Source organism: Excalfactoria chinensis, chromosome 24 (genome assembly GCF_039878825.1).
Source record: "Excalfactoria chinensis isolate bCotChi1 chromosome 24, bCotChi1.hap2, whole genome shotgun sequence".
Classification (NCBI taxonomy): Eukaryota; Metazoa; Chordata; class Aves; order Galliformes; family Phasianidae; genus Excalfactoria; species Excalfactoria chinensis.
The window spans coordinates 4245891-4299645 of record NC_092848.1 but is presented as its reverse complement, the minus strand read 5'-3'; the positions used below and the strand labels follow the sequence as shown (position 1 = coordinate 4299645).

General features: G+C 48.8%; 1 long non-coding RNA gene, 2 pseudogenes and 4 gene segments (V, D, J or C); 3 read left to right on the top strand and 4 right to left on the bottom strand.

The window, feature by feature from the left end:
• Window positions 1-5730: 5730 nt before the first annotated feature.
• Window positions 5731-6273, bottom strand: LOC140262185 (T cell receptor alpha variable 4-like). The segment is given in 2 exon segments: window positions 5731-6029; window positions 6207-6273. Coding segments are annotated over 2 exon segments (351 nt in total).
• A 6885-nt stretch (window positions 6274-13158) lies between these two features.
• On the bottom strand, window positions 13159-14050 carry LOC140262184 (T cell receptor alpha variable 4-like). The segment is given in 2 exon segments: window positions 13159-13571; window positions 13999-14050. Coding segments are annotated over 2 exon segments (456 nt in total).
• Window positions 14051-16674: 2624 nt separating this feature from the next.
• LOC140262183 (feather keratin Cos1-1/Cos1-3/Cos2-1-like) lies at window positions 16675-18027 on the top strand (annotated as a pseudogene).
• Window positions 18028-31119: 13092 nt separating this feature from the next.
• On the bottom strand, window positions 31120-32035 carry LOC140262182 (T cell receptor alpha variable 26-2-like). The segment is given in 2 exon segments: window positions 31120-31583; window positions 31993-32035. Coding segments are annotated over 2 exon segments (507 nt in total).
• Window positions 32036-32338: 303 nt separating this feature from the next.
• Window positions 32339-33387, top strand: LOC140262208 (uncharacterized). The gene is made up of 3 exons (XR_011905820.1): window positions 32339-32649; window positions 33064-33113; window positions 33221-33387. It is a non-coding gene; the product is annotated as an uncharacterized lncRNA (long non-coding RNA).
• A 15170-nt stretch (window positions 33388-48557) lies between these two features.
• Window positions 48558-49531, bottom strand: LOC140262181 (T cell receptor alpha variable 4-like). The segment is given in 2 exon segments: window positions 48558-48967; window positions 49435-49531. Coding segments are annotated over 2 exon segments (453 nt in total).
• Window positions 49532-52191: 2660 nt separating this feature from the next.
• On the top strand, window positions 52192-53544 carry LOC140262180 (feather keratin Cos1-1/Cos1-3/Cos2-1-like; annotated as a pseudogene).
• Window positions 53545-53755: the final 211 nt, after the last annotated feature.

The following is a 53755-nucleotide window of genomic DNA, read 5'->3' as shown; positions in this document are numbered from 1 at the left end:
AATATATTTGGCTGTTCTGTACTGCACAACGAAGGGTGTTCCAGGTGCTTTAAAGCAGCCAGAGGAGGGCAGCAGAGCTGATAGTGGGGCTGGTAGGCATGTCCTGTGAGGAGAGCCTGAGTACACGTGGGTTGTGCAGTTTGGAGAACACAAGGCTTAGGGATGACCTCATTGCTCTCTACAATTTCCAGAAGAGGGAATGCAGAAAGGGTGGTTCTGGTCTCTTCTCCCTGTTATCTGGTGGCAGAACATGTTAGGGAATGTCACAAAACTGTAAGAGGAGATGTTCAGGCCAGACAGTAGTGATGCTGCAAATCAGTTGATCATGAAAATCTCAGAGATTCAAATTGGGGGGCTAGAAGCCTAGCATTATCTATTTTCTGTGCTGGATGCATGGGGAATAAGCCCCACCTATCATGTGTATGTTGCATAAAATATCCTCATCTAATATTCATTACTTCTGTAAAATATGCATACATTTTCCATTATAGTACATAGATATTCCATGCTTCCCCATAAAATCATTAACGTAGTGTTCTGCCTCATCGCACATGTTCAGACTTTTTGTGGTGGTGGTTCCACAGCCCTCTGGATGAAGTCAGTACTCTTCCTCCCTGTCCTCACTGCTTGAACCTTGTCTTCACCAATGCCCAGTTAGCTCTTGGCCTTGATTACACAATCCTTGCTTACACAAAACGTGATGATTCAAAGCAGAACCTCCCTTGCCTACTTGATACAAGCAGTTCAGTATACCACTGTTATCTGGTTGTTACAAGGGTACAGATTCTTCCTGTTTTCTCAGCAAAATCCAGAGTATCCATCAATGAGCATTAGCAAGCTTAACGCTATTGCTACAACTGGTATCACTAGGATAAAAAGAGTTTAATGTGAAGGTGGTCAAACACTGGAACAGGCTTCCTAAAGATGTGGATGATGCCCCATGCCTGTCTGTGTTGACTGACGTTTTTATAATGCTTTCATGAATATGCTTTTCCTTGTGGTTAATGATAATGAGGTCACGTAGTTGAACCTGAAGATGCCTTCCAGGTTCCCTTCTCTGCATTAGCTTTGTTAGCAAGAAGACAGAGACTAGCAGAATCTATTGGGATCCTGAATTGCCCCTGATGTGACCAGAACACTTGTTGCTAAGTGGGCCACACAAGTCACAAAACAACTCATCTGTTCATGCACACCTGTGTGGTATCATGCAAACCTCTGTACCCACAGGCATTTGCATAAATCCAGCACACAGGCTCTAGTTGTTTCACACCAGTACCCTAAAAATTACTCTGCAGTGATATCATTTTCCTTTGCTGGAATCTTCCAGTATGTGAAAGGATTGTTCTACCCACACTGACGTGTGTTGCCTGGAAATGCTCAGGTTTTTCTTCCTGCTAATCAAAAGCTGCCTTCCATGAGCGATGGGAATGACATAAATAGGGATGTGAAAAGTTCAGGAAACTTCATTTGCTCGTCACTGAGAGTACACCTTCCCTGAGTGTGGGAGTAGTACACTTGAGTGTGGGAAGTGCACATTCCATTCTCCTCCAGTCATTCATTCAGCCATTCTTCATGACCCTTTCTGAAAGTGAGCTACAAATTGCAGTCTCTCTGGTATATCGCTTTTCTTGTCCCTGACTTTTTCTCTTCTGTCTCATACCTGGCCTAGAAATCCTGGGGCCTCTTAATCCCAACACTCAGATGAAGCTTCTGTGACAAACAGATAGGTGTGACAAAACCTGGAAAATGAAAGAGCAGTGTAAGTGGAAACAGCCACACAATCTGTATGATTAGCTGGGATGTCTTCCACTCATCACAACCACTGCAGAAAATGGTCACTCCTATGGATGCTCACCCCAGGCTGAGGGCAGTGCAGGACCAACATATTAACAAAAGAAGGGTCCAGACTAGATGAAAACAAGAAACCCTCTTACCTCTCTGAGACAAGTTTTGCTATGTTCTGGGCCTGCCATGCCCATCCTATTGTACAAACTCACCAGCTAACAGCTGCAAGTATATATTGTCATCATTAAATCCTTTCCCATGACAGCGGCCCTGCTTGGCCTCACCTTCAGCTCTTACCTGCTGAAAACCACTGTGGGATCCTCCACCTCTGCTGTGATTTACAGTATCCTCAGCTGTGATGGAGTCTTCATCATGTCTTTGTTCTTTGATCTCTACTCTATTTCCAGATACAACTATGGCATAAATTGCCCATCGTGCAGAATACTAAGGTACTTATCTGGTACACTTTACTCTCTTTTCCTTGTAATCTCTTCTTCTGAGTGTGAAATTCCCCCTAGCCAACCAAGATTGTATGCTACTCTCTCTCCCTTGGGAACCAAAAGAAAGTTGTACTATCGGATCTGAACCATGGGTGACAGGCAAAGTTTTTTGGCAGCACAAGTTTCTACGAATGGAAGACACAAGTTGCAAGGAATGAAGGGCAGCCCTGGACTGCACATGGTAAGGCAAGGATTTATGGGAGTCTTTCATCATGTGGAAAGCATTCATATGGAAGAATTACTACTGGAAAACCATGCATCATCTCCTGTGCTCCCCCAACTATGAGATTCCCACATAGAGCTTAGAGAAAGAAGCTCTTACTGAAACAGTGTAATAGCAATATTGCTTTCTCCAGGAAGGGTCACATCTGGAGATGTACACCCTGCTGGGTAATTGGGCAAATGTCAGAGAACAAAGAAGCAATATGTATGGGAATGCAAAGCTCAGGTCAGTTTCAGACCAATTGCTTAAAGCCTACAGTGCACAGCACACAAATCACAATGCAGCATGTGTTCTCTGCACAGCCCATGGAAAAACTCCTGTGGCCCAGGATTGTATCGGAAGAGGAGTTCCAGGTCAGGGTCTCTTTCATCACTTTTAATTCCTCTCATGAAAAAGACATCAGAGCCTTCTGGAAGAGGATGTTGACCTGCAGATCTCTGTGTGCACAGGGGAAGCAGCACTGCCAGGGAAGACCTGAGGGCCTCATCCTCAGAGCTCATCCTTGCACAGAAACAGCCCCTCCCTCTTCGGGGTTGTTGCACAGCCAAGGAAGCTCCCTGCCCCAGGGTGTCCTGCACAGCACAGAGGTACAAGGCGCTGTCAGAGAGCTCGACTTCTGCCAGCTGCAGGAGGCTGTATTTCGCGGTGGTGTTCAGCCACGTGGTGAAACGGCCGTTGTGCTTGGGGCCTGTTGCTGGCTGATATGTGACCAGCTGTGGGGCTTGGCCTTTCTTCTGCTGGTACCAAAGAAAGGCATCAAAGTTGGAGGTCTGGTATGTGCAGGAGGTCTGGAAGGTGTTTCCCTCCTCCACTGTGACTTGTCCTTCTTGCTGGGTGACAATGGTCTGCCCCATGGCATCTGGAAGAAGAAAGCAAAGGTGAGCAGCTCTGCAGGGAAGGATCCAGCCCGCCAACATTGATTGGATACAAAACGGTGGGAGATAATGCTTTCTGTGTTTTGTCCTGCATAAATGTGTTGAGGTCTGGACATAGCAAGGTAGTTGTGGGAGACCTCTGAGCTTGTAGGCTAAAACAGATGCTGTGCTGTGCCCCTGCTGAGAGGAACAGGGAACAGCCTGTCCTGGCTCTGCATGGAGAAGGTCCCATGGAGCTACTGGGAAAAGATGCAACCTGCTTTTGCATCCCTGTCATCTTGGAGCACTCCTAATTCCCTCGATAAACTCTAAACAGAGCTGGGGGGTGACAAATATCATCTCTGTCTCATATCATCTCTGATATCCAGGAGAATACTGGAGGCCATGGTCAGTGTGCACCAGGCAGCATTCCCTTAATGCTGATGGGCTGAGATGTTTGATGTCACTATTGTGACTTTGACAGGATTTGCTTCTTTTTGTAGGAAAATCTGAAATGCGGGACTGCAGAGATGGCATCAGTCTCCAGTGCTGACAGCAGATGTGCTGGAAGGCAAAGTCAGAGATAGAGAGAAAAAAAAAAAAAAAAAAGCGGAGAAAAGCAGGAGAGGTCCTGAGGTGTCTCTTATGTATCTTCCCTCAACATTTCCAACAGCAGCAGAATATAGAGAGAACTGGTGCAAAACCACAAATGTCCATCAATATTTGCCCAAGGTTTATTATTACTCAGGAGCTGTTTGCCACAAAGACCTGTTGAGGCTGGTGAGCGCTTCCTGGGGAGAAGATGGATGCCTTAATTAAAAGCCAGCACTTACCCAGCAGTTGTCCCAGGAAGGCAGTGAGGACGAGATAACTGTGGTGCATGCTGAGACCAACCCTCCTGTTTGCTGAGTGAGAAAGAGGCAGAAAACCACCTCCCAGCCCAAGATGACAGAGCTGCCGGAAGTGACTCTGCTGGCTTCACAGGCAGGGTGCTCACTGCTACTAGGAACACCCACAGGTAACACCACCTTTTCTCTTATAATCCTAAAGCACAGAGAAAAGCCCTGTTCCTTCTCTCTGGCTAATGAGGACTGCAGTTCCCTAGTGGAAGCACACACCTTCATCCACTGGCATCTCTTACTCCTACAATCACACAGCCCACCAGAGAGCATGGGCTCTCAGCATATTGTGTACCCCTGCCTGTAGCCTAGCTTCTCTTACCCAGCATGTGGGTTTTATCATTTACTTGTGGCAGGCCAGCCTGCTGTTTGTTTGTGAATGGGTGTGCAGTCTCCCACTCCTCTCACACACTTCCCCACACTCATTCTGATCCCTCAGATATTACCATGGGATCTCAGCCTGCTGAACCTCCACTCCCAGGCTTTGTGTTTCCTTACCCACCTCTGTCACAGAATCTAAAACTCTTTCCTCCCAGTCACCCATTTATTCCTGATGTGCTTTGGATGTGGTTTTGGCCACTGGCAGCCAGATCTCTCCTGCACAGCAGCCTCTGCATCTGCTGGCCTAGAACTTGGTGCACTTCCACATGTGAAAGAGAGCTCATTTTCAATGTTACACAGCAAGTCAGGACTTAAGAAGAAGACAGTACTTGCTGTGGTGGTCAGTCATAGGTCTTATCCCTGAACATTTACTGACTGGAAATTTGTGTCCTCCCTCCTCAGCAGTGCATCCCATTCCTTCTCTCACTAACAATATTCCCACACCCCTGACCCTTTCTGTATGCATTGCCTTAAAATTCATCAGAGATTACACAGGTATCTAGTGCATCCTTATTATTAATTTTCATCTTATAGCTTTTTCCTCAAAAAGTTATATATTACTCATTTCAAATCTAACTGCTGTAGTTCATTAATGGCCAAAGACTTATGGGCCGAAGAGTTCTGGTTCCCTTCCTTGTCTCCCTTTTTGCTTACAGTTTGGGGTCAGTCTGTGCTTTGCATACCAGACTCCATTTTACTTTACTTTTGAACTTAGAAGGGACTTGATCCACAGCCAACATGAGCCAGTAGCCCTCACAACCATTACACCTTAGCGAGGCCTCTGCTGAATATACACTTCACCTCCAGAGGACCTGAATCTTGTCAAACCATCTCATAGTCTGAAAACAGAACCACAGTGGGGACCATTGGAAGGTGTTTGTGACCTCGCCATGCCGTGCTCATGAAGGTGTGCAGCTGGAATGCTTTCTCGGAGGATGCCGAGCAGTGAGAGAGACATGCTCCAGGTCAGCACTGTAAGCTCGGGCGTCCCCAGCGGGAGGAGCGACAGCGCCCCCTGCGGGCCCAGTCGGTACCTGTGCCCCGCCCCGCCCAAAGAGGTTCGTGCCCGGCCACAGCCCCGGCTCCTCTCACCGTGGGACCACGGCGCAATAATACATCGCCGCGTCCCCGAGCCGGGGCCGGGCGAGCCACAGGACGTTGGAGCGGCGGTCTTCAGACACAGATAACCGCCCCGCCGGGTCCTGCATCTCCTTGGAGCCTTTAGCGGCGCTGACGAGGAATGCGGGGCCCCTGCCTGGGAGCTGACGGTACCAGTGGATGTAATATCCTAGCTGTATATTGAGGTGTGAGCAGGTGATGTTGATGCCGGTGCCCTCGCTGGTCTCCGCCGACGGCTCCTGCTGCACCTGGGCTCTGCTCACAGTCACTGTAGAGAAGAAAAGAAGCAGCAAATTAAAAAAATCCATTTTCTCCCTCTGGAATTTCATGCAGGATGAGAGAGTTGCACGAGCTTGGAGAGAAGCCGAAGGGCAAGAGGAGAGCCCAGCCCCGTCCCCTCGTAGGCCCCTCAAAGTGCGACCCCGCCGGCGGCAGCACCTCGCACCCAGGAGCACCGCAACCAGCCCCGCCAGTCCCGTCGCCTGGTACAGCCTCATCCTGCCGTTCCTCCGCCCGTGCCGTGGAGTCTCCACCAGCCCCGGCACTGCCCCTCCCTCTGCGTCTTCTGCCCTCCGCCGCCTCCAGCTCCGCCCCTGGGCTGCGCCCTGCGCTAGCGTCACTCGGGTTGCTCTGGGTTGTGAGTGCTGGGCGACTGTGCTCGGGTAGCGCTGTTCGGAATTTGCGTGTCCCACAGCGTAGTCTGGGAGCGGACGCGTAAAAAGGGAGCTGAGGGACTGCTGTGAAAGCTCTATCGGAGCAGAAGAACCGGTCACCCGTCTACAGAGTCCCCCGCAACATGGGCAGGAGAGAGGAGAGAGAGACGGGAAGAGACGAATAGGCAAGGGAGATGTGTCCGACCCCTGGTGCCTCGCTTGTACCCGGCGCTGCCGCAACTCCGAAAACCCGGCAGCGGGAACGTATCGTGTGCTGCTGGACGGAAATGCGGCACAGCGAGAGCTCCCCGAGCTCCGAGTCCCTCAGACTGCTGCTGCCCGTGGTGCTGATGTCGCTGCTCGAGGAGCCCCAGAAAGGCCGGCAGAGGCCCCGAGCAGGGCATCAGGGTATGCGGAGCAACAGGATTTGAATGCGTAGGAAAATCTGAGAGGGAGCCTGGAGGCACGGTTACAGATTCCCTGACGGGATCAGCCGTATACAAAGCTAAGCCAGGATCACGGAGATATCCACTCTATAAAATCTCTTTTAGGGAGAATTCAGGCAATCCATCCCCGACTCCAGCTGCACATGGTAAACCCCACATCTCCCTCAGTATTGGCTGTGCACTCGGGTGTTAATGGGGATAAAAACTGTGCCTGCCACATCTGGTTGGGGTTCAAGACCTTCACGTGTTCCATTAGAATCGTGGACCCCTCTTCTTGTAGCAGCACACAGCACATGGCAGGGACATCTTCAGCCCCAGTCCGACTCCACCATTTGGCACCAAAACCGCTCATGCCACTCTCCCTAGTAATTTGTCCATCCAGTGTGCACAAGACTGAGTGAGATGGTGCAGCGTTAAGAAATGATTCATAAGAGGACAGAACAATCTGTTGGGATCAGTCACGTGGCTCAACCAGATCTGAGGGGTCCCTTCTGCACGCCACTCTATCCCACTGCACATGTTCATCCCTTTCTCTGTACGTCCCAAGTTGCAGTTCTATAGGCCTGTCTCACAACAAACCCCATCCGTGTCCTGATTCACAGCCGCAACTCTTGCAAAGGCCAGGCTTGTCTTCCTGGAAGTTGCCTGGAGATTGCTTGATTCCTCATTAGCTGTTGTGAATGGTGAGATTTATTTCTTCCCATCATTTCCATGCAACCCTTGAATGTCAGTCTCTGTATGCGTCTTGATTGGCTCCCGTTTTCTCTCATCCTGTTTCATAAGGTCCTGACAGGTCTTCCCATTCAGGGGTCCTCTACACACATGCTTAGAGAGCACTTTGTCCAGTCATGGAGGGTATTAATTGAAAAATAAACAGTACTGGTCCAACACTGGTTCCTGAGAGTGAGAAGAACACTCAGAAGAAGCCTCCATGAGGGAATGGGTGTGGCATAATCCAGGAAATGAACAAGCAGCACTAAAAGAAGCAGCCACGCAGCTCATGTCTTTGGCTGTTTTCCATTCATCACAAGCACCTTTCAAACTTGTCACTTCCGTGAAGAGTATGCCTTTGCCTGGGGAAGTGCAGGGTCTACATTAAAGGCAGCTTGATTCCTTCACCCTCTAATCAACATCTTTCACCTATTTCTTCCTAGTAACTACATGAGTCTGAAGCCCTTCTCCCAGTTCCTATTCTAAGGCCTCTGTGGGGCTTGGATGAGATGGATTTTCCACTGAGAGAGACACCTGCCTTGTTGCATCTGGCCAGCATTTTCACATCCCATCTGGATAAAGTGAAGACAGTCTTTTACCTCTTTGCTAATTATTATGCAGCCATAAGCATCTTCCTACAAATGAAATTCCAACAGACCAGGCATTGTTCAGCCTGGAGGAATCTAAGATATGTTCATATCAATGCTTATAATTATTGAAAGGTAAGATGTCAAGAGGATGGGACCAAGATCTTTTCAGTAGTGCTCAGTGTGGTAACAGGCACAAACTCATACACAGGAATATCCATTTAAACATGGGAAAGAACATCTTGCATATGAGCGTGAAGGAGCAGTGCACTGGAATAAGCTGCCCATAGAGGTTTGTAATCCACTTCTTGGGAGATACTGAAAACCCACCTGGATGCTTTCCTATTCTGGCTGATCTAGGCAATGTGCTTTACTATGGAAGTTAGACAAGATGATGTCCACATGTCCCTTCCAACCCCTACATTTCTGTGATTCTTTGATTCTACCTGCCAGTTAAAATGGCTCATTGCTGTGTTCCTGGGAGCTTCATGGACTGCTCCTCTTATGTCCCTGTGCTCTGCTTTCTCCTCACCATCTCTCCCAGGTACAGCTTCAGCCCTGATCTATGTACCCCTATGACTAGTGCCCACCATGCCCAGTACCTGCCATGCCGGACTTCTGGACTCATGCTGCTGGTCAAAAGATGCAGTGATGCAGTGCCTGAAACCCACTGTTATAACTGTAACCCCTCCCGTGATAGTGGTCCAGTCTGCCCACATCCACAGCTCCTTCATGCAGAAGACTGCTGTGAGAACCTCCAAGTCTGCTGCTATTGGCAGCATGCTCAGCAGTGATGGAGTCTCCTTCAGTTTTGGGTACAGTGAACTCTCCAGCACTGACAGGTGCTACTGCATCAGATGGAAGCCTACTGTGCTAAAACCACTAGTGAGGGTCTATTCCAGGTCCACTCAGAATCGGTAAGTTATGCTTATCAACTGAAGGTCAGCCAAGGGATCAGGCCTAGTCAGCATTGGTTTATGAATGGTAGATCCTGTCTGACTAACCTGATTTCATTCTATGACAAGGTGACCCGCTTGGTAGATGTAGGTAAGGCTGTCGATGTGGTCTACATGGACTTCAGTAAGGCCTTTGACACTGTCCCCATAACATTCTAGTAGAGAAGCTGGCTGCCCATGTTTTGGATGGGCGAACACTCCGCTGGGTGAAGATCTGGCTGGATGGCTGTGTCCAGAGAGTTTTGGTCAATGGAGTGGGATCCAGTTGGTGGCCGGTTATGAGCGGCGTCCCCCAGGGCTTGGTGCTTGGACCGCTTCTGTTTAACATCTTTATTGATGATCTGGATGAGGGCACTGAGTGCACCCTCAGTATGTTTGCAGATGACACTAAGTTGGGAAGGAGTGTTGATCTGCCTGAGGGGAGTAGGGCACTACAGAGGGACCCGGATAGACCTGATCGATGGGCCAAGGTTAACGGCATGAGTTTCAATAGGCCCAAATGTCAGGTCCTGCATTTTGGTCACAACAAACCCAGGCAAGCCTACAGGCTTGGGGAGGTGTGGCTGGAAAGCTCCCAGACAGAAAGGGACCTTGGTGTGCTGATGGACAGTTGGCTGAATATGAGCCAGCAGAGGTGGCCAAGAGGGCCAATGGCATCCTGGTTTGGATCAGGAATGGTGTGGTGAGCAGGACTAGGGAAGTCATCCAGCCCCTGTACTCGGCATTGGTGAGGCCTCACCTCGGGCACTGTGTTCAGTTTTGGGCACCTCAGCACAAGAAAGATATGGAGGTACTGGAGCAGGTCCAGAGAAGGGCAATGAGGCTCGCGAAGTGAGAATCAGCCTTACGAGGAGAGGCTAAGGAAGCTGGGGCTGTTTAGTCTGGGGAAAAGGAGGCTGAGGGGAGACCTTATTGCCGTCTTGCAGTACCTGAAAGATTATTACAGTGAGAGTGGGGCAAGTCTCTTCTCACTAGTGACATGTGACAGGATGAGGGGAAATGGCCTCAAGTTGCGCCAGGGCAAGTTTAAGTTGGACATTAGGAAGAACTTCTTTACAGAAAGGGTAGTTAAGTACTGGAATAGGCTCCTCAGGGAGGTGGTTGAATCGCCATCCCTGGATGTGTTTGCGAGAGCCGTTTGGATGTGGTGCTCAGGGATATGATTTAGCAGAGGGTTTTTAGAGTTAGGGCACTATGGTTAGGCTGCAGTTGGACTTGATGATCTTCAAGTTCTTTGCCAACCTGGGTAATTCTATGATTCTATGAACTGAGGACTGAGATCCTGGCCATGCATGTCAGAAAGACTGAGTGTCCAGTGCTCTCTTCTAAATAAAGGGAAGCAAGGGCACACTGAAGACATTGCTACAACCTCATTTCCCTGATTCTATGAACTGAGGACTGAGATCCTGGCCATGCATGTCAGAAAGACTGAGTGTCCAGTGCTCTCTTCTAAATAAAGGGAAGCAAGGGCACACTGAAGACATTGCTACAACCTCATTTCCCTGTCTTCTACTATCTCATTTCTCTTTCCTTTCTACTATCCCTGAAGACCTGAAGGAAACAGAAAACTTCCAGGCATTCTGCTGGCTGCTCTCCCTCTATGGAACAGTCAGATAGGTTTTTGTTGGTACCTCAGCAATAGATAATAGGCACCAATATCTGTCAGCTCTTAGTTGCTGCCTGCACTGACAGGGTTCTATGAAAGTGTGATCATGTCTCTCTTCTTAGTCCTTACAACTGTCTGCTTCCCAATCTTCACCTCCATATGATCCATTGTTGTGGTAGTCTCATATAGCCAAGCAAGAAAGGCAATGTTTGTTGTTAGGGGATAAGGTGAGAACATGAAGGGGGACTTCCATCCTCTGGAGAGATGGAGAGATGTGGATTTGATAGAAGGTGCACTCAGTGGAGAAGCAATGGGTTGGATGGTTGCATTTGAGAGGTACTCTCTCCTGGGAGCTGTAGTTCATTCATCTCTTCTGTGACAAATAACGGAACTATCAACAATCCATGGAACTCCAGAATTAACACTCTTACTCCCAGTGAATCAGATGATGTCATGATGTGGAACACCGATAACAAAAATCATAGAACCAGGACAGCCCCAATACACTGTATCAGGCTGACTTCACCTGCCTCCTCCAGACCTGATCACCATTAGAGCTGAGGCATTGGTCTCACCCATGTAATTCTGCCATATAAATCTTGGAGCCTTTAATCACAACACTTCAAAGAAACATTCTTTAGAGAATGGGCACAGTGGAAATCTGGAAATGAAAAGGTAGCACTGCAGGAAACTAAAATCAGCCCATATAATGAGAAGGGATAGCTCGCATTCAAGGCTAGCTAGTCAGACAATTATGGCCTGTATCAACCTTACCTCTGGACCTGCAGCGATGAAGAACCAATATAAAAGGCAGCACAGTTTCCAACTCTGCCACTCATTTCTCTTGCCTTCTCCTCATTGGGAAGCAGGTAAGTGTTAAGGCCTCTGTCCTCCTCTTGCGTCAATAAAATGTTATCAGATAGTTGAGCTCTGTGCTGTGGGAGACCACGGAGGAGATGACCACTGCTCAGAGTGCTTGGGACATAGCTTACATGGCTTTAGATTGATGCACAGAAAGAGTCTCTCTGGGTCAGACAGCACATTGTCGGGACTTGACATAATGTAACCATCTGACCTTCTAAGCCTTTTCCTCCTTCCCTAGTATTTGCCTTGACTCCTTTGTGAGAGGCAACAATGACTGTTCCTTATGTATCCTGTTTCTCTACTTCTTCTATCCTTCTCTTCTAGGTGTACCTCCAGTCCCAAGACATGTCTTGTTACACCCAGTGTGTGCCATGCCGGCCCTGTGGCCCGACTCCTCTGGCCAGCAGCTGCAATGAGCCCTGTGTCAGGCAGTGCCAGAACTCCACCATTGTCATTGAGCCCTCTCCTGTGGTGGTGACCCTGCCCGGACCCATCCTCAGCTCCTTCCCGCAGAACACCGTTGTGGGATCCTCCACCTCTGCTGCTGTTGGCAGCATCCTCAGCTCTGAGGGAGTGCCCATCACCTCAGGGGGCTTTGACTTGTCTGGCTTTGGCAGCCGCTACTGTGGCAGAAGGTGCCTGCCCTGATAAAGCCACTAGGGAATTTTCATCTTGGAGTAATTCTTGAAACCGCAAACATAGTGCTGGATCAAGAAGGAATCTTCAAGACTGCTTTCAGAGTCCTTGACCATCCTCAGCTGTTCTGGGAATTGCTGAGAGCAAGGGGCAAGCCTGGGTTTTCTGAAATCATAGCTTATGTTTCTTCCAGTCCCTTTCAAATTATTTACTTTTTCCTTCCACCCTCCAGCATCCCCCATTTTATTTCTTTCTCTCTTCTGCTCTTGTGTGCTACGAGGCTCTGTAAAAATTTATTTCCTCTCTTAAAATTCATTAAATATTTCTGCATCTCATTTGAGCGTTTGATGTTACTTTCCACAGTTAATTGCCTCCAGAAGTGTAGTGGGAGTATGGTTTTTATCTTGATGTGTATTAGATGAGTATTCATTTTGACCCTTTCCCATTTCCCAAAGGACAGGAGTTTGTGACACACTGCTGAGGCTGTTGTCTTGGGCATTGTCCTTTCAGCTGAAGAAGACAGATGTTGTGCCACAAGTCTCTAGAGACCTGTGGCAGATCAAGAGACTATCAGCCATTTCCCTGCAATGTTTCTGCCCACAACTACCTCCAAATGTCCAGTTAAGTGAGAGCACTACCTCACCTCCAGTTACAGAACAGAAACTATGGTGTTGAAGGCCATGAGAGGAGGCCAGTCTGCTGGGTCATAGAAATAGGGCTCCTCTTGCTCTCATCCATGCAGCACAGGGGAAGTGGGAGAGGATGGCCGATGTAATAGAATTGTGTGGAGGTCCCTGTGGTGCCCAACACAGATTGCATTGCCAGTTACGATATCTTGCTGACCTTAAACATAGGTGTGTTTGACTGACATTGGCCTCAGTCAGTGACTGCTATGGGTGCCACGCTCATAATCTCTCAAGAACACAGGAAGGTGCACTCTAGTCAGGATGGGGTTTGGCGGCCTTGCAGGCAGCGCCCCCTGCGGGCCCAGAAAGCACTCTGCCCCCGCCACGCCCAAAGAGGTTCGTGCCCGGCCGCAGCCCCGGCTTCGCTTCCCGTGGGTTCACGGCGCAGTAATACACCGCCGCGTCCCCGAGCCGAGGCCGGGCAAGCCACAGGACGCTGGAGCGGCGGTCTTCCGATACATGCAGCCGCCCCGCCGGCTCCGGCACTTCCTTGGAGCCTTTAACGGCGCTGATGAGGAATGCGGGGCTTCGGCCTGGGAGCTGACGGTACCAGTGGATGTAATCCGCCTGTACACTGGGGTGTGAGCAGGTGATGTTGATGCCGGTGCCCTCGCTGGTCTCTGCCATACGCTCCTGCTGCACCTGAGCTCTGCTTACAGCCACTACTGAGAAGAAAAGAAGAAGCAAACTCAGAAAATTCCTTGGCTACCCGAGAAATGTAACGCAGACGAAAAATAGAGAACTGTTCACAGAGGAGAGGAACAGTTTCTGAGAAGACAGAAAATCTCACTAACACATTGCCTGAGGATGAAAAGAAAATAATAGTAATAATGAAATGAACTGGGATGTTCGGAATCAGAGTCCAAACCAGAAGGAGAAGGAAGTGAGAGAGCAAAAGTCTGTGCAGTAAGCTGCAGTGAGGGCACTGATTTTTAATGCAGAGCAGTGAGAAAGTCCAGACAGGAGGGAAAGGTGAGCTGAGCTGCTGGAGGCAATCGGACCGATCTCGGCGTGGAGTAAAGAGATGCGAATCGTGCCCGAAAGAAGCCCCTCCCCCCGCAGTCCGGGTCCACTGGCGGTAGCCCCGCGCACCCAGGAACATCGCGGCCAGCCCCGCGGCCCAGCACTGCCGCATCCCGCCGCTCCGCCGCCCGCGCCGCGATTCCCTCGCCAGACCCGGCTCTGCTCCTCCCGCGGCGCCTCCTCCCCGCGGCCGCCGCCGCCAGCTCCGCCCCGCGGCTGCTCGGAACCACTTCGCTGTCCTTTGGATGCGTCGTAATGATTTCTAAAATGATCTGCTCTAAGGTTCATAGTAGGTGAATTATTGAATGAAGTACAGTTGGTCAGCAGTTCCCTCTCTCGGTGTTTCCTTGATACGAGTGCCATCCTTCAGCTGTCACGACCCCTGAGAGATGACAGAGCTGCATCATAATGACATTTCCCGATCTAACATCCTTGGATTCATCACACATCATCTCAAGGACACAAGTATATCCAACTTTCAAAACTTACCATGAAAATGTAGGAAAAAAGAAGCATTATTAGACCTATTTCCTCCGTCTCATGGTCCAACGCACATACAATCTCCTTAACTATCTTGTTGGTGCCACAGTGCATATTTTTTCACTATTCTTCCCTGGCAAGCTTTTATCCCAGGTGGAGCTGTGGTCTTCCTGACTGCATCCCTGTGTGTGCAACAATGTCTCATGTTTACTCACAGTTAGCCTGCCCTTTTTCTCTTTTTCTCTCTGCATATTTATATGTACATACATATATATATATATGAACATACTTTTATATATATATATATATATATATATATACAGATATTTGGGGGGGTGGAGGGAGTGGGGGGCTCCAAGAGGAGCTCCATGTGACTGCATGCTTGTATAAGTCTGTAATGGTTTTGTAATGTTGCTGTCAGTATTCCACATCAAAACATCATGTGCAGTATGGATCATTAAAAGGTTCATACTCCAGTTCTATGGAATAACAATGTCCTGAATACTCAGCTCTCAGAAGAAAACTACATATCCCAGACGACTTTGCTGCCAGAGATAAGTCACAAGAGGAGGACATATATAATCTCACTCCCAGGCTGGAGTTCTCTCTCTCGGACCCTCGGAGAGTGGAAAGTGTTCCAGCCATGTCGCCTAGAGTTCACAGTAGGCCTCTCGGTTTTTGGAGACTCTCTGTTTCGTTCAATTTACTATCCTCAATTATACTGTATTATATTGTGTTATCTTGCATTCTGATATCATATTTAGTAAAATAAGATTTCCTCCTTAGATTGCCGCTGCTGTTCTCTTTTTCCCATATCCCTTTTCCCTTCCTTTTCAGGGCAGGGGCCCTACGCGGTGGCTGCCCCCTGTCACGGGCACAGGTAAATCTAGGTAACCCGTGACAAAGTCACATACTTTTGCACACATGAATGGGGCTGTAACTCTTCTGTAGCTGCATGTCTGTGGCTAAACAAGAGCATTTTCCTTGTTCCAGGATGTCACCATCTTCCAGCCTCTGCCATCCCGACTGCCTCTTTCTACGGCCTGCATGCTATGGCCACCACATGCCATGCCTTCCTGTCTTTGTATTGTTCAGTCATAGAGTGGGGACATCCCTGAAGTACAGTTGAGCACCTGAGAAGCACAGACATCCTGAAAGGATCTGGATGTGCTGGCAGACATTATGCTCAACAAGAGCTGACACTGTGCGCTTGCATCCAAGAGGTCCAACTCAATTTTACAGCGCACTGAACACTAAATTGGCTACTCTTCAAAAAAGGTCATTTGCTCACCGTGCTTAGACTTGGCCTGTCCTCACCTGGAACATGTTTTTCAGTTCTGGGCACCAGAGCGTAACAAGTTTGTTAAGGTGTTTAAAATCGCCAGAGGAGGGCAGCAGAACTGATAATGGGGCTGGAAGGTATATCCTGTGAGGAGGTTATCCAGTCTGGAAAACACAAGGCTTAGGGTCGACATCATTGCTCTCTACAACTTCCCGAAGAGGGAAAGCAGAGGGGGAGGTGCCGGTTTTTCTCCCTGGTTAACCGCTGACAAGACGTGGAGGAATGGCACAAAGCTGAACCAGCAGAGGTTCAGGCCAGGCAGTAGTGTTACTGTAAATCAGTTGTTCATTAAACTAAGACTCAAACTAGAGTGTTAGAAAGCAGGTATTCATTTTCAGTGCTGGATGCATGGAGGATAAGCTCCACCTATCACACATGTGTTGCAAAAAAAATCCTCAACTTATATTCATTACATATGTTAAATCTGCAAATTTTTTTCCAGAGAGTACATAAATATTCCATACTTCCCCATAAAATCATTAAAGTAGGGTTCTGCCTCATCGCACATGTTCAGACTTTTCCTGGTAGTGGTCCCACAGCCCTCTGGATGAAGTCAGTACTACTCCTCCGTGTCCTCACTGCTTGAGTCTTGTCTTCACCAATGCTCAGTTACACAATCCTTGCTTACACAAAACGAGATGATTCAAAGCAGAACTTTCCTTGCCTACTTGATACAAGCACTTCAGTATATCAGTGTTATCTGGTTGGTACAAGGGCACAGATTCTTCCTGTTTTCTCAGCAAAATCCAGAGTATCCATCAATGAGCATTAGGAAGCTTAACAATGTTGCTAAAGCTGGTATCACTAGGATAAAAATAGTTCAATGTGAAGATGGTCAAACATTGGAACAGGCTTCCTAAAGATGTGGATGATGCCCCATACCTGTCTGTGTTGACTGACATTTCTATAATGCTTTCGTGAATATGCATTTCCTTGTGGATAATGCTAATGAGGTCAGGCAGTGGAACCTGAAGATGCCTTCCAGGTCCTCTTTTCTGCATTACCTACTGGGATCCTGATTAGCCCCTGATGTGACCAGAACACTTGTTGCTAAGTGGGCCACACAAGTCACGCAACCACTCATCTGCTCATGCACATGTGGAATCATGCAATCCTCTGTACCCACAGGCATTTGAATAAATCCAGCACACAGGCTTTAGTTGTTCCACACCAATACCCTACTAATTACTCCTCAGTGATATCATTTTCCTTTGCTGGAATCTTCTAGTATGTGAATGGAGTGTTCTACCCACTCTGACTTGTGATGCCTGGAAATGCTTGGGTTTTAATTCCAGCCACTCAAAATATGGGAATGGGAATGTCATAAATGTCATTTGTGAGGAATGGGAGTGACATAAATCGGGATATGAAAAGTTCAGGAAACCAATACATAGGTCATATCATTAGCTGGGATGTTTTACATTCAAGAGGAGCTTGTCAGAAAATAATCACTACTGCAAGTTGTGCCTCTGGAAATGGGGCAGCTTCGGTCCATTATAAAATGCAGCCCAGCTCCTTGCTGCCTTATCCACTTCTCTCACGTCCTCTTTCTTGGGAACCAGGTGAGTGTGAAACCCCTTCTTGTACTCTTTGTTCTCCAAACAGAGCTCTGAGCTCAATGGAACTTTCAGCTGTTATAAACTCTATTCCATGCCTGGCTCTACTTATCATGAGAGAGGAAATTAGGGAGAATGTTGGTCAAGGGAGGACGGTGGGCCTGTAAGGAGGTACTGTAAAGAGGTAACTTGTGGCCTAGGGCCTAGGCAGTGCTTGTATAGCTCCCAGAGGAATTTACTGGGCTCTGTCAGGATGAGAGCAAGAATCCCTTGCACATTCCTGAACTGTCTTCATATCCCACCACTGCATGTGCTTTGATTCCTTCATAGTGTGATGATAGGCTGCTCCTCATGTGTCCTCATGCTCTTTTTTTGCCCTGCCCCCTCTCCCAGGTGTACCTCCGTCCTTGAGACATGTCCTGCTGCAACCAGTGCCAGCCATGCCAGCCCTGCGGCCCGACTCCTCTGGCCAGCAGCTGCAATGAGCCCTGTGTCAGGCAGTGCCAGAACTCCACTATTGTCATCCAGCCCTCTCCTGTGGTGGTGACCCTGCCCGGACCCATCCTCAGCTCCTTCCCACAGAACACTGCTGTCGGATCCTCCACCTCTGCTGCTGTTGGCAGCATCCTCAGCTGTGAGGGAGTGCCCATCACCTCGGAGGGCTTTGACCTCTCCTGCATTTCCAACCGCTACTGTGGCAGAAGGTGCAATCCCTGCTAAAGGTGGTGCAGACAAGGACTTCCAAGAATTCTGAACATGGCAATGGACAGAGGAAGAAATGTGCTGCTGTTTTTGCTCTGCAAGTCAGACATATGGAGGCAGCATTTTGGCTCTCTGTCAGCACGGAGAAAGTCTACTGATGTTCCTTATTATTCACTCTTTCTATCTAATATCATTTCTGTTCTTTTCCCTTTAGATACCTTTGTTCTTACTCCCTAAAATGAGCCCTGAGTGACCTGTTCATCTCTGAAATACTCTGGGCTGGGAGATAGAGCTCTATGGCAATGCGGACATAGGAAAGGGGAACAGATTCATGTCTGCTCCTGCTGTTCACCGCCATCAGAGCCTCTGCTTGGAGTGACAACATTTCTCTCCTCAGAGTCATTAAACACTTTCTGCATCCCTCAGTGTTTCCTTCTGTGTTGGTGTGGATTTTTTTCCCCTACATCCGTAGAGATGGCCAAGGGTGAAAGTGATGCCTTTGGTGAGAACAAGCTTGGGAGACTCCATCACTCCTCAGGTTATTGGAGGTCAGGTCACACTGCAGACATTCATCTTTCAAGCACACTCTCTTGAAGAAGAGGAAGACATTGCTCCACCACCAATTACCATCAGTCCCTGCCTTCCTGTTTTTCTCCCTACACAGATCTCCTTGATCCTTGAGCAAGTCAAGTGGATGGAAATCCAGACAAATGACATCTTCATTAGAGGATCTCTGTGCATGGGGGAGGCTCAGAGAAGATAGAAGTTCCACAGACTCTGGGGAAATCTGTTGCTCTGCCTTTGGGAGGGGCAGTGCTGATGTTCCCACACAGCCATCTAGAACTGGGAAGGTATCATTTTCATGGGTATTGGCCTATGTCTCTACTGTACGTTCCCATCAGTTTGACTTACCCATCACTGAGAGTACAGCTTCCCTGTGTGGTCCTTGTAGCTGTTGCAGAGCTCCTGGCCCTGCCATTCCCTTGCCAAATTGCCTATGCTCAAGGGCTTCCACAGGGCAGCATTGCTACCAGGGCCACACAATGGAGCTCCCAGTCCCTCTAAACTCAACACTCCCATGGGTGCAGGAAGGCCCAGGAGAGTGACTCATGCCCAAACACTCACAGCTTCTCAGTGGTGTCATTTCTTCTACAAAAATGGAACAGTTCTCCTGGGGCTCAGGATCTGGAAGACCCTCAAATTGCCCCAACCTTACCCTTGTCCACTGAAGACTCCATGTGAGAGCAAATATCCCCATCTCCAGTGGGACATGGCAGTGAAACTGTGACATGTTTCTGGACTCAACGGGATCTTTGTACTTCCCCCAGTCACCCAGGGCATGCACCAGCCAAATCCAGGACTCACACTGGGGTGTCTTTCTCCAGGCACCAAGATCCTTTGATATTCCCTGAGCCCTGGGGCTGAAATTGTCGTTGTGACCCATGCAGTCACTGCTCCCCACACAGACGCCTGAGACTTCATACATTAGCACATTCTGGGGATCTGTTTTGTGAGTGTTTTGGTTTCACGCAGATTCTGTTTGATGCCAGCAACATAGCAATGGCATGGAGAATTGTTTCTACATAATATGTGGATGGCAGCATCTCTCCTCAGGACAGTTGTTGTGTCAGGCAGTGCTGGCTCAGGTGGGATCACAAGACAACGAGAATGAGAACAAAGCCCACCAGAGCCCATAAAGAATGTAACCATAAAAAATGGCTCTGTCCTGTTCCCCAGTCAGGGGCCTCTACACAGTAGCACGACTCTCCCTTTGCTGTGCTGCAGGTTGACGTCTCTATGGCCCAGCATACTGCACTCCTCCTGCCCTGCCTGGTTCCTTGTAGGTCCAGGGCAGTCAAGGGGTGGAGCTTTCAGGTAGGATAGTGTTGTAAATGGCCTTGACCTCCAATAGAGGAAACCATGCTGAGATGGGAAGGTTGGGGGAAGAATGCCTTCCGGTAAGTGAAATTAGAGGGAACAGAGAGAACAGTAGAGGTGGTGCAGTTGTAGGAAACTGTCTTGGAAAGCACAGCATGAGTATAGGTGCCATGGAGCCAGGGGTAAAGGCAGACTGAACCCCAAAAGATGCCTGTCATCCCAGTAGAATCTGACTGTGATATTCCTGGTACTCAGTCCGTACCCAGGTAAAAGGGACAATGTTGGAGGACACAAGTTGCTAGGAATGAAGGGCAGCCCTGGACAGCATATGGTAAGGTGAAGACTTATGGGAGTCCTTCATCATGTGGAAAGAATTCATGTGGAAGAATTACTACTGGAAAACTATGCCTCATCTCCTGTGCACCTCCCAACTCTGAGATTTCCAGATAGAGCTTAAGGAAAGAAGTTCTTACTGAAACAGTGTAACAGCAACATTGTTTCTCCAGGAAGGGTCACATCTGGAGATGTTCACCCGGCTGGGAAACTGGGCAAATGTCAGAGAAGAAAGAAGCAATCTGCATGGGAATGCAAAGCTCAGGTGAGTTTCAGACCAACTGCTTAAAGCCCTCAGTACACAGCACACAAGTCACAATGCAGCATGTGCATCAGTTCCTTCTGGAAGAGGATGTTGACCTGCAGATAGATCTCTGTGTGCACAGGGGAAGCAGTGCTGCCAGGGGAGACCTGAGGGCCCCTTCCTCAGAGCTTTGCCTTGCACAGAAATGGCACCTCCCTCCCCGGGGTTGTTGCACAGTCAAGGAAGCTCCCTGCACCAGGGTGTCCTTCACAGCACAGAGGTACAAGGCGCTGTCAGAGAGCTCGACTTCTGCCAGCTGCAGGAGGCTGTATTTTGCGGTGGTGTTCAGCCACGTGGTGAAACGGCCGTTGTGTTTGGAGCCTGCTGCTGCCTGATATGTGACCAGCTGTGGGGCTTGGCTTTTCTTCTGCTGGTACCAAAGAAACGCATTGAAGTTGGAGGTCTGGTATGTGCAGGAGGTCTGGAAAGTGTTTCCCTCCTCCACTGTGACTTGTCCTTCTTGCTGAGTGACAATGGTCTGCCCCACGGCATCTGGAAGAAGAAAGAAAAGGTGAACAGCTCTGCAGGGAAGGATCCAGTATTCCAACATTGATTGGATACAAAACAGTGGGAGAGAATGCTCCCTGTGTTTTATCCTGCAGAAATGAGTTGAGGCCTGGACATAGCAAGGTGGTTGTGAAAGAGCTCTGAGCTTGTAGGCCAAAGCAGATGCTGTGCTGTGCCCCTGCTGAGAGGAACAGGGAACAGCCTGTCCTGGCTCTGCAGGTTGAATGTCCCATGGAGCTACTGGGAAAAGTTGCATCCTGCTTCTGCATCCCTGTGATCATGGAGTGCTACTAAGTCCCTCAGTAAATTCTAAACAGAGCTGGGGGGTGACAAATATCATCTCTGTCTGAGATGATATACAGGAGAATACTGGAGGCCATGGTCAGTGTGCACCAGGCAGCATCCCCTTAATGCTGATGGGCTGAGATGTTTGATGTCACTGTTGTGACTTTGACAGAATTTGCTTCTTTTTGTAGGAAAAGCTGAAATGTGGGACTGCAAAGATGGCATCAATCTCTGGTGATGAAAGCAGGCAAAGTCAGAGATAAAGACGAAAAAAAAAGCAGAGAAAAGCAGGAGAGGTCCTGAGGTGTCTCTTATTTATCTTCCCTCAACATTTCCAACAGCAGCAGAATCAAGAGAGTACTGGTGCAAAACCACAATTGTCCATCAATATTTGCCCAAGGTTTATTATTACTCAGGAGCTGTTTGCCACAAAGACCCGGTGAGGCTGGTGAGCGCTTCCTGGGGAGAAGCTGGATGCCTTGATTAAAAGCCAGCACTTACCCAGCAGTTGTCCCAGGAAGGCAGTGAGGACGAGATAACTGTGGTGCATGCTGAGACCAACCCTCCTGTTTGCTGAGTGAGAAAGAGGCAGAAAACCACCTCCCAGCCCAAGATGACAGAGCTGCCGGAAGTGACTCTGCTGGCTCCACAGGCAGGGTGCTCACTGCTACTAGGAACACCCACAGGTAACACCACCATTGCTCTTACAACCCTTAAGCACAGAGAAAAGCCCTGTTCCTTCTCTCTGGTTAATGAGGACTGCAGTTCCCCAGTGGAAGCACACACCTTCATCCACTGGCTTCTCTTACTCCTACAATCACACAGCCCATCAGAGAACATGGGCTGTCAGCATATTGTGTACCCCTGCCTGTAGCCTGGCTTCTCTTACCCAGCATGTGGGTTTCATCATTTACTCGGGGCAGGCCAGTTTTCTGTTTGTTCGCAAATGGATGTGTGCAGTCTCCCACTCCTCTCACACACTTCCCCACACTCATTCTGATCCCTCACATATTACCATGGGATCTCAGCCTGCTATCTCAGCCTGCTGAACCTCCACTCCCAGGCTTTGTGTTTCCTTACCCACCTCTGTCACAGAATCTAAAACTCTTTCCTCCCAGTCACCCATTTTATTCCTGATGTGCTTTGGATGTGGTTTTGGCCACTGGCAGCCACATCTCTCCTGCACAGCAGTCTCTGCATCTGCTGGCCTAGACCTTGGTGCACTCCCACATGTGAAAGAGAGCTCATTTTCAATGTTACACAAACAAGTCAGGACTTAAGAAGAAGACAGTACTTGCTGTGGTGGTCAGACATAGGTCTTATCCCTGAAGGTGTACTGACTGAAAATTTGTATCCTCCCTCCTCTGCAGTGCAACCTGCTCCTCCTCTCACTACCTATCTTCCCACACCTTTGACCCTTTCCATATGAATTGTCTTCAGATTAGTCAGAGATTGCACAGGCCTCTCCAGTGCATCCTTAATATTCATTTTCATCTTATAACTTGTCGATCACAAAATTCTTTATCACTCACTTGAAATGTAACAGCTGTAGTTCCCTAATGACCAAAGTGTTACGGGCCGAAGAGTTCTGGTTCTCTTCCTTGTTTCCCTTTTTGCTTACAGTTTGGGGTCAGTCTGTGCTTTGCTTCCCAGATTCCATTTTACTTTACTTTTGAACTTAGAAGGGACTTGATCCACAGCCAGCATGAGCCAGTAGCCCTCAAAACCATTACACCTTAGCGAGGCCTCTGCTGAATATACACTTCATCTCCAGTGGCCCTGAATCTTGTCAAACAATCTCATAGTCTGAAAACAGAACCACAGTGGGGACCATTGGAAGGTGTTTGTGACCTAGACATGCCTTGCTCATGAAGGTTTGCAGCTGGAATGCCTTACTTCGGAGGATGCCGAGGGACATGCTCCAGGTCAGCACTGTAAGCTCGGGCGGCCCAGCGGGAAGAGCGTCAGCGCCCCCCGCGGGACAGGTCGGCACTGTGCCCTGGCACGCCCAAAGAAGTTCGTGCGCGGCCACAGCCCCGGCTCCTCTCCCCGTGTGCTTACGGCGCAGTAATAGATCGCCGCGTCCCGGAGCCGGGGCCGGGCGAGCCACAAGGCACTGGAGCGGCGGTCTGCGGACATCGACAGCCTCCCCGCCGGGTCCGGCATCTCCTTGGAGCCTTTAAAAACGCTCACAATGAATGCAGGCTCTCTGCCCGGGAGCTGACGGTACCACTGAATGTAGTCGTTGGGCTGTATACTGGGGTGTGAGCAGGTGATATTGATGCCGGTGCCCTCGCTGGTCTCCGCCGACGGCTCCTGCTGCACCTGGGCTCTGCTCACAGTCACTGCAGAGAAGAAAAGAAGCAGCAAACACAGAAAATCCATTTTCTCCCGCTGGAATTTCATGCAGGATGAGAGAGTTGCACGAGCTTGGAGAGAAGCCGAAGGGCAAGAGGAGAGCCCAGCCCCGTCCTCCCGTAGTCCCCGCAGTGCGACCCCGCCGGCGGCAGCACCGCGCACCCAGGAGCACTGCGGCCAGCCGCGCGGAAGTCACAGCCTCATCCTTCCGTTCCGCCACCCGCGCCGCGCTACCTCTGCCAGACCCGGCACTGCTCCTCCCGCGGCGCCTCCTTCCCTCCTCCACCGCCCCGGGGCTGCGCTCTGCGCCAGCTTCACTCGGGGTTGATCCGGGTTGCGAGTGCTGGACGACTGTTCTCGGGAAGCACTGTTCGGGCTCTGCGTGTCCCGCAGCGTAGTCCTGGTGCGGACGCGTTAGAGGAGAGCTGAGGGACTGCTGTGAAAGCTCCTTCGGAGCAGAAGAACCAGTCACCCGTCTACAGAGTCCCCCGCGACATGGGCAGGAGAGAGGAGACAGAGACGGGAAGAGACGGATAGGGGAGGGCGATGCGGCCGACACCTGGCCTCTCGCTTGTACCCGGCGCTGCCGCAAATCCGCAAACCTGGCATCAGGAATGGATCGTGTACTGCTGGACGAAGTACCACGCGGTACCCCGAGAGCTCCACGAGCTCCGAGTCCATCAGGCTGTTGCTGCTGCCCGTGATGCTGATGTCGCTGATCGAGGAGCCGGAGGAAGGCTGGCTGGGGCGCCGGGTCATACGGCTGCGAATGCCGAGCAACAGGATTTGAATGCGTAGGAAAGTCTGAGAGGGAGCCAGGAGGCACGGTTACAAACCCCACATCTCTCTCAGTACACCCGGGTGGTTATGGTGATAAAAACTGTGTCTGCCACATCTGGTTGGGGTTCAAGACCTGCACGTGTTCCATTAGAATCGTGGACCACTCTTCTTGTAGCAGGGCACAGCACATGGCAGGGACATCTTCAACCCCAGTCTGATTCCACCATTTGGCACCAAACCACTCATGCCACTCTCCCCAGTAACTGGTTATTTGTCCATCAGTGTACACAAGACTGAGTGAGATGGTGCAGAGTTAAGAAATGATTCGTAAGAGTTCAAAACAATCTGTTGGGATCAGTCACGTGGCTCAACCCGATCTGAGGGGCTCCTGCTGCACACCACTCCATCCCTCCCTACGTGTTCATCCCTTTCCCTGTATGTCCCAAGGAGTGATTCTATAGTTCTGTCTCACACCAGTCCCTGTCCGTGTCCTGATTCACAGCTGCAACTCTTGCAAAGGCCAGGTGAGATTTATTTCTTCCTACCATTTTCATTGCCTTTCTGCACACAGGCTTAAGGAAATACTTCATCTCAATCCTCTTGTGTCCTGGCTCCATTACAACACATTGTTTTTTATGTATTTCATGAAATCTCTTGGAAAATGGGAAATGTGATGTGATGGAAGCACAAGTGGGGAATGTCTTCTGATGAGTGAAAGGAGAGTGAAGAGGAAGAACTTTGAAGATGATGCTGATGTCAGAACATATGATGAAAGGCAGAGCATTTTGCACAATGAGGATGAGAACAATCAAGTTCCTGTCCTAAAGCCTTCACAAATTCCTGCATCCCGGCCTTCACCTCCACATGATCCATTGTTGTGGTAGTCTCGTGTAGCTAAGGAAGAAAGGCAATGTTTGTTGTCAGGGGATAAGGTGAGGACATGAAGGGGGACTTCCATCCTCTGGAGAGATGGAGAGATGTGGATTTGATAGAAGGTGCACTGAGTGGAGAAGCAGTGGGTTGGATGGTTACATTTGAGAGGAAGTGTCTACTCTGGCTTCTCTGACAACATGTCCGGTGTCTACTGTGACTCTCTTCTAATCACTTTTAACATCGTTCTTTTTACAGTCCCTTTTTCTCAAAGATCTCTTTTAGCCAGATCTACAACGAGTCTGGACTGACCTGTTTTTGATTTTTTGCACCCTCTTTGATGCAGTATTAAGGAAACTGTCCTGTGACTGCCAGGCAGATTTATCTTCTGAACAGAAAATGGAAAAGGAACAGTCAAGTCTTCTGGGAGCTGTAGTTCGTTCTTCTCTTCTGTGACAGAACTATCAACAATCCATGGAACTCCAGAATTAACACTCTTACTCCCAGTTCACTAGATGATGTTATGATGTGGAACACCGATAAGAAAAATCATAGAACCAGGACAGCCCCAATACTCTGTATCAGGCTGACTTCACCTGCCTCCTCCAGACCTGATCACCACTAGAGCTGAGGCATTGGTCTCACCCATGTAATTCTGCCATATAAATCTTGGAGCCTATAATCACAACACTTCAAAGAAACCTTCATTAGAGAATGGGCACAGTGGAAATCTGGAAATGAAAAGGTAGCACTGCAGGAAACTAAAATCAGCCCATATAATGAGAATGGATAGATTGCATTCAAGGTTAGCTAGTCAGCAAATTATGGCCTGCATCAACCGTACCTCTGGACCTGCAGCAATGAAGGACCAGTATAAAAGACAGCCCAGTTCCCAACTCTGCCATCCACTTCTCTTGCCTTCTCCTCATTGGGAACCAGGTAAGTGTGATGCCCTCTTTTTGGGGTACTAAGTTGTCTTTGTAAGGATTAGTGCATACAGTAGTTCTGAGTAGATGGAATGTTCTTGAATAGCTGAGTTTGGCCTGTAGGTTAAGAGTTAGTGGGTGGGGGGTTTAGGTAGGTGTGTGTATAGGTTCTCTCGTGTGCATCAGGTTTTGTGTAGCAGGATTACACGTCTGTGTGGGATTTAGGATAGTATATATATCTATATATATATATATATCCTGGACAGTCAAGGTCCTGGGAAAAGTCGGGTTAATTGGCGGGTATGTCACCTTCTCTCCTCCTCTTGCATCAATGAAATGTTATCAGATAGTTGAGTTCTATGCTATGGGATACAACAGAGGAGATAATGTCTGCTCAGAGTGCTTGGAACACAGCTTACATGGCTTTAGATTGATGCTCACAAAGAGTCTGTCTGGGCAATACAGTTCATTTTCAGGACCTGACATCTGACTTCCTCAGCCTTCTCTTCCGTCCTTAGTAGTTGCCTTGGCTGCTCTGTGAGAGGCTACCCAGGCTGTTCCTCACATACCTTCATGCTCTACTTCCTTTTCTTCCTCTCTCCCAGGTATACCTGCAGTCCTAAGACATGTCCTGCTACACCCAGTGTGTGCCATGCCGGCCCTGTGGCCCAACACCTCTGGCCAGCAGCTGCAATGAGCCCTGTGTCAGGCAGTGCCAGAACTCCACCATTGTCATCGAGCCCTCTCCTGTGGTGGTGACCCTGCCCGGACCCATCCTCAGCTCCTTCCCACAGAACACTGTTGTGGGATCCTCCACCTCTGCTGCTGTTGGCAGCATCCTCAGCTCTGAGGGAGTGCCCATCACCTCAGGGGGCTTGTATTTGTCTGGCTTTGGCAGCCGCTACTGTGGCAGAAGGTGCCTGCCCTGCTAAAGCCACTGGCCATGATCCAGGAGAAATTCATCCATAAACGTTGAACACGGTGCTCGATCAAAAAGGAATTTTTAAGCCACTACTTTCAGAATACCGGAACATACTCAGCTACCTTAGGAAATGCTGAGAGGAGGAGGCAGTCCTGGGCTTTCTGAAAACATAGCTCATGCCTCTTTTTTTTTGCCTCATTCTAACACCTTCACTCCTTTTTCTCTTTTTATATATTATTTTTCCCTTCCATTCTGCTCCTATATGGCTCCATAGAACCATCTCTTCACTTCCAAAAAGGCGGGCACTAGCTTTGCAGGAACTCAAACATGAGACAGAGAGAATCCAGCACTGTGAAGCCCCTGCCCAGTGTGATCTCATTTTCCTCTAAATATATTCATTAAAGATTTCTGCATCTCATTTGAGCTTTTGATTTTTCTTTCCTCCTTGCATGGCTTCTAGAACTGCCCAGAAAACATGGCTTTGCTCTTGGTATATATTAGAGGAGTGTTTATTGTGACCCTTCTCCATTCCCAGATGAATAGGAGATTATGACACCCTGCATGGGGTTTTCCCTAGATGTAAGTCCATGACAGAGGGGCACAGGCTCTGCGAAAAAGAAAAAAAGAAGAAAAGGAGATAAGGAGAGACAAAGGAGCAAAGGAAAAACAATGGAAGGGTCAACAACTCTTCACTGGGTGAACTGGCCAGCCATGGGCCCTGTGCCCTGGGAGAGTGGGGAAGGCAGAGAGTTAGCAGATATTTTTAACCAGAATTGACTAAATCTAACCAAGTCAAACAAAATTAGTGAGACAAGAGTACCCGAAGTGTGAGTCAAACCATGACAGCAACACCCTTTGGAAGAATACTCATTTCCCTCTTCAGAGTCATTCATGTTACCTGCATCTCAACCTCAGCCTCCATGTGATCCTTTTACATGGTGGTCTGAATTTGCTAGGAATGAAGGGCAGCCCTGGACTGCCCATGATAATGTGAGGCCTCATGGGTGTCCTTCATCATGTGGAAAGCATTCATGTTGAGGGACTACAAGTAGAAATCGTGCATCATCTCCTGTGCTCCTCCCAACACTGGCATTTCCAGATGGAGCTTAGAGAAAGAAGTTCTTGCTGAAGTAGCATATCAGCAACATTTTGCTCTCTAGAAAGGGACATTCTGGGAATGTCCACCCAGCAGGGACTTTGGCCAAAAGTGAGAGAACAAAGAAGCAATCTTCATGGGTGGGTTTCAGACCAGCTGCTTAAAACCCTCAGTGCACAGCAAAGCACACAAATAACGATGCAGCATGTGTTCTCTGCACAGCCCATGGAAAAACTCTGTAGTCCAGGTGGATAAAGGATGAGCAGTTCCAAGTCAGGGTCTCTTTCATCACTTCTCATTACTCAAAAGACACAGACACCTGTCCCTTCTGGAAGAAGATGCTGACCTGCAGATCTCTGTGTGCACAGGGGAAGCAGCACTGCCAGGGGAGAGCTGAGGGCCCCTTCCTCAGAGCTCCGCCTTGCACAGAAATGGCACCTCCCTCCCCGGGGTTGTTGTACGGCCAAGGAAGCTCCCTGCCCCAGGGTGTCCTGCACAGCACAGAGGTACAAGGCGTTGTCAAAGAGCTTGACTTCTGCCAGCTGCAGGAGGCTGTATTTCGCGGTGGTGTTCAGCCACGTGGTGAAACGGCCGTTGTGCTTGGGGCCTGTTGCTGGCTGATATGTGACCAGCTGTGGGGCTTGGCCTTTCTTCTGCTGGTACCAAAGAAAGGCATCAAAGTTGGAGGTCTGGTATGTGCAGGAGGTCTGGAAGGTGTTTCCCTCCTCCACTGTGACTTGTCCTTCTTGCTGGGTGACAATGGTCTGCCCCACGGCATCTGGAAGAAGAAAGTGAAGGTGAGCAGGGAAGGTTCCAGTGTGCCAAAACTGAGTGGATACAAAACAATGGGAGAGAAGGCAGAAAGGTGTTAAGGCCTCGACACAGCAAGATGGTATTGGAAGAGCTCTGAGCTTGTAAGGCAAAGTAGATGCTGTGCTGTGCCTCTGCTGAGAGGAACAGGGAGCAACCTGTCCTTGCTCTGCAGGTTGAATGTCCCATGGAGCTACTGGGAAATGATGCATCCTGCTTCCTCATCCCCATCCTCTTGGAGACCTCCTAAGTCCCTTATTGTATACAAAGATGAGCCGAGGATTGACAAGTGTGATCTCTGGCTACGTTGGAATCCAAGAGAACACAGAAAGCCATGGTCAGTATGCACCAAGCAACATCCACTTAATGCTCATGGGATTAAATGTTCAATGCCACTCTTGTGACTTTGACAGGATCTGCTTATTTCTGCTGGAAAGGCTGAAATGTGGGACTAAGGGGATGGCTGTGTTCTCTGTGGGTGGCAGGAGGTGGGTCAGTACAGAAAGGAAGAAAAAGAGAAAAAGAGAAGAGAAAAGCAGGAGAGGTCCTGAGGTCTCTCTTATTTATCTTCCCTCAACATTTCCAACAGCAGCAGAATCAAGAGAGTACTGGTGCAAAACCACAATTGTTCATCAACATTTGCCCAAGGTTTATTATTACTCAGGAGCTGTTTGCCACAAAGACCCGGTGAGGCTGGTGAGCGCTTCCTGGGGAGAAGCTGGATGCCTTGATTAAAAGCCAGCACTTACCCAGCAGTTGTCCCAGGAAGGCAGTGAGGACGAGATAGCTGCAGTGCATGCTGAGACCGACCCTCCTGTTTGCTGAGTGAGAAAGAGGCAGAAAACCACCTCCCAGCCCAAGATGACAGAGCTGCCGGAAATGACTCTGCTGGCTCCACAGGCAGGGTGCTCACTGCTACTAGGAACACCCACAGGTAACACCACCATTTCTCTTATAATCCTTAAGAACAGAGAAAAGCCCTATTCCTCCTCTCTGGCTGACAAGCATTGCAGTTCCCCAGTGGAATCACACACCTTCATCCACTGGCTTCTCAAGGACTCCCACAATCACACAGCCACATGCAATACCCCTGCCTGGAGCCTTATCCTGCACTTCATGTGGCTCTCCTCCTTTGCCTAGGATAGGCCATTCTGTTGTTCACTGGCCATCAGATGAGTGCAGTTACCCACTCCTCTCACACACATCCCCCCCACTCGTGCTAATCCCTCAGACATCAAATGGGACCTCAGCCTGCCAAACCTCCACTCCCAGGCTTTGTTATTCCTTACCCAACTCTGTCCCAGACTTTAATACTCTTTCTTCCCAGTCACTGATTTACTCCTGATGTGCTTTGGATCTGGTTTTGGTCTCTGGCAGCCAGATCTCTACTGCAGAGCAGTCTCTGCATCTACTAGCTTAGACCTTGGTGCACTCCCACAGAAGAAAGAGAGCACAGTTTCAACACATCACAGACAAGTCAGGAATTAAGAAGAAGACAGGATGTACTATGGTGGTCAGGCATAGGTCTTATCCCTGAAGGTGTACTGATTGGAAATTTTTGTTCTCCTTCCTGTGCAGTGCATCTTGTTTTTCCTTCCTTTGTGACACCCTTGACCTGTCCCTAAACATTCCTTAATATGCGTGAATAGCCCCACAAGTCCCTCAAGAGCATTCCCCATCTTTCCTTTCATCTTGTCACTTGTCACTCACTTCTAATCTAACAGCAGTGGTTCCCTAATGGCAGCAGTGGTCTCCCTCCTTGTCTCCCTTATGCTTACATTTTTGGGTTACTCTATGCTTTATCACTGTCCCTTTTAATTTTACTTCCCTTGGAACTGAGAAGGGACTTGACTCACAGCCAGCATGAACCAGTAGCCCTCACAACCAACACACCTTACAGTAGCCTCTACTGAATCTACACCTCACCTGCAGGGACCCCAAATCCTGTCACCCCGTCTGCTGATTTTAAACCTTAGCCACTGTGGGGACCGCTCGAATTTGTCTGCAACCTCGACATGCCGTATTCATGAAGGTGTGCAGCTTACACCGGAGGATGCCGAGTAGTGCAAGGGACATGTTCCATGTCAGCAATGTCAGCTCGGGAGGCCCCAGCCGGAGGTGCTGCATCGCCCCCTGCGGGCACGGACGGCACTGTGCCCCCGCCATGCACAAAGCGGTTCGTGCCCGGCCGCAGCCCCGGCTTCGCTTCCTGTGGGTCCACGGCGCAGTAATACACCGCCGCATCCCCGAGTCGGGGCCAGGAGAGCCACAGGGCGCTGGAGCGGCGGTCCGCCGACACCGACAGCCGCCCCAACGGGTCCGGCACTTCCTTGGAGCCTGTAACAGCGCTGACGAGGAATGCGGGGCCTCGACCCGGGAGCTGTCGGTACCAGTGGATGTATCTGGCTTGTATGCTGGGGTGTGAGCAGGTGATGTTGATGCCGGTGCCCTCGCTGGTCTCTACTGAAGGCTCCTGCTGCACCTGGGCTCTGCACGCAGTCAATCCTGAAAAGAAAATAAACATCAAGGTCAGGAAATGCCTTCAATGGAAAAGATATGTTGTGGTGAAGAGAAAATAAAATGTTCACAGAGATGAACATTTTCTGAGTAGACGGAAAATCTCACTAACTTGTTGTCTGCGGGGAAAAAAAAAAAAAAAAAAAAAAAAAAAAAAAAAAAAAAAAAGCTGGGTTGTTTTTAAAGAGGTTCCAAACCAGAAAGAGCAAGGGGTGAGAGCAAAAGTCGGTGCGGGAAGCAGCAGTGTGGGGAGGGATTATTTTTTAAGAAGCGCAGGGAGAAAGAGTAGACAGGTGGAAAAGGAGGGCTGAGCTCTACGAAAACAGACGGTCTGAATGCAGCCGGGAGGAAAGAGAGGTCATCATGTTGGAAAGAACATCCCAGCAGCCCCGCGCACCAAGGAGCACCGCGGCCAGCCCCGCGGCCCGGCACTGCCGCATCCCGCCGCTCCGCCGCCCGCTCCGCGCTGCCCTGCCAGCCCCTGCTCAGCTCGGCCCGCGGCGCATCTTCCCCTCCGCCGCCGCCAGCTCCGCCCTGGGGCTGCGCCCTGCGCCGGCGTCACTCGCGGTTGCTCCGAGCTGCGAGTGTTGGGCTCCTGTTGGTAGCAGGTTTTGGGCTCTGCATGTCCTGCAGCGTAGGCCGGGCACTGCGGTGTAGGCGGAGAGCTGAGGAAAGGCTGCGAAAGCTCCTTCGGTACAGGAGGAAGCACCTGCTCGCCTACAGCGTCCCCAGCGAGAAGGGCAGCCGAGAGCTCAGAGGCATGGGACGGCTCGGGGAGCGCGACGCTTCTGAGCCTTTGTGGCCCGTCTTTGCTCGGAGCTGCGGGAATGGTTCGTGTGCTGCTGCCCGGGAAGGCGGCACCCCGAGAGCTCCCCGAGCTCCGGGTTCCGCAGGCTGCTGCTGCCCGTGGTGCTGATGTCGCTGCTCGACGATCCCCAGAAAGACCGGCAGTGTCACCGGGACGGGCGGCTGGGAATGTGGAGCAACAGGCTTTGACTTCTGCTTTTCGACCTCTGTTCTGCTAGTGAGACGGGACACTCCATATATCCTATGTGTATGTATGTGTGTGTATATATGCTTATAAGGCACTTCTTCCAGTCATGTAGAGCATTAATGGAAAATCAATGACTACTGGTCCAGCACTCATCCCTGAGAAACCCCTTAATAGATTCCTCTCCCCAGCTGTACTCTGAGTAGCAGTCGCAACAGTTAGAACCCAGCAGATCATCTAGTTTTCCAACTACATTATGCATTAACTCAAGTCATAACTCACCTATTTTTGTGTGAGGACTATACAACAGGCAGTGATTTCATGCCAAAATATAGGCATATAACATTCAGCATCCTTGATTTTTTCACTGTCTCCTGAGTAGTGTACAAAATGAACTGATGTCACTTAGACATTATTTGCCCTCTGCACAAACATGCTAGCTGGTGCTTATTTCTGTGTTGTGTTTTGTGCTTTTAGCAATGGCACCTGGATATATTTCCTCAGAAGCACTGTGGGAGGGAATGAAGGTAATACAGTTGACATGTTGTTGCCTGCGTCCTCTTTCTTTCCCCTCTGAAGATGGATGCGATCCCTGTTTTTTGTTACGTTTTGTTTTGTGCTTTTATTTTCCTAGCTAGGGCAGCCATTGAGAGGTGACAGAGAGCAGCCTAAAAATGGCATCACCCAACCAAACACCCCTGGATGCATCCCACCTCATCTCATGGACACTAGTATGTTCAACTGGAACAAGTTTTCCATAAGGATTTCTCCCTTATAGGGAATAGTGTTCCACTCTCCAAAATTCTGTGAAGAAATTCAGGGAACTGGGAGGCCTGAAGACAAGCCTTACCCCTGGGAATGGAGGAAAGGCAAACATTCAGTATTTCATTGCTTTCCATTTAGTTTCTCAGAGAGTCAGTGAAGAGAAGGAAGTGTAGTGGGAGCCTTGCTGCAGATGTTGAAGATGTTGAAGGTGTTGACCATGACTAGAAAAGTCTTCTCTGTTGGGCCTTGCATTTTGGAATTGAGAAGCCCTTCCCTTATCCCTGACAGAATGCAGGAATGGAATCAGACAGAATGCACCATGCCAGGCTGTGTTCCGTGTGCCGGAGGGTATAATGGCAGAAACAGAGTTCCATCATAGAAGGAAAAGATTGAGCTCTGTGTGGACAGGTTCTGTGCAGTGTGACTTTGATAAATTCACTGGCTCTGCCTGAAACTGAAGAAAGATGAGGTTCCAGTACCAGAAGAAAGTTGGGATGTGTTTGTTGTCTCTAGGCCTCTTCCTACTCTGTCTTAATAAATCCAACACTTAATTTCACACTGTATTAGTGTGCCTTTCTCTGAGGATCGGGAAAGGATCTTACACTGCTGTGCACTACTCTGAGCCTACTTTGATCTCTGGGGCAGAAAAGAAAGAGGCAAAAGAGGCCAGAAGGATTGTCCTGGGAACAGTTTGAGGTGGAATAAGGTCACAGCCCAGAGCTGTGCCACTTGCCAGAATGCCTCCAAGGAGTGATTCAGCATGACACCATTTGCCTTTGCAGGATTCTTCCAGCACAAGGGCTGAATCTTCAGTCCAAATGGATTTGTATTGCCCAGAAATACTTGAGTCTCCCTTCTAGCCACTCCTAAGTTGCCTTCAGCAAGGACTGAACATAGCATAAAGCCACAGATGAAATAGAACAGCATAGGAAAACAACATGAGGCCTATATCTGCAATGTTAGGGACTGAAGTGGAGCTTCTCAGAAAATATTATTGCTGTCTTTTCTCCTCAGTGATCTCTGTTAGAACCCCTCAAAACCAGCTTGAAGCGACCTCCTTTCCCCTCTACACTTCTTGGCCAGGAAGTGAGGGCCCTGTGGCAACACTGCTGTAGGAATGAATCTTGTTTTTTCCTGCTGCATCCCATACTCAAAGGCCACTCTTTGAGTCATTTTATTTCCTTCTTCAGACTCACTGAACATACGCTGTATCCTTTAGTGTGTCCTTCCCTGCTTCTGTGGAAGAGGAGTGCCTTCTACTAAATCCAGCAGCAGTGGGAAAAGATAACTGGACATAGCAGTGGTTCTCTCTGGATGATAAAAACAAGTACAAGTAATGTATTCAAAGGAAAGCTTAAATTTGGCAACTGCCAAACCATTTTGTCTAGGCAGGTTTTTTCAATTGAATGATTTCCAAAGGATAGCAAGTGTGCTTTTCTCCATGTGGGGTGATGTAAATTGATACTGGAATTTCCCTGCATTCCCCGGGCTATGTGTGCCTGCAACCAGATCTTTTGAACTTCAGCCAAGCCTCAACAGTGCAGAAGGGCTGCTGCTGGAGGGTATCTGGTGGGGTTGAATATGGAAAATGATGGCAGGGCTGGATTTCAACAGTGTTGCATGTGAGCGTGCTGCAATCCCAGCACTCTTCAGCACAGTGCCTTTCTTGACCTGGTTGTCCCCAAGATGAGAGAATCAACATGTTCCCTGTGCCTTGACTTTCTTGCCGTTTTCCACCTCAAAACCTGCACTCACACCTTCAGACAGGCCACTCCTGGTACTCTTTTTGTTAAAAAGCCACAGTGTCCACAGATCATCTCATCACCTGTGAAATGCAGGGAATCAGGGAATCATAGCATACTCTGAGGAAGATCAAACACACAAAAGTCTGTGACTCCATCACCTTTCTCCACACAGGCTTAAGGAAAGCTAAACCATAATCCTCTTGAGTCTGGTCTCATTTATAACAGCTTGTTTTTTGTCTCTTTCAATAAACGTACTAAAAAATGGGAATCATGTTGTGATGGAAGCACAAGTGAAAAATGCCTTCTGATGAGTAAAAGGAGAGGGAACTATAAAGACAATGGAGATGTCAGAACGTATGATGAAAAGCAGAGCATTTTGTAAAATGAGGATGAGAAAAATCAAGTTCCTGTCCCAAAGACCATGCTACAAACTGACCCAGAACTACAGGCGAAATGGACAATGATATTTCTGGCAATACACAATATATATATGTATATGTAAAGCAAAGAGCAACACTGAGAAGACTAGACATTCCAGATTCCTAGATGACTGTGCATTTCACCTGGAAACACTGACAATTCTCCCATTTGACAAAAGAAATTCTCCACTTTTGGGAACAATGTTATACCAGATCTCCATGAAGATGAACTTGCTAAGGAAGACATAGAGTGGGATCCTCAGCTGCCTTTCACTTCCCACACTGACAAAGGAGAAGTCATTCTCATCAAGATTAGGAGAGGCATGGGAAAGATAATGATAAACAGGACCATGAGCCACCTGGGGTGGTCTGTTAAATCCCAGAAGAATCAACTTGATCACTGATCTCCTGCTCTGTTTTGTCATGGCTCAACATTTTCTGGTTCACTGCTGATTTGTTAAAGCCATTGCCATCAGATGCAGTGTGATCACATCCCTCCTACTGGTCTCTCTAGGAATTCCCTTCTCTGCCAATTACTGCATTCGCTGGCAAACAGCCCTCTGAAAATAAAGGCTACATCAATGCACTCACAAAAGAGCAGGCACACATGGAAACAAAAGTGCACGCACAATTTAGGTACATGCATACGCTCATCACTCATGCTCAAGCAGACACAAAGCTGGAGAGGCATGGGCTGAGGCTATGGGGAGCTGACTGAAGAGACACTGGGGACCTTTCTGGCAGGGCAAAGCTGCAGTGCTCTGAGCAGGACAGGGCTCCAGATGAGCTGCCAGCACAATTTGCAGATGTGCAGGGATGGCTCAGTGAAAGGGCTCCAAAGAGGTAATGCAACTTATCCAGAGGAAGACATGATGAGAAAGAATTGAAACCCATCAGTCCAGGCCACATGCCATAGCATCCAATCACATGAGCCCACTGGAGCAAGATGGAATGTAGAAAAAGAGGAAGACACAGCAAATGCATATGCAGGTTTGCCACAGACAGCATCACTTGACTGAGCGGGATCCATGAGTCCTCTGCCATCACTGATTCAGTTCTGGTCCACAAACACTGAGGCCTCTCAATCTGAGCACTCAGAAGAAGCCTCCATGAGGGAATGGGTGTGGCATAATCCAGGAAATGAACAAGCAGCATTAAGGGAAGGAGCCACACAGCTCATGCCATTGGCTGTTTTCCATTCATCAGGTGCTGTTTTCCATTCATCACGTGCACCTTAGAAAATTGTCACTTCCATGTAGGTAACACCTGGGCCTGGGGCAGTGCAGGGTCTTGTTTGTGGACGGCACTTCAAAGAAACCTTCATTAGAGCATTGGCTCATCATAGATCTGGAAATGAAGCACTGCAGGAAATAAAAAACCAGCCCATATAATGAGAAAGGACAGTTTGCATTTAAGGTTAGCTGGTCAGAAAATTATGGCCTGCATCAACCGGACCTCTGGACCTGCAGCGATGAAGGACCAGTATAAAAGGCAGCCCAGTTCCATACTTTGCCATCCACCTATCTTGCCTTCTCCTCACTGGGAACCAGGTAAGTGTGAAGCCCTCTCTTCTCCTCTTGCCTGAATAGAAACGTTATGAGATAGTTGAGTTCTATGCTATGGGAGAACATGGTGGAGATGACGTCTGCTCAGAGAGTGCTTGGGACACAGCTTACATGGCTTTAGACTGATACACTCAGAGAGTCTGTCTGGGTTAGACATCTCATTGTTGGGACTTGACATAATGAAGCCATCTGACTTTCTTTGTCAGTCTTCTCTTCCACCCTTAGTAGTTGCCCTGGCTCCTTTGTGAGAGACTACCCAGGCTGTTCCTCACATACCCTCATGCTCTACTTCCTTCTCTTCCTCTTTCCTAGGTATACCTGCAGTCCTAAGACATGTCTTGCTACACCCAGTGTGTGCCATGCCAGCCCTGTGGCCCGACTCCTCTGGCCAGCAGCTGCAATGAGCCCTGTGTCAGGCAGTGCCAGAGTTCCAATGTTGCCATTGAGCCCTCTCCTGTGGTGGTGACCCTGCCCGGACCCATCCTCAGCTCCTTCCCGCAGAACACTGTTGTGGGATCCTCCACCTCTGCTGCTGTTGGCAGCATCCTCAGTTCTGAGGGTGTGCCCATCACCTCAGGGGGCTTTGACTTGTCCGTCTTTGGCAGTCGCTACTGTGGCAGAAGGTACCCTCCCTGTTAAAGCCACTGACTGTGATCCTGGAGAAATTTATCCATAAACCAGAAACATGGTGCTGGATCAAGAAGGAATATTCAAGCCACAGCTTTCAGAATTCCAAACCATGCTCCAATACCTTAGGAACTGCTGGCAGGAAGGGGCAATCCTGGGTTCCTGAAAACATGGCTCATGTCTCTTTTTTGCCTGTACCTAAGCCTTTATCTCTGTTTTCTTTTTCTTATATTTTTACCTTTCACCTCTGCTCCTATGTGGCTCCTAAGGATCATCCCTTCCCTTTCAAAAAGGCAGGCACTAGCTTTGCAGGAGCTCAATCATGGGAATGAGTGAATCCTGCACTGTGAAGTCCCTGCCCTGTGTTATCTCATTTTCCTCTAAATATATTCATTAAAGATTTCTGCATCCCATTTGAGCTTTTGATTTTTCTTCCAACTGCTGTGTGGGAGGCCATGGGTGCAAGCCATTCTGCTGGCTCATAGAAACAGGGTTCCTCCTGCTATCATCAATGTGGCACAGAAGGAGGAAAGAGAGGATAGCAGATGTAGTAGAACCGTGAGGACATCTTCATGGTGCACATGAGCTTGTATTGTCATTTATGCCATCTTGCTCACCTAGGTGAGCATAGGTGTGTATGACTCACATTGGCCTCAACGAATCACTGCCGCCTGTGCGGTGTTCACTTCTCTCGAGAACTCAGGGAAGTGCATGCTGGTCAGGATGGAGTTTGGTGGCCGTGCAGGCAGCGTCCCATGCGGGCCTGGTCAGCATTGTGCCCCCGTCAAGCCCATAGTGGTACTTAACCGGCTGCAGCCTCGGCTCCTCTCCCCGTGCTACCAATGTCCAAAGCCCAGTGTAACAATAAAGAATAGCTACTGGCCTAGTTCCTGTCTAGTAGTCTCTACACAACACGGACTTCCCCTTGCTCTGTTGCAGGTCTATGTCTCTATGGCCCAACATACTGCACTCATCCTGCCCTTCCAGGCTCCTTGAAGGTCCAGGATATTCAAGGGATGGAGTTTCCTGGTAGGTTTTGGTTGGATCTGGACTAGGCCTCTGATACACAGGGAACTGTGCTGGGACAGGAGGGACAGTGAAGATTGCCTTCTGGTAAGTGAAATCTGAGGGAATAGAGAGAATTCTGGAGGTGATGCAGATGTAGGTAACTATCATGCAAGGCATAGCATGAGGATGATGATAATGACAGGAACCATAATGCCCATGGTAAAGTCTGACTGTATCCCTGCAGGCCAGCCCAAGAAGAGCCCCATCATCCCAGTAGAAACCGACTGTGATATTCCTTATACCCTGTCTGTAGCATGGCAACAGGACAATGTTGAGATCCACAGATACTGTTGTGGCAAAGGTCAGGCCAGGATTAGGAAAGACATGGAGTAGATAATGACAAACAGGACCATGTGACACCCAGGATGGTCTGTTTAGCCCAAGAGAATGCATTCAATCATGGAAGTCCTGTTCTCCTTTGCCATGGATCTGTGCTTTCAGACAATGACGTCAGAGGGAGTTTTTATAGGTCAATAAGACCAGCAGCAAACTTCAACCAGGATCTCTTTTCCTGGCTTATGTGATCTTCTCATGGCCTCTGATGATCACTGCTGAGATCAGTCTCTCTTCATGTCCTGTCTCTCTCTCACTTCTTCCACAGGCACAGGTATAGAAAGATTTGTCCATCCTCCTCCAGGCATTCATACAGGCATTCTTCATGATCCCTTCTGGAAGAGAGCTACAAATTACAGACTATGAAATATAGAATTTTTCTTGTTCCATATTCTTTCTCTTCTGTCTCATACATGTTCTAGAAATCCTGGGGCCTCTAATTCCTAACACTCAGAAGCAGCTTCCATGAGGGCATGGGTGTAACAGAATCCAGAAGATGAAAAGGCAGTGTAAGTGGAAACAGCCACTCTGCCTGTGTGATTATCTGGGATGCTTTCCACATTACAAACACTGCAGGGAATGGTGCCTCCTGTGACAACAGCTCCCTTTGGAAGAAAACTCATTTCCCTCTTCAGAGTCACTAATGTTACCCAGATCCCAACATCAGCATCCACATGATCCTTTTCACAGTGGTCTAAATTTTCTAGGAATGAAGGGCAGACCTGGACTGCAGATGATGCCTCGTGGTGAGGCATAGTGGGAGTCTTTCGTTATGTAGAAAGCATTCATGTGGAAGAATTACTACAAGAAAACTGTGCATCATCTCCTGTGCTCCTCCCAGCTTGGAGATTTCTGCATGAAGCTTAGGGAAGGAAGCAGCATAACATTACAAATGCATTATACAGAATGGCCACTCTGTAAAGGCCTAACCTGCTGAGAATTTGGACAAAAGACAGAGAACAAAGAAGCAATCTGCATGGGACTGCAAAGCTCAAGTGAGTTTCAGACCAGTTCCTTAAAGCACTCAGTGCACAGCACAGCACACAAATCACAATGTAGCATGTGTTCTTTGTACTGCCCATGGAAAAACTGTGCTGTCCAGGAGATTAAAGGAAGATGAATTCCAGGTTAGGTTCTCTTGCAACACTTTTCATTCCTCTCAAGACACAGACATCAGTGACTTCTGGAAGAGGATGACACAGGCCCTGAATCCTCTCAGTCTCATACTCTCAAATCAGTGCCACTGAGGTGATCACATAGAATTATATATATATATAATATAATATAACATATATAATTAATATATATTATAATATATATAATTAATATATATTTATTATTATTATATTATATTATTATACTATTTTATCTTATATTATATATATTATATATATTATAGAATTATAGAATTACCCAGATTGGAAAAGACCTTGAAGATCATCAAGTCCAACCGCAGCCTAACCAGTACCCTAACTCTAAAAACCCTCCGCTAAATCATATCCCTGAGCACCACATCTAAACGGCTTTCTCAAACACATCCAGGGATGGCGATTCAACCACCTCCCTGGGGAGCCTATTAAGCCTACTTAACTGTAACTTAACCTTTCTTCCTAATATCCAACCTAAACTTGCCCTGAAGGTGCCTGTGACATCAGCATATACACTCAACACTCAAGAAGGTGTGCAATTGGAACCCATAATTCCGTGAGATGCAGAGCAGCACGAGGGACATGTTCCGTGACAGCAGTATCAACTCGTGCGCAGCCGGGAGGGGAGAGGCAAACACGGCTGGAGGAGCGGCAGCGCCCCCTGCGAGTCAAGACGGCACATGTGCCCCCACCACGCCCAAAGCGGTTCGTGCCCGGCCGCAGCCCCGGCTTCGCTTCCCGTGTGCCCACGGCGCAGTAATACACCCCCGCATCCCTGAAACGGGGCTGGAAGAGCCACAGGGCGCTGGAGCGACGGTCTTCCGACAGCGACAGCCTCCCCTCCGGGTCCGGCACCTCCTTCGACCCTTTAATGGCGCTGACAAGAAATGCGGGACCTCGACCCGGGAGCTGACGGTACCAGTGGATGTAATCTCCGATCTGTATGTTGGGGTGTGAGCAGGTGATGTTGATGCTGGTGCCCACTCTGATCTCTGCCGTCGGCTCTTGCTGCACCTGGGCTCTGCTCACAACCACTGCCGAGAAGAAAAGAAGATGCAATCTCAGAATATCCATTGCTCCAACAAAAAATATCACATACCAGCAGCAAAAGCAGCTGAGGGGAAAAGGCCGTGCAGGATGCACCAGTATGGGAAGGGATATCTATAGTCAGGAACGTGGGGAGGAAGGGAGAGAACGGTGGGCTGAGCTCGCCGGAATCAACCGGGCTGAATGCAGCGGAGAGAAGGGCAGGAGGTCGGAAAGAAGTGGGGCGGATAAAGGCGAGCGAGGCCCCGACCCCGCCGGCGGAAGCCCCGCGTACCCAGGAGTACTGCGGTCAGCCCCGCCCGGCACAGCCGCATCCCGCCGCTCCGCCCTGCTCCTCCCTGTCTCCGCTGGCGTCACTCGGGGTTGCTCCGGGCTGCGAGTGCTGGGCACCTGTGCTCGGGCAGCGGGGTTTGGGCTCTTAGTGTTCCTGCAGAGGAAACCCTGCACGGCCGAGTAGGCGGCGAGCTGAGGGACAGCTGCGAAAGCTCCTGCAATACAGAAGAAACCACCTTCCCGCTTGCAGTGTCCCCTGCGAGAGGGGCAGGAGAGAATACGGACCGGACGGGAATGGTCAGGAAGCGGGAAGTGGCGGAGGACTGTTACCCCCGCTGTGCCAGGCGCTGACGCAGATCCCGAAATCCGGCAGCGGAAACGGGTCGTGTGCTGCTGCCCGGAAACGCGGCAACCTGAGATCTCCCCGAGCCCCGGATCCTGCAGGCTGCTGCTGCCCGTGGTGCTGATGTCGGTGATCGAGGAGCCAGAGGAAAGCCGGCAGAGGCTCCGGGACGACGGCCGGGAATGTGGAGCACCAGGATTTGAATGCGTAGGAGAGTCTGAGAGGGAGCCAGGAGGCACGGTTACAGATTCCCTGACGGGATCAGCCGTATGCAAAGCTAAGCCCGGATCACGGAGATATCCACACCATAAAATCTCTTTTAGGAAGAATCCAGGCAATCCATCCTCGACTCCAGCTGCACGTGGTAAACCCCACATCTCCCTCAGTATTGGCTGTGCACTCGGGTGTTAATGGGGATAAAAACTGTGCCTGCCACATCTGGTTGGGGTTCAAGACCTTCACGTGTTCCATTAGAATCGTGGACCCCTCTTCTTGTAGCAGCATACAGCACATGGCAGGGACATCTTCAGCCCCAGTCCGACTCCACCATTTGGCATCAAAACCGCTCATGCCACCCTCCCTAGCAATTTGTCCATCCAGTGTGCACAAGACTGAGTGAGATGGCGCAGCGTTAAGAAATGATTCATAAGAGGACAGAACAATCTGTTGGGATCAAACACGTGGCTCAACCAGATCTGAGGGGTCCCTTCTGCACGCCACTCTATCCCACTGCACATGTTCATCCCTTTCTCTGTATGTCCCAAGGTGCAGTTCTATAGCCCTGTCTCACAACAATCCCTTTCCGTGTCCTGATTCACAGCTGCAACTCTTGCAAAGGCCAGGCTTGTCTTCCTGGAGGTTGCCTGGAGATTGCTTGATTCCTCATTAGCTGTTGTGAAGGGTGAGATTTATTTCTTCCTATCATTTCCATGCAACCCTTGACTGTCAGTCTCTGTATGCGTCTTGATTGGCTCCTGTTTTCTCTCATCCTGTTTCATAAGGTCCTGACAGGTCTTCCCATTCAGGGGTCCTCTACACACATGCTTAGAGAGCACTTTGTCCAGTCATGGAGGGTATTAATTGAAAAATAAACAGTACTGGTCCAACACTGGTTCCTGGGAGTGAGATGAACACTCAGAAGAAGCCTCCATGAGGGAATGGGTGTAGCATAATCTAAGAAATGAACAAGCAGCACTAAAAGAAGCAGCCACACAGCTCATGCCATTGTCTGTTTTCCATTCATCACAAGCACCTTTCAAAATTGTCCCTTCTGTGAAGACTATGCCTTTGCCTGGGGAAGTGCAGGGTCTACATTAAAGGCAGCTTGATTCCTTCACCCTCTAATCAACATCTTTCACCTATTTCTTCCTAGTAACTACATGAGTCTGAAGCCCTTCTCCCAGTTCCTATTCTAAGGCCTCTGTGGGGCTTGGATGAGATGGATTTTCCACTGAGAGAGACACCTGCCTTGTTGCATCTGGCCAGCATTTTCACATCCCATCTGGATAAAGTGAAGACAGTCTTTTACCTCTTTGTTAATTATTATGCAGCCATAAGCATCTTCCTACAAATGAAACTCTGATACATCAGGTGTTGTTCAGCTTGGTGGAGTCTAAGATAAGTTCTTATCAATGCTTATAATTATCAAAAGTAAAGGTATGAGTACCATGAGTATGGGACCAAGATCGTTTCAGTAGTGCTCAGTGCGGTAACAGGCACAAACTCATACACAGGAATATCCATTTAAACATGGGAAAGAACATCTTGCATATGAGCGTGAAGGAGCAATGCACTGGAATAAGCTGCCCATAGAGGTTTGTAATCCACTTCTTGGGAGATACTGAGAGCCCAACTGAATGCTTCCCTGATCTGGCTGACCTAGGCAATGTGCTTTACTATGGAAGATGGACTAGATGATGCCCACGTGTCCCTTCCAACCCCTACATTTCTGTGATTCTTTGATTCTACCTGCCAGTTAAAATGGTTCATTGCTTGGAGCTTCATGGACTGCTCCTCTTATGTCCCTGTGCTCTGCTTTCTCCTCACCATCTCTCCCAGGTACAGCTTCAGCCCTGATCTATGTACCGTTATGATTAGTATCCACCATGCCCAGTACCTGCCATGCCGGACTTCTGGACTCATGCTGCTGGTCAAAAGATGCAGTGATGCAGTGCCTGAACTCCACTGTCACAACTGTAACCCCTCCCATGATAGTGGTCTAGTCTGCCCACACCCACAGCCCCTTCATGCAGAAAACTGCTGTGAGAACCTCCAAGTCTGCTGCTATTGGCAGCATGCTCAGCAGTGATGGAGTCTCCTTCAGTTTTGGGTACAGTGAACTCTCCAGCACTGCCAGGTGCTACTGCATCAGATGGAAGCCTACTGTGCTAAAACCACTAGTGAGGGTCTATTCCAGGTCCACTCAGAATCGGTAAGTTATGCTTATCAACTGAAGGTCAGCCAAGGGATCAGGCCTAGTCAGCATTGGTTTATGAATGGTAGATCCTGTCTGACTAACCTGGTTTCATTCTATGACAAGGTGACCCGCTTGGTAGATGTAGGTAAGGCTTTCGATGTGGTCTACATGGACTTCAGTAAGGCCTTTGACACTGTCCCCATAACATTCTAGTAGAGAAGCTGGCTGCCCATGTTTTGGATGGGCGAACACTCCGCTGGGTGAAGATCTGGCTGGATCTCTGTGTCCAGAGAGTTTTGGTCAATGGAGTGGGATCCAGTTGGTGGCCAGTTATGAGCGGCGTCCCCCAGGGCTCGGTGCTTGGGCCTCTTCTGTTTAACATCTTTATTGATGATCTGGATGAGGGCATTGAGTGCACCCTCAGTAAGTTCACAGATGACACTAAGTTGGGAAGGAGAGTTGATCTGCCTGATGGGAGAAGGGCACTACAGAGGGACCCGGGTAGACCTGATCGGTGGGCCAAGGTTAACGGCATGAGTTTCAATAGGCCCAAATGTCAGGTCCTGCATTTTGGTCACAACAAACCCAGGCAACCCTACAGGCTTGGGGAGGTGTGGCTGGAAAGCTCCCAGACAGAAAGGGACCTTGGTGTGCTGATGGACAGTCGGCTGAATATGAGCCAGCAGAGGTGGCCAAGAGGGCCAATGGCATCCTGGTTTGGATCAGGAATGGTGTGGTGAGCAGGACTAGGGAAGTCATCCAGCCCCTGTACTCGGCATTGGTGAGGCCTCACCTCGGGCACTGTGTTCAGTTTTGGGCACCTCAGCACAAGAAAGATATGGAGGTACTGGAGCAGGTTCAGAGAAGGGCAAGGAGGCTCGCGAAGTGAGAATAAGCCCTACGAGGAGAGGCTAAGGAAGCAGGGCTGTTTAGTCTGGGGAAAAGGAGGCTGAGGGGAGACCTTATTGCCGTCTTGCAGTACCTGAAAGATTATTACAGTGAGAGTGGGGCAAGTCTCTTCTCACTAGTGACACGTGACAGGATGAGGGGAAATGGCCTCAAGTTGCGCCAGGGCAAGTTTAAGTTGGACATTAGGAAGAACTTCTTTACAGAAAGGGTAGTTAAGTACTGGAATAGGCTCCTCAGGGATGTGGTTGAATTGCCATCCCTGGATGTGTTTGCGAGAGCCGTTTGGATGTGGGGCTCAGGGATATGATTTAGCAGAGGGTTTTTAGAGTTAGGGCACTATGGTTAGGCTGCAGTTGGACTTGATGATCTTCAAGTTCTTTGCCAACCTGGGTAATTCTATGATTCTATGAACTGAGGACTGAGATCCTGGCCATGCATGTCAGAAAGACTGAGTGTCCAGTGCTCTCTTCTAAAAGCAAGGAAGCAAGGACACACTGAAGACATTGCTACAACCTCATTCCCTGTCTTCTACTATCTCATTTCTCTTTCCTTTCTACTATCCCTGAAGACCTGAAGGAAACAGAAAACTTCCAGGCATTCTGCTGGCTGCTCTCCCTCTATGGAACAGTCAGATAGGTTTTTGTTGGTACCTCAGCAATAGATAATAGGCACCAATATCTGTCAGCTCTTAGTTGCTGCCTGCACTGACAGGGTTCTATGAAAGTGTGATCATGTCTCTCTTCTTAGTCCTTACAACTGTCTGCTTCCCAATCTTCACCTCCATATGATCCTTTGTTGTGGTAGTCTCGTGTAGCCAAGCAAGAAAGGCAATGTTTGTTGTCAGGGGATAAGGTGGGAACATGAAGGGGGACTTCCATCCTCTGGAGAGATGGAGAGATGTGGATTTGATAGAAGGTGCACTCAGTGGAGAAGCGATGGGTTGGATGGTTGCATTTGAAAGGTACTGTCTACTCTGGTTTCTCTGACAACATGTCCGGTGTCTACCATGACACTCTTCTACTTACTTTTAATATCCATTCTGGTTACTGTCCCTTTTTCTCAAAGATCTCTTTTAGTTAGACCTACAACGAGTCTGGACTGACCTGTTTTTGATTTTTTGCACCCTCTTTGATGCAGTATTATGGAAACTGTCCTGTGACTGCCAGGCAGATTTATCTTCTGAAGAGAAAATGGAAAAGGAACAGTCAAGTCTCCTGGGAGCTGTAGTTCATTCATCTCTTCGGTGACAAATAACGGAACTATCAACAATCCATGGAACTCCAGAATTAACACTCTTACTCCCAGTGAATCAGATGATGTCATGATGTGGAACACCGATAACAAAAATCATAGAACCAGGACAGCCCCAATACACTGTATCAGGCTGACTTCACCTGCCTCCTCCAGACCTGATCACCATTAGAGCTGAGGCATTGGTCTCACCCATGTAATTCTGCCATATAAATCTTGGAGCCTATAATCACAACACTTCAAAGAAACCTTCACAGTGGAACAGTGGGCACAGTGGAAATCTGGAAATGAAAAGGTAGCACTGCAGGAAACTAAAATCAGCCCATATAATGAGAAGGGATAGCTCGCATTCAAGGCTAGCTAGTCAGACAATTATGGCCTGTATCAACCTTACCTCTGGACCTGCAGCGATGAAGAACCAATATAAAAGGCAGCACAGTTCCCAACTCTGCCACTCACTTCTCTTGCCTTCTCCTCATTGGGAAGCAGGTAAGTGTTAAGGCCTCTGTCCTCCTCTTGCGTCAATAAAATGTTATCAGATAGTTGAGCTCTGTGCTGTGGGAGACCACGGAGGAGATGACCACTGCTCAGAGTGCTTGGGACATAGCTTACATGGCTTTAGATTGATGCACAGAAAGAGTCTCTCTGGGTCAGACAGCACATTGTCGGGACTTGACATAATGTAACCATCTGACCTTCTAAGCCTTTTCCTCCTTCCCTAGTATTTGCCTTGACTCCTTTGTGAGAGGCAACAATGACTGTTCCTTATGTATCCTGTTTCTCTACTTCTTCTATCCTTCTCTTCTAGGTGTACCTCCAGTCCCAAGACATGTCTTGTTACACCCAGTGTGTGCCATGCCGGCCTTGTGGCCCGACCCCTCTGGCCAGCAGCTGCAATGAGCCCTGTGTCAGGCAGTGCCAGAACTCCACCATCGTCATTGAGCCCTCTCCTGTGGTGGTGACCCTGCCCGGACCCATCCTCAGCTCCTTCCCGCAGAACACTGTTGTGGGATCCTCCACCTCTGCTGCTGTTGGCAGCATCCTCAGCTCTGAGGGAGTGCCCATCACCTCAGGGGGCTTTGACTTGTCTGGTTTTGGCAGCCGCTACTGTGGCAGAAGGTGCCTGCCCTGATAAAGCCACTAGGGAATTTTCATCCTGGAGTAATTCTTGAAACCGCAAACATAGTGCTGGATCAAGAAGGAATCTTCAAGACTGCTTTCAGAGTCCTTGTCCATCCTCAGCTGTTCTGGGAATTGCTGAGAGCAAGGGGCAAGCCTGGGTTTTCTGAAATCATAGCTCATGTTTCTTCCAATCCCTTTCAAATTATTTACTTTTTCCTTCCACCCTCCAGCATCCCCCATTTTATTTCTTTCTCTCTTCTGCTCTTGTGTGCTACGAGGCTCTGTAAAAATTTATTTCCTCTCTTAAAATTCATTAAATATTTCTGCATCTCATTTGAGTGTTTGATGTTACTTTCCACAGTTAATTGCCTCCAGAAGTGTAGTGGGAGTATGGTTTTTATCTTGATGTGTATTAGATGAGTATTCATTTTGACCCTTTCCCATTTCCCAAAGGACAGGAGGTTGTGACACACTGCTGAGGCTGTTGTCTTGGGCATTGTCCTTTCAGCTGAAGAAGACAGATAGATGTTGTGCCACAAGTCTCTAGAGACCTGTGGCAGATCAAGAGACTATCAGCCATTTCTCTGCAATGTTTCTGCCCACAACTACCTCCAAATGTCCAGTTAAGTGAGAGCACTACCTCACCTCCAGTTACAGAACAGAAACTATGGTGTTGAAGGCCATGAGAGGAGGCCAGTCTGCTGGGTCATAGAAATAGGGCTCCTCTTGCTCTCATCCATGCAGCACAGGGGAAGTGGGAGAGGATGGCCGATGTAATAGAATTGTGTGGAGGTCCCTGTGGTGCCCAACACAGATTGCATTGCCAGTTACGATATCTTGCTGACCTTAAACATAGGTGTGTTTGACTGACATTGGCCTCAGTCAGTGACTGCTATGGGTGCCACGCTCATAATCTCTCAAGAACACAGGAAGGTGCACTCTAGTCAGGATGGGGTTTGGCGGCCTTGCAGGCAGCGCCCCCTGCGGGCCCAGAAAGCACTCTGCCCCCGCCACGCCCAAAGAGGTTCGTGCCCGGCCGCAGCCCCGGCTTCGCTTCCCGTGGGTTCACGGCGCAGTAATACATCGCCGCGTCCCCGAGCCGGGGCCGGGCAAGCCACAGGACGCTGGAGCGGCGGTCTTCCGATACATGCAGCCGCCCCGCCGGCTCCGGCACTTCCTTGGAGCCTTTAACGGCGCTGATGAGGAATGCGGGGCCTCGGTCCGGCAGTTGACGATACCAGTGGAAGTTTTCGGCCTTTATACTGGGGTGTGAGCAGGTGATGTTAATGTCGGTGTCCTCGGTGGTATGTGCTGACGGCTCCTGCTGCACCTGGGCTCTGCTCACAGCCACTGCCGAGAAGAAAAGAAGACGGAAACTCAGAAAATTCCTTGGCTACCCCAGAAATGTAATGCAGACGAAAAATAGAGAACTGTTCACAGAGGAGAGGAACAGTTTCTGAGAAGACAGAAAATCTCACTAACACGTTGCCTGAGGACGAAATAAACCACACACAAAACACACACACACACACACACACAAACAAACAAACAAACAAACAAAAAAACAAACCCGGGATGTTCGGAATCAGAGTCCAAACCAGGAGAAGGAAGTGAGAGCAAAAGTCTGTGCAGTAAGCTGCAGTGAGGGCATTGATTTTTAATGCAGAGCAGTGAGAAAGTCCAGACAGGAGGGAAAGGTGAGCTGAGCTGCTGGAGGCAATCGGACCGATCTCGGCGTGGAGTAAAGAGATGCGAATCGTGCCCGAAAGAAGCCCCTCCCCCCGCAGTCCGGGTCCACCGGCGGTAGCCCCGCGTACCCAGGAGCATCGCGGCCAGCCCCGCGGCCCAGCACTGCCGCATCCCGCCGCTCCGCCGCCCGCGCCGCGATTCCCTCGCCAGACCCGGCTCTGCTCCTCCCGCGGCGCCTCCTCCCCGCGGCCGCCGCCGCCAGCTCCGCCCCGCGGCTGCTCGGAACCACTTCGCTGTCCTTTGGATGCGTCGTAATGATTTCTAAAATGATCTGCTCTAAGGTTCATAGTAGGTGAATTATTGAATGAAGTACAGTTGGTCAGCAGTTCCCTCTCTCGGTGTTTCCTTGATACGAGTGCCATCCTTCAGCTGTCACGACCCCTGAGAGATGACAGAGCTGCATCATAATGACATTACCCGATCTAACATCCTTGGATTCATCACACATCATCTCAAGGACACAAGTATATCCAACTTTCAAAACTTACCATGAAAATGTAGGAAAAAAGAAGCATTATTAGACCTATTTCCTCTGTCTCATGGTCCAACGCACATACAATCTCCTTAACTATCTTGTTGGTGCCACAGTGCATATTTTTTCTCTATTCTTCCCTGGCAAGCTTTTATCCCAGGTGGAGCTGTGGTCTTCCTGACTGCATCCCTGTGTGTGCAACAATGTCTCATGTTTACTCACAGTTAGCCTGCCCTTTTTCTCTTTTTCTCTCTGCATATTTATATGTACATACATATATATATATATATATGAACATACTTATATATATATATATATATATATATGAACATACTTATATATATACTTATATATATCTGTATATATATATTATATATATATATATACAGATATTTGGGGGGGTGGAGGGAGTGGGGGGCTCCAAGAGGAGCTCCATGTGACTGCATGCTTGTATAAGTCTGTAATGGTTTTGTAATGTTGCTGTCAGTATTCCACATCAAAACATCATGTGCAGTATGGATCATTAAAAAGTTCATACTCCAGTTCTATGGAATAACAATGTCCTGAATACTCAGCTCTCAGAAGAAAACTACATATCCCAGATGACTTTGCTGCCAGAGATAAGTCACAAGAGGAGGACATATATAATCTCACTCCCAGGCTGGAGTTCTCTCTCTCTCTCGGACCCTCGGAGAGTGGAAAGTGTTCCAGCCATGTCGCCTAGAGTTCACAGTAGGCCTCTCGGTTTTTGGAGACTCTCTGTTTCGTTCAATTTACTATCCTCAATTATACTGTATTATATTGTGTTATCTTGCATTCTGATATCATATTTAGTAAAATAAGATTTCCTCCTTAGATTGCCGCTGCTGTTCTCTTTTTCCCATATCCCTTTTCCCTTCCTTTTCAGGGCAGGGGCCCTACGCGGTGGCTGCCCCCTGTCACGGGCACAGGTAAATCTAGGTAACCCGTGACAAAGTCACATACTTTTGCACACATGAATGGGGCTGTAACTCTTCTGTAGCTGCATGTCTGTGGCTAAACAAGAGCATTTTCCTTGTTCCAGGATGTCACCATCTTCCAGCCTCTGCCATCCCGACTGCCTCTTTCTACGGCCTGCATGCTATGGCCACCACATGCCATGCCTTCCTGGCTTTGTATTGTCCAGTCATAGAGTGGGGACACCCCTGAAGTACAGCTGAGTACCTGAGAAGCACAGACATCCTGAAGGGCTCTGGATGTGCTGGCAGACATTATGCTCAACAAGAGCTGACACTGTGCGCTTGCATCCAAGAAGTCCAACTCAATTTTACAGCGCACTGAACACTAAATGGGCTACTCTTCAAAAAAGGTCATTTGCTCACCGTGCTTAGACTTGGCCTGTCCTCACCTGGAACATGTTTTTCAGTTCTGGGCACCAGAGCGTAACAAGTTTGTTAAGGTGTTTAAAATCGCCAGAGGAGGGCAGCAGAACTGATAGTGGGGCTGGAAGGTATATCCTGTGAGGAGAGCCTGAGGACACGTGGGTTATCCAGTTTGGAAAACACAAGGCTTAGGGTCGACATCATTGCTCTCTACAACTTCCCGAAGAGGGAAAGCAGAGGGGGAGGTGCCGGTTTTTCTGCCTGGTTAACCGCTGACAAGACGTGGAGGAATGGCACAAAGCTGAACCAGCAGAGGTTCAGGCCAGGCAGTAGTGTTACTGTAAATCAGTTGTTCATTAAACTAAGACTCAAACTAGAGTGTTAGAAAGCAGGTATTCATTTTCAGTGCTGGATGCATGGAGGATAAGCTCCACCTATCACACATGTGTTGCAAAAAAAATCCTCAACTTATATTCATTACATATGTTAAATCCGCAAACTTTTTTTCCAGAGAGTACATAGATATTCCATACTTCCCCATAAAATCATTAAAGTAGGGTTCTGCCTCATCGCACATGTTCAGACTTTTCCTGGTAGTGGTCCCACAGCCCTCTGGATGAAGTCAGTACTACTCCTCCGTGTCCTCACTGCTTGAGTCTTGTCTTCACCAATGCTCAGTTACACAATCCTTGCTTACACAAAACGAGATGATTCAAAGCAGAACTTTCCTTGCCTACTTGATACAAGCACTTCAGTATATCAGTGTTATCTGGTTGGTACAAGGGCACAGATTCTTCCTGTTTTCTCAGCAAAATCCAGAGTATCCATCAATGAGCATTAGGAAGCTTAACAATGTTGCTAAAGCTGGTATCACTAGGATAAAAATAGTTCAATGTGAAGATGGTCAAACATTGGAACAGGCTTCCTAAAGATGTGGATGATGCCCCATACCTGTCTGTGTTGACTGACATTTCTATAATGCTTTCGTGAATATGCATTTCCTTGTGGATAATGCTAATGAGGTCAGGCAGTGGAACCTGAAGATGCCTTCCAGGTCCTCTTTTCTGCATTACCTACTGGGATCCTGATTAGCCCCTGATGTGACCAGAACACTTGTTGCTAAGTGGGCCACACAAGTCACACAACCACTCATCTGCTCATGCACATGTGGAATCATGCAAACCTCTGTACCCACAGGCATTTGAATAAATTCAGCACACAGGCTTTAGTTGTTCCACACCAATACCCTACTAATTACTCCTCAGTGATATCATTTTCCTTTGCTGGAATCTTCCAGTATGTGAATGGAGTGCTCTACCCCCTCTGACTTGTGATGCCTGGAAATGCTTGGGTTTTAATTCCAGCCACTCAAAATATGGGAATGGCAATGTCATAAATGCCATTTGTGAGGAATGGGAATGACATAAATCGGGATATGAAAAGTTCAGGTAACCAATACATAGGTCATATCATTAGTTGAGATGTTTTACATTCAAGAGGAGCTTGTCAGAAAATAATCACTACTGCAAGTTGTGCCTCTGGAAATGGGGCAGCTTCGGTCCATTATAAAATGCAGCCCAGCTCCTTGCTGCCTTATCCACTTCTCTCACGTCCTCTTTCTTGGGAACCAGGTGAGTGTGAAACCCCTTCTTGTACTCTTTGTTCTCCAAACAGAGCTCTGAGCTCAATGGAACTTTCAGCTGTTATAAACTCTATTCCATGCCTGGCTCTACTTATCATGAGAGAGGAAATTAGGGAGAATGTTTGTCAGGGGAGGACGGTGGGCCTGTAAGGAGGTACTGTAAGGAGGTAACTTGTGACCTAGGGTCTAGGCAGTGCTTGTATAGCTCCCAGAGGATTTTACTGGGCTCTGTCAGGATGAGAGCAAAAATCCCTTGCACATTCCTGAACTGCCTTCATATCCCACCACTGCATGTGCTTTGATTCCTTCATAGTGTGATGATAGGCTGCTCCTCATGTGTCCTCATGCTCTTTTTTTGCCCTGCCCCCTCTCCCAGGTGTACTTCCATCCTTGAGACATGTCCTGCTGCAACCAGTGCCAGCCATGCCAGCCCTGTGGCCCGACTCCTCTGGCCAGCAGCTGCAATGAGCCCTGTGTCAGGCAGTGCCAGAACTCCACCATAGTCATTGAGCCCTCTCCCGTGGTGGTGACCCTGCCCGGACCCATCCTCAGCTCCTTCCCACAGAACACTGCTGTCGGATCCTCCACCTCTGCTGCTGTTGGTATTATGCTCAGCTCTGAGGGTGTGCCCATCACCTCAGGGGGCCTTGACCTCTCCTGCATTTCCAACCGCTACTGTGGCAGAAGGTGCAATCCCTGCTAAAGGTGGTGCAGACAAGGACTTCCAGGAATTCTGAACATGGCAATGGACAGAGGAAGAAATGTGCTGCTGTTTTTGCTCTGCAAGTCAGACATATGGAGGCAGCATTTTGGCTCTCTGTCAACACAGAGAAAGTCTACTGATGCTCCTTATTATTCACTCTTTCTATCTAATATCCTTTCTGTTCTTTTCCCTTTAGACACCTTTGTTGTTA